Below are 71399 nucleotides of genomic sequence, written 5' to 3'. Positions count from 1 at the left end.
AAATTTATTTTTCCAGCCATGGCTGATCCCAGTGGGCTCCCTGATCTCTGTTTATCTTATACATCAGTAAGAAGCCACATATGCAAGACTTTGGATTCACGGAACCAAGCCTGCTCCGGAAGCCTTGAGAATTATGCGTTCATCTTAGCGACGGGCTTGGACTTAAATGTACATTTGGCCTGGCCTTTCCTGCTTTTGAGGCCCCAGAGGTTAAGCTGAAAATGCTATTTGGATGGGATCACCAAGGAGGAGTCTGCAATGCAAACCTCACGCTTGCAGCCATCAGGCGTCCCCTTTCTGAACTTCATAAATCACACCTGGTTACCTTAAAGGCACTTTTGCACATATGAGTCAAGCTCTCCCATGTTAGCTGATGACTTGCCTGTGGCAGAATGGGGTTGGTTGCTCATCCCAGCGTAACCTAGGCCTAGGTTTGGGCAAAGGCCCATCCACACCCATACTTAAATCTTTAAAAAAGTGTATGGATCCATATTGCTTTCCCTGGGGAATATTCATGAAGGAATTTGAAATGGTATGTCCCCTAAATAATAATTGCAGAACCCCTGGTCTGAAGCACTTTCGTTCTCTGTCAATTCCATGAGGCAGGGACCAATTATATGGTCTCATGGTTCACAGGACAGATTTCAGGAGGAACATTAGGAGAAACTTCCCACATGGGAACAGGCTGCCCAAGTCTCTAAAATGTTTGAGCCTTGAATTCTCTCATTCCTTGAGTGATTCATTGAACGAGTTGGAATTTGATGTGACCTCCATTCCAGTTTTGTGACCCCATAAGTCTGCGTTTAAAAGATGCAGAGCCTTCTCAGGCTTCTCCGCAAGGGGCCATTCTCTTTTTACTATGGTTGCGTGTTGTGTTTTTGGATATACCTGGAGATGGGGGGTTGGGGGTTTGGGGGAAGGTGGGGTCTCAGGAGGGGAGGGATCTCAGCAGGGTATGACGCCATGGAGTTCATCCTCCAAAGCAGCTATTTTCTCCAGGGTAACTGATCTTGGTTGTCTGAGGAGATCAGCTTTAACCACAGAAGATCTCCATGCCCAGCTGAAAGCTGGCAACCCTTCTTTCTCTGTAAGAGGTAAAGTCACGATGCTGTTGCATCAGAAATAAATAACCATCAAGCCCAACCCCCTGCAATGCAGGAACACACAATCAAAGCACTCCTGACATATGCTGATCCAGCCTTTGTTTAAAACTTCAAAAACCACTCTCCGAGGCAGTGAATTCCACTGTCGAACAGTTCTGACGGGTCAGGGAAGTTCTTCCTGATGTTTAGGTGGAATCTCTTTCGCTCAATCTTGAATCCATTACCCGTGTCCTAGTCTCTGAAGGTAGTAGAAACAATGTTTGCTCCCCTCTTCACATGACATCCCTTCAAGTGAATTTAAACATGGATTTACCAAGTGTCACCCATTGACCCACACTTCTCCAGATTAAACATCCCCAGCCCCCCTGCTCCTCTCAGAAGTTTTACCTTCCCTTCCTCTCGGGCCAGGCTGGGTGCTTGTGGCTCTTAGGGAATCCACTCCTCGGACAGAGAGTTCCCAGCCCCGTGAGCTTCTTCTACCCATTCTCAGACTCTCCATACCTGCTCTCTCCACTCCTTTCCCTGCCTACCTGCCTGTGACTTTCTCTGTGAGCTCTGTCAGCTACCTGGGCACCACGACAGCCTTTACCCCAGAGGTCCTGGGCAGTGGAAGGTGCAGTTGGGGAGCAAATAAGTGTGTGGAGGATCACCAGCAATGGCCTGCCACCCAGTGCTGGTAACTAGGGAAAATGGAGCCCAAGGATAGACTCTGAGTTTTCCGTCTCCCCATAACTCTGTCATGCCCCCCATGCCCCACTTCATCTTAGCTGGCAGCAGCAGGGGCCTGGTGGGGTGTGGCCAGGCGGGCGGTGCCTGGTGGTGGTGGTCTCTGCTGAGGCCTGGTGGTGAGGCGGGGGGGGGGATGGGGGAGGGGTATCCCTACCCTGTCACTGTGGTGAAGGTTACATGCACTGGCCCCTGCTGTGAACCCCGGGCATGCCGATGCCAGCCCCACCTCTGGCTGTTATTTTAAATCTTTGGTGTGATTATTATATCACAATATTAAATGCAGAGTTGCGCAAATAAATAGACAGAGGCAGTTGCTTACTGAAGAATAAAGTTTACTAGCTATAGAAGAAGGGAGGGAGTAAACTTGGATACAAAACAAGTAACAATTTCTAACTAGCTAGCTCCATTAGCTAGCTCCCGCTTACTATCACATGGCTAATGAAATCTACTAGAGAGCATGTGCAGAGAGAGAACAAAGAATATATATACCTATTGGTTCACGTGACAGAACTCGTATGTAGACCTGGTTTGGACCCAATGGGGGTCAATTAATTGGTCACTGACTTCTGACTTCACTAACCACTAGTATGCACAATATTAACTCCTTCATTACTGGATTGTGTGACTGGCATTTGGCAAATGCCAACAGCTGTCTTCATAGAAGTTGTTGCCTGTCATCTGTTGCAGGGTCTCCGAGCAAGGAGCCTCCTTCCCTTCTGATATTAAGCCACAGCTCAGCAGAACCAGATCAGGGAAAAGCCTCTTCGGTGGCATCCGTTCACCACAGCGGCAGTGAAGACCTTCTGGGAACATCTCATGAGCCCACCAAAGAGTCTTGTCATTCTGAGTATGTGCCAGACCAGAACTGTTCAGCCGGAGTTGTGCTGTTGTGTTGATAAACAAGCAGGTTCCATTTTGTTTTTTGTTAGACCCTGCCCTCCCTCAAGACCTGATTCCACAGTATCCTCTCCGGGTCATCCTGACGCTCCTCTTGAAACAAAACGGGAAGAAGACTCTGGCTCATTTATGGAGGCTGTGCAGCAGAAGCCCTTCCGACGTGAGTGAAGGTCTCATAAATACTCAAAAGGAAATATGGGCAAGTTCTCTGCAGTATGAATGTTGCCTTGTTACAAGTCTCTGAGTTGGGGCTTCTTCAAATAATAGCCACGGGTACCCGCTGTCACCTGTGCTAATCGGAAAAGCCTAGGGGATACCTTTTTGCAAATCTCTGGCAGAGAAACAAAGAGTTAAAAATGAAACTGGGGGCAACCCCCCCCCATCGTTAGCAATCTCACAGGGGCATAGTTAGGGAAAATGGAGCCTAGGGCAGACTCTGAGTTTTCTGCCTACCCTTGGGCCCCCGCACCTCCCTGTGCCCTACCCCCCATGCCCCACTTACCTTAGCCAGCGGTGGGGCCTGACAGGGTCAGTCAAGGTGAGGGGGGAAGAAGGAGGGATGTGGGGTGATTTTATGCCCCTACATGACTCCAACAGTGGCCACTCAAGGCGCCTATCCTCACCCCTCCCCCTGGAAGCTACACCATTGTTGCAGTTGGGAAACTTCTGGAGATTTGGAGCTGAAGGCTGCAGAGGGCAGGATATGATGCCAGAGTTCCCACCCCCAAAAGCAGCCATTTTCTTTCAGGGAACTGCCTCAGGAGTTCTGCAAGCCCCACCTGGAGATTGACAACCTTAGTGCCTGACCATGGAAGGAAGCGAGTGGGGAGAAGGAGGGAGGGGGAAGGGAAGAAGGGAGAGACAGTGGGCACATCAAAGGGGAGAAAAGAAAACCAGAAACCTCAATGGATGGGGCCTGGGAGCTGGGAGACACGGTGGGGGGTGAGGCGGGTGAAGGGCGACAGGGAGAAGTGCGTGTTTCAAGAAGATGGGGACTCTGTAAATGAACTAGAAAAAGTCCAGGCCAAAAGTAATCGCTCTCAGTCCAACATTGTATTGCCATAAATCATAGTCAGATACAGGCAATGTGAGGTCTGAGGCTCTCTGATAGTAGATTTTACACAGTGGCATTTCACATTCCCGCCAATACAGAATAAACAAAGCAAATACTCAAAGAAACAGTACAGGAATAAACCAAAGCATGGTTTCACACGAGGCAGAAGTAGAGATAACCTACAAACAAAATCCCCACCATCCTAGGCAGAAGCCAGAAACGGCCAGCTACCTCCCAAGGACAGATCACACACTAACCACATCTGACATTCCACCCTCCTAAGAACATGGGAGCTATAGAACAAGCCAGCTGGATCAGACCAGAGTCCATCTAGTCCAGCTCTCTGCTACTAGAAGTGGCCCACCAGGTGCCTTTGAAGACTCACGTGGGAGGTGAAAGCAATGGCCAGCTACTGTGGCTGTTGCTCCCAGCACCTGGACTGTTAAGGCATTTGCAATCTCAGATCAAGAGGATCAGATTGGTAGCCATAATCGACTTCTCCTCCATAAATCTGTCCAAGCCCCTTTTAAAGCTATATCCAGGTTAGTGGCCATCACCACCTCCTGTGGCAGCATATTCCAAACACCAATCACACGTTGCGTGAAAGAGAGTGTTTCCTTTTATTAGTTCTAATTCTTCCCCAGCATTTTCAATGAATGCCCCTGGTTCAGTATTGTGTGAAAGAAAAAATTTCTCTCTGTCAACATTTTCTACCCCATGCATAATTTTATAGACTTCAATCCTTATCCCCTCAGAGTCTCCTCTCAAACCTAAAAGAGTCCCAAAGCTGGCTGTAACTTCCTCATAAGGAAGGTGCTGCAGTCCCTCAATCGTCGCCCTTCTCTGCACTTTTTCTATCTCTTCAATATCCTTTTTTGGATGTGGCGATAGAGACTGAACCTGATACTCCAAGTCTTGGTCGCACCACAGCTTTATATAAAGAGGCATGACAATCTTTGCAGTTTATTCTCAATTCCTTTCCTAATTATGCTTGCATAGAGTTTGCCTTTTCTGTGCCATACATTGAGTTGACATTCCCATGGAACTATCAACTAAGGCAGCCCAAATCCCTTTCCTGGTCTGTGACTGATAGCACTGACCTGTAGCATGTATGTGAAGTTTGGATTTTTTGCCCTATGTGCCATCACTTTGCATTTGCTGAACTGCATTTGCATTTCTTAGCCCTCACCTAATTTATCAAGGTCAGCTGACTCTCGCACCCAATCAACTTGTGGTTCTCCACCACCCTACATAATTTGGTATCATCTGCAAACTTAGCCTGCGCTACACCTACTTCCAAGGTCATTTATGAATAGGTTAAGAGCACTGGTCCCCATCTGAGGATCCTTGGGGACACCCTCCTACATCTCTCTCCATTGTGAGAATTTCCCATTTACACCACTCTTTGCTTCCCTGTTTCTCAGCAGACTTTAATCCATAGGAGGACTTCCCCTCTTATTCCTTCATTGCTGAGTTTTTCTCAATAGTCTCTGGTGAGGAACTTTGTCAAAATAAGATTCCCCTCCCCAGCTTGTGAAGCATGGGAAATGCAGTAACTAAGGTAGGGCATGAACATCGAAACGTGAAAACCCATCCATGGTAAAGATATTGTAAGTGCTGGAATCTCGCAGGAATCAGGATAAGCGTCGATCGTAATGCTTGTGGCCATCAATCCAAAACTGGCGGAGAAACGTTCTGGAGAGGCCGTGCCAGGCTATCGAAATCTAGGCCAGCTTGAGCAAACTGGAATAGAACACAGGTTGAATATTACTAAGAGTCTTAGCCAACTCAAGTTTAGCAGTTACATTATTAATAACTTGTACAACTCTAAAAGGACCAATAAACTTTTTCCCCAGTTTAAAATATTTATATGTACATCAAGGACTTTTGTAGACAAATACACCCAATCATTAACATGCAGAGGGTTTGTCTGCCTGAGTCTTTTAAGGCTTCCTGAGCCTGGGCGGAGCTATACCAATTGAGTCCCACCCCTTGACTATGGTTTGGATCAGTCATTTTAGTTCAGAGGGTTGCAAGGGATCAAGCCCAACAGAATGGTGGGGCAGAAGTCAGAAACAACTTCAAAGGGGAGTTTTCTTGGCTACTGCTCCGCGATATTATCGCATATTCATAAGGCAGTAAGTCAGCCCAATTATCTGATGGTAATTGGTGTAACTTAAGCGCGGAGTATTGTTCCAATGTCTGATTGTTCTGTTCTCTGGCCATCAGATTGCATGTGATATGGAGAAGACAACACGGGTTCAACCCCCAAAAGCATTAAGAAGGCCTTCCAAAACTTGGAGATAAACTGAGGACCTCTGTCCGAAATCATCTTAGCGGGGGCAGAGTGCAAACGATAGATATGTTGAATGAACATTTTGCCAACTTGGGGGCTGAAGGGATGGTGGAACAAGGTATAAAATGAGCTTGTTTGGAAAACAAATCCACTACAACCCATAATACAGTATTGCCATGGCTCTCGGGTAGATCACTTATAAAATCCATGGAAATGACGCGGGTGGGAGGCAGGAGGAATGGAGTTGTAATAAGCTGTAGGATTTGCCGGGAATGGGCTCTGCACATGTAGGACAGTCTTTTATGTACGCTTCAATATCCTTGCTCATAGAACGCCACCAAAATTGGTGGCGCAGTAAATGAAGCGTTTTCAAAAATCTGTTTAGCATCATGCCCAGCAAGGAGTACCTTCTTATGTAAAGAAGGCAGTATGTACCAACAGTCCCCCCTTCGCCATACCCCATCCTTTAAAACCAGTGAAGGATCGTTTTCATTTTCCGGGATGGGGCTCCTCCCTGCTACAAGGAGGTCTTGTAAGAAAGGTGTAACAATGTCATTGTATAAAGAGTGATGGGCAGCAAGGTCTGAAGGTGGGCTGGACTGGGATGCACGCTGAGCTTGGGCTCTGGTGACAGGCTAGGCTTAATTCGTCAGGGTCAAAACAGTCCGTGGAGCGGCATGTCGCGAGGTTTCCATACCTTAGGAAGGCGGAATCCATGGTAGTTAGTTTCTGGGAAGAAATGTACTGGAAACTGGAAAGCGGAGAAGGAAATCCACCCATACGCCCAGTTGTTTAAGTGGACATCTTGCTAGGAGTCGAAAAGAACGTGAGTTCTTGTGATCCAGACCAAACCTGGAAGGGGTGTGTAGTCCCCTCAGCCAATGGCGCCAAGTGTGAAGGGAGCTTCCTTAATAGCCACCAGACTCCGCTATCCCCTACTGTCAGTTCAGTTGGTCCAGAAATTTCTTGGACAAATAAGTGCAAAGAGTAAGCTTACGTCCTTATTTCTTTGCAAAAGTGACTAGCGCTTTATCAGAAGCATCCACATGAACCACAAAGGGAAGGGTCAGGATGTGCCGGGGTAAATGCAGTTTTGAGTTGCTGGAATGCGTCCTGACACTTGTCGGACCATGCAAGGGTCCCGTTTTTGTGGCTTGTGGCCCCTTACCCTTTGTGTGTAACAAATCAGTCAAAGGCAGTGCAATTTGGGTGGTGGGATAAAATCACGGTAGAAATTTGCAAATCCCAGGAACGACTGCAGTTCAGTGGGATGGAGTGGGCCAGTTAGCCACCGCTTCCACCTTGGCAGGGTCCATCTCTAACCACATAGCCGAGACTCTGTATCCAAGAAAGTCCAATTTCTCCTGGTGGAAGGCGCATTTGGATAATTTTACTAATAAAGAGTTATCAAGGAGCCTTTGCAGTGCAGTCTGGACTAATTTAACGTGCTCCTCCTCATTCTCCGAATAAATCAACACATCATCCAAGTACACCACCCGCTAAATGGCAATCTTGCAACACCTCATTGAACAGAGACATAGAAAGCCCTGGGTGCCCGTTTTAATCGAATGGCATTTCCATGAAGATATTCAAACTGTCAAACTTAGTATTAAAAGCGGTAAGATATTCGCAGCCCGACGAATTGGACCTATAATAAACTTCTGCATAGAGTCCAGCTTAGTAAAAATCCGACCAGATCCTAAGGCGTCCGATAAGTCCTTAATCAATGGCAAAGGGATGTTGTTGGATTTCAATACAGCATTTAAACCCTATAATCAATTATAGTCTTAGGGGAGCCATCTTTTTCTTAACGAATAACTTACCCGGTGCGCGCAAGTGCCGGTCACCATTTGGATGAAACCTCGTGCCAAGTTTTTATCCAAAGACGCCCGCAATTCAGCCTCTTCAGTAGGACTCATGCGATAAATCCGCCCTTTTGGGAGTTTGGCTCCCGGAATTAATTCAATTTTACAGTCAGTATCCTGGTGGGGCGGCAACTGATAGCACTCTTGTTCTTCAAACACCTTGGAAAGATCCCAATAGTGCTTTGGCACCCCGGGCAACTCCGGATGGGAGGCAACCAGAAACTGGCCGGGGTAGTCATCGGTTCCCCTTCGTATGGTCCTGCAAGGTGAATCAAGGAAATGGACTATTCAGGGTACCCGGATGGTGGGATCATGTGTTTCCAACCAAGACATACCAAGGACTGTGGGTGCCAGCGGGGCCCTGGGTAAAACTCGCGTTCCCAATGCTCTGCACGTAAGAGTACAGGTTCAGTTTTTTGAAACGAAGCTGGCCCTCCCCACGATTCCACCATCCATTTGAGTGAACGGAATGGGTTTGGCCAAGGGGATCAGTTCAAGTCCAAGTTCCTCTGCTATTTGCAGGCACATAAGGCAGTGGGAACAACCTGAGTCCACCAGGGCTCGTGCTGGAATATGGTTTTTTTTTTTGCTGGATTGGTCAAGGTAGTCATTAAAGTAATGGGGGTGCCATTATCACTCACCGCATCTTTGGGGGGCTTAGAGGTTTGAGGAACTGCCATAGAGAGTCCAACTTCTGCTAGGTTGTCCCCCTCAGGAAGATCTGATTCCTCTGCAGTCAGTGCTTTGGAAGCACCTTGTGATACCTTCGGAGTGGTTGAACAACGTGGTGGTTTGGCCATTGCTTTTGGAATTGGAGATTTAGGTTTGGCTCTTTGGGCGGTTGGCAGCCATGGGTCCAGGTTCACCACAGTACAGACAAGAGACAATGCATCTCACCAGAATTGGTTTCTGAAGCGGTAGTAGATGGACTCGTGGAGGTGGGTACTTTTCTCGCTGACACCAACGTTTGTTTAGGCGGTTGGGTTTGGTCACTGTCCTTTAAAATTAGATTGACGTGATGATACTTCTGACTTCGATCCACTTGGCTATAGTGCGGGGTTCATTGTGACAACCCAACGAATCTTAGAACCGACAGCTTCATAGAAGTACTCATTTCATGCGATCTGGCCAATCAGGGATTTTACTGGCGCCTTCGAAATTGTCGGGCAAAGTTTTACCCAAATGGTCTGTGCCCTGCTGGATCGTCTTTAAGGTTTTCTTAGCCTTCTCAATAACATCTCTGTCACCGAAGCGGAGTGCAGTCACTGCAATGGTTCTGTAAGAATTCCATAGAAACAGAAATAAAAAGGCTTTTGGTGTAAGGCCGTTTATTTAAGACATCCTAAACTCCGCATTACCCGGCGTGGCAGGAATAGGAGATCTCCCGCCAGAAGCACAGGTTATAACTCTGCCATCCCATCCCCTCGGATTCCCATGGGAGCGGAGTTCTCATCTCTCTCACAGAGATAAGGTCTCCGCCAGAGTCTCCGCCAGATGCTGGCCCATCGCCGAGTTATGGAATTCAGTCAAGGCCAGGCTGTCACAGACATCTAACACCATTGAATCCTTTACCTCTGCCTTAAGAGAAAAACTTCTCAGGTTTGTCGCGAGAAAGTCGCGATTGGAAAGCAGAAATGAGGGCAGAGGCGTCCAATATTTACCGAGGAATGAACCCATTGATTATGCAAGAGGAATATCCCACCCAAGAGACTAAATATTGCAGCGTTTGCGATTAAGCGAGTCAGGATGAAGCGTCAATTTTAAATGCTTGTGGCCATCAATTATGATGCGGCGGGGTCTCTCAGTGCGTGCCAGGCATCGGGAAGCGGGAGCCTCCTTGAGCAAACTGGAATGAAAAGACAGGATGGATATTATTACTCAGAGAATTAGAGCCAAAGTCCAATGGGCAGTGACATCATTAATCACTTTAGTAATCTTAAAAGGTCCTGAATCTTTGCCCAGTTTGAAAATTTATGTATGCGTCTCTGGGATTTTTGGTAGACAAATGCACCCGAAGTAAAGGAAATCCGGCGGTGCTTATCCTTGAAGTTTTTGGGAATCTTTAGCTGCTGTAAAGGCGGTCTGGACGTTTTCACCCTCGGCCAGAGATGAAATCCACTGTTGGAACTCTGGAGGATTCAGCTTCCGCCCAGGTAGTTTAAACGGAGGAAGGATGCGACCAGACACAATAATTTGAAGGGTTTTGTACTGCTATAGACATTATTGCCGGTATTCTGCGGAATTAACTTCGCACCAGTTGTCTTGGTGATAGTTGAGGTGTAACAGCGTAAATACTGCCAGGTTCCTGTTGGATTTCTCTCCGACTCACCGTCACTTTTGAAGGCGTGGTAGGGAAGAATTGCGGTAACAAGCCCAGGAAAGCTTTCCAGGAGCTTTGAAATGGTGGGGCCTTTGATTGCCGGAGACCACTTATACTTGAGGGGCGAGTAGGCGATAAATATGCTGAACCGACGAGCACTGCCTAACCCAGGCGGAGGGATGAAGCACGCTTCTGATTGAAATGAAACTGTTTAAAGAATAATAAAAGTCCACCACCACCCACAAGGCGTGTACTTGCCTTGACGGCAAATCCGTAATAAAATCCATGGAGATGACTGGGGCGGGAGGCCACCGGGAGAGCTTCAACGGAACCCATAGGACTTTCGGGGCGTTCTTAAGCTTCTGCACAAACGAGCAACGCTGTATCGTCTCAATGTCACTTTCGCGCCGCCGAGCGATAGGCGGGGCCCAAATGCCATTGAAGTCTTAAAAGAGGCCAAAATGTCCAGCCGGCGGGGCATCATGACCTCGAGAGAACCTGCTAACTACGGAGGAGGCATTTATATCCCATATGAAACGCATTCTCCAGGCAGGTAAGTCACGCTTCCTCCGCTGGTGGCTTTCAGCGCCAGCCACGCCTCCTCCGAGTTCGTGGAAAGGAAGACCAGGCGAATGGGTGGAAAGGAGAGTGGGCGTCTGAGATCGGTAGCCAGCCCCAGTGGAGAACCAGTCGCGGATATCCGTAAAGACGCTCCACCCCTCGAACTGAAAGTAGCGGGCGCTATCGCCAATTTTGTTGGTTTTCGGAAAAAAAATGGATGGCGAAAAGCGAAGAAATCGGCCGCGGAGTTGTTTTGCAGACATCTTGAGGGGTGAAGTGACCCAGGATTCTTGTGATCCGACCAAACTGCAGAAAGTTTAGCCCCTCAGCCAGTGGCGCCAGAAGTGGAAAGTGCTACTTTGATGGCGCAGTCTCTTTATCCTAGTCAGATTGGAAGTAGCACGGGAGAATTTCTTTGATAAATAAGCACCGCGGAACCAACCTATCATCTTTATTTCTCTGCAACAGGGCTGCACCAAAGCGCTTTGTCCGAGGCATCCACGTGAACTAAAGAAGATCTAGGTCAAGTGTTTTAGGATAGGTTGTTGAAGTAAAAAAGCTGATTTTACTAAATCGAAGGCTGTAGGCATTCTTTAGACCAGGAAGGGGCCGGGCGGCAGCCTGTGGGTCTTTACCCTTAGATGCGTAAGAGGTCTGTGAGTGGGACATTCTAGACCAGCATATGACCACCTTGCAATTTTCAATATCCTGACAGTTTGATGGGTCTGTGGCATTAGGTGTTTGCTGATGCCGTTAAATGGTTGCAGAGCTGAAAGCTGTGAAAAGTAAAATGTAACACAACTTGGGGCCCAGGGAAGGCACCAAACATTTTCTGCGGGTCTCTGCAGCATCTTCCCGGGAGGAGTCAGGTCTTTGAAGGGCACGGGAGCAGCTAGCTATTTGTGAGTGATTTCTGCAAGCAGGGCCGCCCATTTTTCCAGCTGGCTGATCCTTGTGGGCTCCCTGATCTCTGTTATCCAGGACATCAGTGTTGTGTTACATAAGCAAGATTTTGACTTCATGAACCAAGCCTATCGGAAGCCTTGAGGAATTGTCGCCATCTTGACGTGGGCTTTTGACTTGGGGGTCTGCATTTGGCTCGGGCTTTCCTGAAAAGTGAGGCCTCAGAGGTTAAGCAGGGTCAGTATTTGGATGGGAGACCACCAAGGAGGAGCCTGCAATGCACGGCTTCTCACTTGCCTTGAACGTCCCTTTCTGGGGCTCCATAAATTGGTTGCGACTTGAAGGCACTTTTGTACATATGTGAGTTGCGCTCTCCCATGTTAGCTGATCACTTGCCTGTGGCAGGGGGGCGGGGGTTGGTTGCTTATCCTAGCAATCAGAGGCCTAATACCATTTGGGCAGCCCACACATCCATGCCAAATCTTTAAAAAAGTATATGGATCCATATTGCTTTCCCTGGGAGACTGTACAGAAGGAATGAAATGAGAAGGTCCCCCCTTTTAAATAATAATTGCAGAACTTCTGTATCTGAAGCACTCGTTCTCTGCTGTTCCAGAGGGCAGGACCAGACCTTATGGTCTCATGTTACAAGAGGGCAGATTTCAGGAGAACATTAGGAGAAACTTCCCAATATTATGGAAATGAGCTGCCCGGGTGTCTCCCAAAAGGGGCTGTTTGAGCTTTGAATTTCCTACCTTGAGTAGACGGCTGAACGGAGTGGTCTACAAGACTCCCATCTAGTTTTAGGACTTGATGGGCGGTTCAGGTTAAAAGATGCAGAGCCTTGTATGTTTTCCGCAAGGGGCCATTCTCTTTTTACTATGGTTGCGTGTTGTGTTTTTGGATATACCTGGAGATGGGGGGTTGGGGGGTTGGGGGAAGGTGGGGTCTCAGGAGGGGAGGGATCTCAGCAGGGTATGACGCCATGGAGTTCATTCTCCAAAGCAGCTATTTTCTCCAGGGTAACTGATCTTGGTTGTCTGAGGAGATCAGCTTTAACCACAGGAGATCTCCATGCCCAGCTGAAAGCTGGCAACCCTTCTTTCTCTGTAAGAGGTAAAGTCACGATGCTGTTGCGTCAGAAATAAATAACCATCAAGCCCAACCCCCTGCAATGCAGGAACACACAATCAAAGCACTCCTGACATATGCTGATCCAGCCTTTGTTTAAAAACCCCCCAAAACCACTCTCCGAGGCAGTGAATTCCACTGTCGAACAGCCCTGACGGTCAGGAAGTTCTTCCTGATGTTTAGGTGGAATCTCTTTTCGTTCACCTTGAATCCATTACTCCGTGTCCTAGTCTCTGAGGCAGTAGAAAACAAGCTTGCTCCCTCTTCGACATGACATCCCTTCAAGTATTTAAACATGGTTATCATGTCACCCATTGACCTACGCTTCTCCAGATTAAACATCCCCAGCTCCCTAAGCCTCTCTTCGTAGTTTTACCCCTTCCCTTCTCTCGGGCCAGGGTTGGTGCCAGGTTTTAGGACCACTGGACAGAGAGTTCCCAGCCCCCGTAGCTTCTTCTACCCATTCTCAGACTTTCATACCTGCTCTCCCTCCCTTTCCCTGCCTACCTGCCTGCATTTTCCTGTGAGCTCTGCCGCTACCTGGGCACTGCCGACAGCCTTTACCCCAGAGGCCCTGGGCAGTGAGTGCAGTTGGGAGCAAATAAGTGTGTGGAGGGATCAACAGCAATGGGCCCTGCCCGGGGGCGTAACTAGGGAAAATGGAGCCCAGGATAGACTCTGAGTTTTCTGCCTCCCCATGGGCCCCCGTCATGCCCCCATGCCCCACTTACCTTAGCTGGCAGCAGGGCCTGGTGGGGTGTGGCCAGGCAAGGGTGCCTGGTGGTGGTCTCTGCTGGGCCTGGTGGGGCGGGGTGGGGGGGATGGAGGAGGGGTATCCCTACCCTGTCCTGTGGTAGTTACGCCACTGGCCCTGCCAGAACCCCGGGCATGCCGATGCCAGCCCCACCTCTGGCTGTTATTTTAAATCTTTGGTGTGATTATTATATCACAATATTAAATGCAGAGTTGCGCAAATAAATAGACAGAGGCAGTTGCTTACTGAAGAATAAAGTTTACTAGCTATAGAAGAAGGGGAGGGTAAACTTGGATACAAAACAAGTAAATAAATTTCTAACTAGCTAGCTCATTAGCTAGCTCCTGCTTACTATCACATGGCTAATAATCTACTAGAGAGCATGTGCAGAGAGAGAACAAAGAATATATACCTATTGTCTACGTACAGAACTGCATGTAGACCTGCTTGACCAATGGGGGTCAATTACCTGGTCACTGACTTCTGACTTCACTAACTAATTAGCATGCACAATATTAACTCCTTCATTACTGGATTGTGTGACTGGCATTTGCCAAATGCCAACAGCTGTCTTCATAGAAGTTGTTGCCTGTCATCTGTTGCAGGGTCTCCGAGCAAGGAGCCTCCTTCCCTTCTGATATTAAGCCACAGCTCAGCAGAACCAGATCAGGGAAAAGCCTCTTCGGTGGCATCCGTTCACCACAGCGGCAGTGAAGACCTTCTGGGAACATCTCATGAGCCCACCAAAGAGTCTTGTCATTCTGAGTATGTGCCAGACCAGAACTGTTCAGCCGGAGTTGTGCTGTTGTGTTGATAAACAAGCAGGTTCCATTTTGTTTTTTGTCAGACCCTGCCCTCCCTCAAGACCTGATTCCACAGTATCCTCTCCGGGTCATCCTGACGCTCCTCTTGAAACAAAACGGGAAGAAGACTCTGGCTCATTTATGGAGGCTGTGCAGCAGAAGCCCTTCCGACGTGAGTGAAGGTCTCATAAATACTCAAAAGGAAATATGGGCAAGTTCTCTGCAGTATGAATGTTGCCTTGTTACAAGTCTCTGAGTTGGGGCTTCTTCAAATAATAGCCACGGGTACCAACATCACCCTGTGCTTGTCGGAAGAAGCCTAGGGATACCTTTTTGCAAATCTCTGGCAGAGAAACAAAGAGTTAAAAATGAAACTGGGGGCAACCCCCCCCATCGTTAGCAATCTCACAGGGGCATAGTTAGGGAAAATGGAGCCTAGGGCAGACTCTGAGTTTTCTGCCTACCCTTGGGCCCCCGCACCTCCCTGTGCCCTACCCCCCATGCCCCACTTACCTTAGCCAGCGGTGGGGCCTGACAGGGTCAGTCAAGGTGAGGGGGGAAGAAGGAGGGGTGTGGGGTGATTTTATGCCCCTACATGACTCCAACAGTGGCCACTCAAGGCGCCTATCCTCACCCCTCCCCCTGGAAGCTACACCATTGTTGCAGTTGGGAAACTTCTGGAGATTTGGAGCTGAAGGCTGCAGAGGGCAGGATATGATGCCAGAGTTCCCACCCCCAAAAGCAGCCATTTTCTTTCAGGGAACTGCCTCAGGAGTTCTGCAAGCCCCACCTGGAGATTGACAACCTTAGTGCCTGACCATGGAAGGAAGCGAGTGGGGAGAAGGAGGGAGGGGGAAGGGAAGAAGGGAGAGACAGTGGGCACATCAAAGGGGAGAAAAGAAAACCAGAAACCTCAATGGATGGGGCCTGGGAGCTGGAGACATTGGGTGTGTGGGGGGGCGGGTAGTTAAGACAGGAGAAGGTGCAGGCCAGAAGATGGGGGATTGTAACGAACTAGAAAAGTCCAGGCCAAAGTAATCGTTCTCAGTTCTTTATTGTGTTGGCAATCATAGTCAGATACAGGCAATGTGAGGTCTGAGGCTCTCTGATAGTAGATTTTACACAGTGGCATTTCACATTCCCGCCAATACAGAATAAACAAAGCAAATACTCAAAGCAATACAGAATAAACAAAGCATAGTTTCACACAGGCAAGTAGAGATAACCTACAAACAAAAATCCCCATCCTAGGCAGAAAGCCAGAAGCAGCCAGCGGCCACCTCCCAAGGACAGATCACACACTAACCACATCCTGACATTCCACCCCTCCTAAGAACATAAGAACATAAGAACAAGCCAGCTGGATCAGACCAGAGTCCATCTAGTCCAGCTCTCTGCTACTCGCAGTGGCCCACCAGGTGCCTTTGGGAGCTCACGTGCAGGAGGTGAAAGCAATGGCCTTCTGTGGCTGTTGCTCCCGAGCACCTGGACTGTTAAGGCATTTGCAATCTCAGATCAAAGAGGATCAAGATTGGTAGCCATAAATCGACTTCTCCTCCATAAATCTGTCCAAGCCCCTTTTAAAGCTATATCCAGGTTAGTGGCCATCACCACCTCCTGTGGCAGCATATTCCAAACACCAATCACACGTTGCGTGAAGAAGTGTTTCCTTTTATTAGTTCTAATTCTTCCCCCCAGCATTTTCAATGAATGCCCCCTGGTTCTAGTATTGTGAGAAAGAGAGAAAAATTTCTCTCTGTCAACATTTTCTACCCCATGCATAATTTTATAGACTTCAATCCTTATCCCCCCTCAGACGTCTCCTCTCAAACCTAAAAGAGTCCCAAAGCTGGCTGTAACCTTTCCTCATAAGGAAGGTGCTGCAGTCCCTCAATCGTCGCCCTTCTCTGCACTTTTTCTATCTCTTCAATATCCTTTTTTGGATGTGGCGATAGAGACTGAACCTGATACTCCAAGTCTTGGTCGCACCACAGCTTTATATAAAGAGGCATGACAATCTTTGCAGTTTTATTCTCAATTCCTTTCCTAATTATGCTTGCATAGAGTTTGCCTTTTCTGCTGCCATACATTGAGTTGACATTCCCATGGAACTATCAACTAAGACGCCCAAATCCCTTTCCTGGTCTGTGACTGATAGCACTGACCCCTGTAGCATGTATGTGAAGTTTGGATTTTTTGCCCCTATGTGCATCACTTTGCATTTTGCTGAACTGCATTTGCCATTTCTTAGCCCACTCACCTAATTTATCAAGGTCAGCTTGGAGCTCCTCGCACCCAATCAACTTTGTGGTTCTCCACCACCCTACATAATTTGGTATCATCTGCAAACTTAGCCTGCACGCTACCCACCCCTACTTCCAAGGTCATTTATGAATAGGTTAAAGAGCACTGGTCCCCATCTGAGGATCCTTGGGGGACACCACTCCCTACATCTCTCCATTGTGAGAATTTCCCATTTACACCCACTCTTTGCTTCCTGTTTCTCAACCAGTTTTTAATCCATAGGAGGACTTCCCCTCTTATTCCTTCATTGCTGAGTTTTCTCAATAGTCTCTGGTGAGGAACTTTGTCAAAAGCCAAGATTCCCCTCCCCCCAGCTTGTGAGGGAAAGCTTTATGAAATGCAGTAACTAAGGTAGGGGTGTGAACATCCGAAGCATTGAAAACCCATCCATGAAACAAGATATTGTAAGTGCTGGAGGCGCATGCGGGAATCCAGGATAGCGTCGATCTCGTAATGCTTGTGGCCATCAATCAAAACTGGCGGAGGGCGTTCTGGAGGGCCGTGCCAGGCATCGAAATCTGGAGCCCGCTTGAGCAAACTGGAATAGAAAACAGGGTGAATATTGCTAAGAGTCTTAGGCAACTCAAGTTTAGCAGTTACATTATTAATAACTTGTACAACTCTAAAAGGACCAATAAACTTTTTCCCCAGTTTAAAATATTTATGTACATCACGGGGGTTTTTTGTAGACAAATACACCCAATCATTAACATGCAGAGGGTTTGTCTGCCTGAGTCTTTTGGGCTTCCTGAGCCTGGCGGAGAGCTATACCAATTGAGTCCCACCCCTTGACTATGGTTTGGATCCAGTCATTTAGTTCAGAGGGTTGCAAGGGATCAAAGCCCAACAGAGGAAATGGTGGGGCAGAGCGTCCAGAAACAACTTCAAAGGGAGTTTTCTTGGCGCTACTGTGCTCCGCATTATTGTACGCATATTCCGCAAAAGGCAGTAAGTCAGCCCAATTATCCTGATGGTAATTGGTGTAGCAACGCAGGTATTGTTCCAATGTCTGATTGTTCTGTTCTCTGGCCATCAGATTGCATGTGATATGGAGAAGACAACACGGGTTCAACCCCCAAAAACATTAAGAAGGCCTTCCAAAACTTGGAGATAAACTGAGGACCTCTGTCCGAAATCATCTTAGCGGGGGCAGAGTGCAAACGATAGATATGTTGAATGAACATTTTGCCAACTTGGGGGCTGAAGGGATGGTGGAACAAGGTATAAAATGAGCTTGTTTGGAAAACAAATCCACTACAACCCATAATACAGTATTGCCATGGCTCTCGGGTAGATCACTTATAAAATCCATGGAAATGACTTGCCACGGGTAGGAGGCAGGAGGAATGGGTTGTAATAAACTGTGGGATTTGCCAGGAATGGACGGCCTCTGCACATGTAGGACAGTCTTTTATGTACGCTTCAATATCCTTGCTCATAGAACGCCACCAAAATTGGTGGCGCAGTAAATGAAGCGTTTTCAAAAATCTGTTTAGCATCATGCCCAGCAAGGAGTACCTTCTTATGTAAAGAAGGCAGTATGTACCAACAGTCCCCCCTTCGCCATACCCCATCCTTTAAAACCAGTGAAGGATCATTTTCATTTTCCGGGACAGGGCTCCTCCCTGCTACAAGGAGGTCTTGTAAGAAAGGTGTAACAATGTCATTGTATAAGGGGGGAGTGATGGGCAGCAGGTCTGAAGGTGGAGCTGGACTGGGATGCACATGAGCTTGGGCTCTGGTGACAGCCTGCTAGGCCCACCGCGCCAGAAGATAAAAACCGTAGTCCGTGGAGCGGCATGTCAATGAAGTTTCTCTTTAGGAAGGCGGGAAAGGACGTCCGCCAAATGGTTGGTTTTCCTGGGGAAGAAATGTACTGGAAACTGGAAACGGGAGAAGAAATCCACCCATCGCAGTTGTTTAGTGGACATCTTGCTAGGAGTCGAAAGAGCCGCCAGGTTCTTGTGATCAGACCAAACCTGGAAGGGGTGTGTAGTCCCCTCCAACCAATGGCACCAAGTGCGAAGGGCTTCCTTAATAGCCGCAGACTCCTTATCCCCTACTGTCCAGTTCAGTTCCGGTCCAGAAAATTTCTTGGACAAATAAGTGCAAGGGGTAAGCTTACCGTCCTTATTTCTTTGCAAAAGGGCGGCGCCTAGCGCTTTATCAGAAGCATCCACATGAACCACAAAGGGAAGGGTCAGGATGTGCCAGGATAGGTTCCGTGGTAAATACGGTTTTGAGTTGCTGGAATGCGTCCTGACACTTGTCGGACCATGCAAGGGTCCTGTTTTTGTGGCTTGTGGCCCCTTACCCTTTGTGTGTAACAAATCAGTCAAAGGCAGTGCAATTTGGGTGAATTGTGGGATAAAATCACGGTAGAAATTTGCAAATCCCAGGAACGACTGCAGTTCCCGGCGGGATGATGGAGTGGGCCAGTTAGCCACCGCTTCCACCTTGGCAGGGTCCATCTCTAACCACATAGCCGAGACTCTGTATCCAAGAAAGTCCAATTTCTCCTGGTGGAAGGCGCATTTGGATAATTTTACTAATAAAGAGTTATCAAGGAGCCTTTGCAGTGCAGTCTGGACTAATTTAACGTGCTCCTCCTCATTCTCCGAATAAATCAACACATCATCCAAGTACACCACCACACCTTTAAACAACACATCTTGCAACACCTCATTGAACAGAGACATGAAAGCCCCAGGTGCCCCGTTTAATCCGAATGGCATTTCAAGATATTCAAACTGTCCAAACTTAGTATTAAAAGCAGTAAGATATTCATAGCCTTCGGCAATTCGGGCCCTATAATAAGCTTCTCGCAAGTCCAACTTAGTAAAAATCCGACCAGATCCTAAGGCATCCGATAAGTCCTTAATCAATGGCAAGGGATATTTATTGGATTTCAATACAGCATTTAAACCCCTATAATCAGTGCATAGTCTTAGGGAGCCATCTTTTTTCTTAACGAATAACACCGGTGCCGCATAAGTACTTCGGGTCACCATTTGGATGAAACCTCGTGCCAAGTTTTTATTCAAAAATGCCCGCAACTCAGCCTCTTCAGTAGGACTCATGCAATAAATCCGCCCTTTTGGGAGTCTGGCTCCCGGAATTAATTCAATTTTACAGTAAGTATCCTGGTGGGGCGGCAACTGATCGCACTCTTGTTCTTCAAACACCTTGGAAAGATCCCAATAGTGCTTTGGCACCCCGGGCAATTCCGGATGGGAGGCAACTTCAGAAACTGAGGCGGGGTAGTCATCTCAGGCGGTTCCCCTTCATGCATGTGGTCCCTGCAAGGTGAATCCATGAAATGGACTATTCAGGGTACCCAGCGGATGGTGGGATCATGTGTTTCCAACCAAGACATACCAAGGACTATTGGGTACCTTGCCAGCGGAGACCTCAGATAAAACTGGCTTGGGCGTTCCCAATGCTCTGCACATCGTGAAGAGTACAGGTTCAGTTTTTTGAAACGAGGCTGGCCCTCCCCCCACTGGACTCCACCATCCATTTTGAGTGAGCGAATGGGTTCTTGGCCAAGGGGATCAGTTCAAGTCCAAGTTCCTCTGCTATTTGCAGGCACATAAGGCCGTGGGAACAACCTGAGTCCACCAGGGCTCGTGCTGGAATATGGTTTTTTTTTTTGCTGGATTGGTCAAGGTAGTCATTAAAGTAATGGGGGTGCCATTATCACTCACCGCATCTTTGGGGGGCTTAGAGGTTTGAGGAACTGCCATAGAGAGTCCAACTTCTGCTAGGTTGTCCCCCTCAGGAAGATCTGATTCCTCTGCAGTCAGTGCTTTGGAAGCACCTTGTGATACCTTCGGAGTGGTTGAACAACGTGGTGGTTTGGCCATTGCTTTTTAGGTGGGGCCCCAGGTTTGGCTTTCTTTGGGCAGTTGGCAGCCATGTGTCCAGGTTCGCCACAGTACAGACAGAGACCTAATCGGCGGCGTCTCTCAGAGGTGGTTTCAGAAGTGGTAGTAGATGGACTCGTGGAGGTGGGTACTTTTTTCGCTGACACCAACGTTTGTTTAGGTGGTTGGGTTTGGTCACTGTCCCTTTAGAGCGATTGAGTCGGCCGGCGATGATACTTCTGACTTCGATCCACTTGGCTATGGTGCGGGGTTCATTGTTCATGACAACCCAACGACGAATCTTGGGGTCGACAGCTCCATAGAAGTACTCACATTTCATGCGATCTGGCCAATCAGGGATTTTACTGGCCGCAGCTCGAAATTGTCGGGCAAAGTTTGCAAATGGTCTGTTGCCCTGCTGGATCGTCTTTAAGGTTTTCTTAGCCTTCTCAATAACATCTCTGTCCTCGAAACGGAGATGCAGTCCTTGCAGTAGTTCTGTAAGGAATTCCATAGAAGCAGAAATAAAAGGCTTTTTGGTGTAAAAGACCGTTTATTCAGACATCCTAGAAAGCTCACGTACACGACGTGGCAGGAATAGGAGATCTCCCCGCCAGAAGCTAATAGGTTAATATAACTCTGTCCATCCCATCCCCCCTCCCGGATTCCCATGGGAACGGAGTTCTCATCTCTCTCACAGAGATAAGGTCTCCGCCAGAGTCTCCGCCGCAGATGCTGGCCCATCGCCCGGGTTATGGAATTCAGTCAAGGCCAGGCGGCTGTCCTGAACATCAACACCATTGAATCCTTTACACTCTGCCTCTTTAGAGAAAAACTTCCCCAGGTTTGTCGCGAGAAAGTCGCGGTTGGAAAGCAGAAACAGGGTAGAGGCGTCCAATATTTTCCGAGGAATAGACCTTATCATTGATTATACCCAGAGGAACATCCCACCCAAGAGACTTTCACAAATATTGCAAGCCGCTATGCGATTGCAAACGAGAGTCCAGGATGAAGCGCTAATTTCAGAATGCTTTGTGGCCATCAATTATAGTGCGGCGGGGTCTTCTCCATGGTCGTAAGCCAGGCATCGGAAAGCGGGAGCCTCCTTGAGCAAACTGGAATGAAAAGACAGGATGGATGGATTACTCAGAGAATTAGAGCCAAAGTCCAATCGGGCAGTGATATCATTAATCACTTTAGTAATCTGCAAAGGTCCCACCTGAATCTTTTGCCCAGTTTTTTGAAAAATTTATGTACGCGTCTCTGAGGATTTTTGGTAGACAAATACACTCCAGGCTTCCACATCGTAAAGGGAAATCCGAGCGCTTTCTTATCCGGCTGAAGTTTTTATGGGAGTCTTTGTAGCTCGCCGTAAAGGCAGTTCCGGACCGCTTTTCCACCCCTCGGCCAGAGATGAAATCCACTGTTGGAACTCTGGAGGGATTCAACGCCTCCGCCCAGGTAAAGCCGCGGCAACGGAGGGAAGGATGCGACCACTGTGACACAATAATTTGAAGGGGTTTTTTTTGGTACCGCTATAGAACCGCATTATTATAGGGCGGTATTCTGCAAACGGAATTAACTTCGCACCAGTTGTCTTGGTGATAGTTGAGGTGTAACAACGTAAATACTCGCTCCAGGGTTCTGTTCGATTTCTCTCCGACTTTCAATCGCCACTTTTGAAGGCGTAGAAGTGCAGACGTCGGGCGGCTCCCCAACAAGCCCAGGAAAGCTTTCCAGAAGCTTTGAAATGAATTGGGGCCCGCGGTTGCCGGAGACCACCTTATACTTGAGGGGCAGAGTGTATGACTTAAGCAAATATGCTGAATGAACGAGCACTGCACTAACTTAGGAGCGGAGGGATGACAGCTGGCACATGGCGAAATTAAACTTGTTGCGGAATAATACAAGTCCACCACCACCTTAGCCAAGACCGTGTACTTGCCTTGACTTTCTGGCAAATCCGTAATAAAATCCATGGAGATGATTCTCCCAGGGGCGGGAGGCCACTGGGAGAGGCTTCAACAGAACCCATGGGTTTTCCCCTGGACGCTCTTGGCTTCTGCACAAACAGAGCAACGCTTTAATATACGCCTCTACTGTCTCTTAGACATCGCTACTACTCAGAACTGATATGCGGGGCCCAAATGCCATTGAAGTCTTAAAAGAGGCGACAAAATGTCCAGCCGAAAGGGCATCATGACAGGCCTCGAGAGACCCGGGTTACTGAGGAGGAGGCACGTATATCCAACAACTGGCCAAACACCACATTCTCCAGGGCAGGTAAAGTCACGCTTCCTCCGCTGGTGGCTTTCGCTAAGAGTCTTCTCGGGCCTCCTCCGAAGTTCTCGTAGGGAAAGGAGAGACCAGGCTTGAAATGGGTGGAAAGGAGGAGTGGACGCCTGAGATCGAGTGACAGCCAGCCCCAATTGGGAGGGGGAGAGAACAGTCGCTGGATATCCCGCAAAGGCGCAGCTCCACCCTCCTCGAACTGCATGTAGAGCGCAAGATCAGCCAGTTTATTGGTTTTTCGGAAAAAAAATGGATGTTAAAGAGAAACGCGAAAAGAAATCGGCCCAACGGAGTTGTTTCCTTTGCAGACATCTTGAGAGGTGGAAAGGGACTGCCAAGATTCTTGTGATCCGACTCAAACTGCAGAAAGTGTTTAGCCCACTCCAGCCAGTGGCGCCAGAAGTGGAAAGTGCTACTTTGATGGCCGCAGTCTCTTTATCCCTACAGTCCAGATTGGAAGCTCAGCAATCGATAATCTCTTTGATAAATAAGCCCACAGAACCAGCATCTCATCTTCACTTCTCTGCAACAGGGCTGCACCCAGCGCTTTGTCCGAGGCATCCACGTGAACCACAAAAGGAAGATCTGGGTCAGGGTGGTTTAGGATAGGTTCGGGTAGTAAAAAAGCTGATTTTACTAATGTTGAAAGGCTGTCTGACATTCTTTAGACCAGGAAAGTAGGGGCCCCGGGCTTGCAGGCAGCCCAGGGTCTTTACCCTTAGATGCGTAAGAGGTCTGTGAGTGGGAGAGTCAGTTCAGCGAATCTCAGTATAAAGTCACAATAGAAATTAGTTAGCAAACCCTAGGAAAGATTGGAGTTCAGCCTTCCTATCGAGTAGGAAGTAAGTGCCATTGGAGGACTGCTTCAATCTTTAGCAGGATCCATTTTAGGCCCTCGGGCGCAGATCCGCAACCCAAATAGTGCGATAGAGGCTCTTGCGGAAACAACATTTAGAAAGTTTGGCAAAGAGGAGTTGTTGACCAAAGCGTTTTAATACTCAACCAAGGGTTTCATGCTCCTCCATGGTTTCAGAATAAATTAAACATGTCGCCTAAGTACACCACTACTCCCTTGTATAATAAATCATGTAGAACCTTGCGTGGATAAAGGGCCATAAAGCTCCGGGGCCCTACTTAACCCGAGATAATGGCATTATTAAGCATTCAAACTGTCCAAATTTCGGTGTTAAATGCAGCCAAATGTTCATAGCCTTCCTAACTACTGACCCTGTAGTAAGCTTCTCTCAGAGTCCAACTTAGTGAAAATGCCGCCCCTTGCCCACCTGCATCCTAAAAGGTCCTTGGATTAATGGCAAAGAGGTATTTATTGGACAGGGAAACTACGCATTGAGTCCCTCGGTAACTGCGTGCCAGAGCCTTAAAGACCCGGCCCTTTTAAAACAAATAATACAGGAGCAGCAGGTGTGTGTGTTTTGGTAGCTTTCATTCGTATGAACCCGCCGAGCAAAGGTTCTTGGCCTAGCTGGCACAAGTGCCTTCTCATCGGTGATGGGACTCATCGGTAGATTCTTACCCTTTAGCAGGCAGTTGAGCCCCTGGCTGTAATACCTATCTTTGCAGTCAGTGTCTCTATGGGAGTGGCAATTGATCGCATTCCTGTTCCTGAAATACTCTGGCCAAAATCTTGGTAGCAAGCCCGGTGGAATGCCGCAGACTCGGGAGCAATTAGAGCTGCATACATCGCCGACGAAGGCTAGGAGGTATGTCATTAGGAGGTGAGTTTTCCCCACCATGTATTCTCCGCAGGGAGTGGCCTTCAGTGAATTCTAAGATCCGCTCTTTCCACCTGAATTTTTTTAGTTCATGTAACAACAAACCATGGTAGCATGCCCAGGACTATGGAGTGCTCTTAGCCACCGGCTTCAGAATAAAAACTAATTTTCTCCCAATGGTCAAAGAGCGGAAGCGGAGGAGAACCGGTTGCTGCTTTTGAACTGGGCCGGGTCCTTCGGCCCTTCGAGAGGGCTGCCACCATTTGGGTGAAGCGGTATGGAAACTTAGCCAGGGGACTCGGCCTTAGTCCAAGTTTCCTTCCGCCACCCGGGGCCGCGATTAAACAATGGGAGCACCCAGAATCTACAAGGGCTGTGGCTATAATACGAGTGTGCTTTTAGCTGGGTTGGCCATGAATCGCTGAATGTCGTGAATGGGAGCTTTTCTGCCTTCACTCACCGTGATCTGGAGTCGAACCCATTATCCATGGGGGGGGCTGAAGAGAGGCAAACAGCTGCTTCCCCTCTTCTGGAGTGTCGCCTTCGCAATCATTTCAGGACGGTAGCCCGCTGGGGGCGTCCGGATTTGGCGTGGTGGTTTGGCAGATGGGGTGCGCTACGTGCGGAGGCTGTTGCTTCGTTTTTTTCGGGCAGTTGGTAGCTAGATGACCCGGTCCGCCCGTAGATAAACACATTAATAATCCCCAGACGGCGACGGCGCTCGGAGGTGGTTTACGGTGCAGAGGTTGCCGGAAGCTTGGCTTTATGCGAGTCGCCAGCTGACCCGGTCGTAAATGCGGGCGGTTTTAGGCGTATGCGGCCTCCGGCACGAAGCGTAATCCAAACGAGCGCCAATTTGAGATCCCAATTCTCGCATCCTAGAATCTCCAGCAATAGTATCGGGGGATCCGGAATAGAGGAACACCGTTTCACGCAGTTTGCCCGCCGCCGACATCCGAGAAGTATTCGACATTTCATGCGCTCAGGCTAATTTCAGAGGAGGGAGCCGGGCAGCTCGCCGCGACGTAAATTCATCGGCAATTCGGGCAAAGGAGCTGTTGTTTTGTTGAATAATAGATTTTGATGGTGCGCGGATGGCTTCATTTTCAGCAATCTCGGATCTTGGAAGCTTGCGCTCTAAGGTTTGGATAAGCGGTGTTCTCCGTGCGAGTATCCTCCCCTTGCAGATCAAAAAGAGTCACAAACCAGTCGTACGTCGCTTCCATCTGAAGAGCCGGAAGGAACCCATGTCCCGCATTTTTTCGCGTTCAGACAAATGCGCCATAGTCCTCCATGTGGGCATCGAAAGTTGTGGTGGATGAAGTAGGGGAGTTTGGAAGCGGTCCCATCAAAACGGGTAGGTATTGGAGGTCTGTAATATCCTCTCTCCACGCTCCCCTTGGTGATACCTCGCTAAAGCGGCGGTTGCACAGGGATTGAGGCAGCGGCGCAGGGAGGGCCAGCCGGAATGTGGCGCGGAGGTTAGGGGGCACCAACGCCGGGCGCCGGGCTGGGAATGTTGTTCTGGTGGGAGTGGCAGGTCTTTGGAAAGGTGGCAGATGCGCAAGCGATAGCAGGACCCAGCGTAGCTGCCAGCCTTAACTGGCGCTGGCTGCACCAGCGACAGCCGTGACTCCAACTTCAGGGCATCTTGTCCTGCTGCTTCTTTCCACGCTCCTTTTCCAAGGCGTTAAGTCTCTTTCCTTGCGAAGTCAAGGCATCCTGGTGCGCATAGTGCTGCTTTCTCTCGCTCCAGTTTGGGCCAGTTCGCTCCTCGCTGAATAGCTGCAGTTAGTTTCACTTTATGCACGCGATGGCTCCACCGCCGCTGCTGATTTTAAGTCCAGTTTGGAGTGTTCCAGGACCCTTATCATGGACTGATAGATTCTGCATATATTACACGTTGCAGCTGCGTCTTTGGCACGGTCCACCCGAAGCAGTTGGATTTCTTTGCGCCAGTTGTTACCACGGTCTTTTTGGTGGTTTTCACGCCTATTGCAGCGCTCGTTCTCGTTCCTTCTTCATATAGCTGGCGCTCATCGGGCTCCATGCTTCCTGGGCATTCTGCGAAGTCGCTCTTGCACTTCCTCTATCCCAGCTCTTTGATCGGCAGGGGGATTTGATCCGGATCGGGAAAGGCAGGGCTTTCTTCTCGATTCCTTCTTCATCAGAACCCAGCACCTGGTATCCACCGGGCGGCTCCGACGCCTCTTTGTAGCAGCTGCTGATCCGGATTCGTGTCCGGATCGGAAGTTGGCACGGATACCCCTCCCAATCCTCATATATAGTCCCTGCTTCACCGGTGGTTCGTAAGACGGAGCCCCAGTGCTATGCCACGGTGGATTCCGGGAGACATCATTAAAATACGAGTCCAGGAATCGCTCAATGGACTCCTGTGTTGCGCGTGATGAAAGGTGGTTTGCCAGGCCTGGCTCCTCCTGCGTGATAGGTTGCATCTGAGGTTTGTAATCCACTACGGAAAGCGGGCAGATATCCGATCCACAAGCTTCGCATCCATACAGACAGCGCATCAAACGACTCATGCAAGTCCACATGATCGTTTCCTCGTCCCTCGGCCCCAACGGAGTAAGGGAAGACTTCGTGTTGATGGTAGGACGGGGAAAGAGTTACCAAGCGCAGACCTCGCTTCTCCCACCGGGTTCCTCCAAATCCATAAGGGAAAGCTTCGGGAGCTCCTCTTTGGGGGCAATGACCTTTTATTCACAGATTCAGTAGGAATATTCAACCTCTCCATGCCGAGACACCACAGAGGTCCGCTGCACTGGGAAGATAGATGAATCAAAAGATTCCTGCCACAATGTAAGTGAATTCCATAGAAGCAGAAATAAAGGCTTTTTGGTGTAAAAGACCGTTTATTCCAGACATCCTAGAAAGCTCACTGCATACGACGTGGCAGGAATAGAGTCTCCGCGCCAGAAGCACAGGTTATAACTCTGTCCATCCCATCCCTCCTCGGATTCCAGCTGGGAACGGAGTTCTCATCTCTCTCGCCAGAGATAAGGTCTCCGCCAGAGTCTCCGCCGCCAGATGCTGGCTCCATCGGCCTGGTTATGGAATTCCAGTCAAGGCCAGGCTGACTGTCCTGAACATCAACACCATTGAATCCTTTGGCAGAAGTTCAGCCACTCGAATTCGAAGCTCCTCAGCGTCTGGATTCTAAACAATTCCACGGTTAAACCATTCTGAAGCGGCTTCTCCATCTTAATACTTTGAATCCAATTGTCGCCGAACGCTTTTCTCATTCGTGATCGAGCTGATACATATCATCATATTCTTGCATGTGGGCATCCAATTGAAGGATAAAATAGGGTAGTTTAGATGCTGTTCCATCAAAACGAGCAGGAATGTGAGGCCGGGGAAAGCCTCGACCTGGAGGTGCTGGGGGGATTGGGGCAGCTTGCTGCAACGGTATGGGTTGACCATAGCTCCGAGGCTGTGGTCTGGTGGGTCGGTCGTCCTTGGTTCGTGGGCGAGCCTGACTTGCCGCATCGCGCCAGCGGTCCGACCTCATGGTAGCCTGAATGGTGAGTTCCCGTGGGAGGTCAGCAGCAGCTACTCGTTCCCGTGCTTCCATGTCGATCAGGTCCCTCTCTTTCCGGATTAGTTCAGCCTGTTGCCTCTCTAGGGCCTCACGTTCACATTGGATATGGACGCGTTCAGCGTTTTGAGCGGCTGAACTTTTGGTTTGCACTTCCCGAACTGTTGCACTTCCCGAAGTTCTTGTTTGGACTGTTCTGCTGCCTGCAAAAGTTCACGTTCCTGTTGCTCCCGATCCATTTGAAGTTGACGATACAGCACTTCCCTTTCTCTGCCAAATTCTTCTCTTGGTTGAAACCGCTGATGAACATGATAATCAGTCAAGGCTTCACGGGCTTCCTGCCATTCACACTTGGCCCGTTCCAGTGCTGTGTGTTGCGCATGAAGGGTGAACGGGTCTGGATCATCACAGGGTCCCAGCCATCTTGGGTCATCTGCATCTCCATGGTGCGATGAACCGGCTCCTGGAGGGTCTAGAGGCTCCACCGGCTCATCCTCACCATAGGCACCAGGAGGAAGTGAGCCCAGGTGTGAAACATCCAAGTTCACCAAGGGTTCCCTTTCAGCGTCCTGGTCTGGCCAACGGGCTTCCGCACCCCTTTAGGGAGGGTCAGAGTCAAAAGATTCATGTTGGGGAAGTGCCATCCAGGTGGTTTGGGGTCGGGCCCCTGTGCTCTGCCACTGGCTGGTCACCACGGGATCTTCAAAATAACGATCCAGAAACCTTTCCATCGAGCCGTAAGTTGACCCGTGAATGGTAGATAAACCAATTTCCTCGGTCACCACTCTCATGACTGGTTTGTAATCCATGCAGCGGCGGGTGGTGAAATGCATTTCCACCGGAACACGATCCATGGCAGCCCCACCACCAACATCATAGGATTCACGTTGCACTGGAATGCAACCCATTGATACCGTATGGCGAGTCGCCCTCAAGGTAGCCTGTTCGACCTGCTCCTGCAACCTGAGGAAAGCAACAATCCAGCTGAGACAAGGTCGGGATAAGGCAACCAATGACAGAGGCTCTGCTTCTGGGTCCAAGTCCCGTTCAGACTCCTCTGGCACAGCTGGGTCAGGGGGAGAATAGATGGGACCCTCTTTGGGGGCCTCCGTCCTAATCTCATATTCAGAGTTGAATGGACCCCTGAACCCAGCTTATCAGTATCCGTGGAGGGAAGTCCACGGCGAGACATCAGGTAACCTTGTACAGCAGTCAACAGTTACACTGAAAAGTGAGACCTCGCATAATGTAACAAACTAGCAAAGTCCAGGCCAAAGTAATCGTTCTCAGTTCTTTATTGTGTTGGCAATCATAGTCAGATACAGGCAATGTGAGGTCTGAGGCTCTCATAGTAGATTTTACACAGTGGCATTTCACGCTCCTGCCAATACAGAATAAACAAAGCAAATACTCAAAGCCATACAGAATAAACTAAGCATAGTTTCACATTATTCAGAAGCAGAAGCAAGCCTTTATTGGCATAGACAACAGTACAACAATAATAAAACATAGTTTCACACAAGCAAGTAGAGATAACCTACAAGCAAAAATCCCCATCCTAGGCAGAAAGCCAGAAGCAGCCGGTGGCCACCTCCCAAGGACAGATCACATACTAACCACATCCTGACAGGGATGGGAGAAAAAAGCGGGGGAGGGGGTAGAGATATGGAAAGCAGAGATGGAGCAAATCCTGGGTCCAGAAATAGGCTCCTGGGGGGTACAGCAGCCAAGAAGAAAGAAAGCTACTTCAGTAAGGACATGCTAACAGTTATTTCCTTGCTTGTCTCCAAAATACAACTCTTTGGCTGGCTTTCTGCTTCTTCTCTCTCTTACTTCTTGCCAGCTAAGCAACTAAAACTCTGAACTTCCTTCTCTGGCTGCATCCACACCACAGATTGCCCCCATTTCAGTCACTTGAAGGGGCAGGATTTTTTTCATGTTTCTATATGACCAGGGGTATAGCTAGGGAAAATAGAGCCTGGAGCAGACTCCGAGTTTTCCGCTCCCCATGGGTCCGCCCCCCGTGCCCCACTTACCTTAGCCGGTGGTGGAGCCGGGCAGGGGTGCCTGGCAGTGGTCTCCCGGGTCTGGTGGGGCAGGGCAAGGGGGGAAGGAGGAGGGGTGTGGGGGCAATTTCCCCCCACATGACCTCAACAGTGTTTGCCCAGGATGCCTATCCCATGGTAGCTACACCACTGTATATGACATAATCCTAGATTTGTGCACAGACCAATAGCTTGTTCTTTCCATTAAAATGTAGATCATTTCAAACCTGTAAAAAAAAGTAGCATTTCCTGAGCAGGGTGCTATTGGTATTGGTAGTTTCATGTTTCTAAAGGAGTTCTGTCAATTAATTTTTAAAAAAGATTAGCATAGCATAATTACATGACTTATAGACAGAAAAGAGAAAATTGTTGGAGGTTCTGCAATAGTTTTTAAAGGTACTGAGATATTCCTGTCCTCTGTTACTCGTACTTATTTTTTAAAAAATACTGAATAGAATCTCTACTGGTCCCCTTCTCACAAGGGCCATCGTGGATCTCTAAGATACTTTGTAGACTCATCAGAGATGGGTCCACCATTCTTTCAGTGCTTTCCGACTCTCTCTCCCTCTCTTTCTCTCTCTTTCTGTATGCATTTGTTTGCAATATGGGTACCCAGATGCTCCAAAAGTACAGTGCAATCTTTTTGGAAGTTTCCAGCAGAAGAAAACAGTTCTACAGTGTTTTTCTGGAAAATCAAATGTGTTACTGAGCAGATGTGGACATTTTGCACCATTTAATCTATACCCCCCACCCCCAGCCAAGGGATGCCAAGGATGGGTTTTTGTTTGGCATCCTTTATGGATGTTCTTGCTGTGCAGTTATTTTTGGAGCGAAAAGTACTTTAGATCATCAATCTGGTATTCATTTAAATCACAGAACTGCCAAAAAAGGTACTAAGCATCATTTGGAAAAAAAAATCAGATTCAAAGCCTGCTCACATTTTACAAATGAAATAGGAAAGCAGAAAGTTCAGTTGGTTGCATTTCTGTTTGCTCTGCTTGATTTTTCATGTTTGGAGCCCACCTCAAGCCTGAGTTTTAGGCTCAAACTCCTCTTCCTCAATTAATCCACAGTGACTAGATTGTGCCAGCTGGGTCATTTGCAAGGGGGATCTCGGTCAAGTGGCTACCAGGCCCATGGGCACTTGTGTTCGGGGCAGGGGCATAACAAGGCAGCCCTGGGCAAACTGTAGCCCTGGGCAAACCCTGAGTTGGATGCCCCCCCCTCCATGGGCGGCCACTCCATCATGACCAATTTTTTTTGCACCAGGACATTGGTGCCTGCAGGGGGTGCCTTTTTAGACTTATCAGCACGATAGTTTCAGCATATCATCAGGTGACTGTCCTTATGCTACTCCCCAAGTTTGGTGAGATTTGGTTCAAGGAGTCCAAAGTTATGGACTCCCAAAGGGGGTGCCCCATCCCCCATTGTTTCCAATGGGAGCTAATAGGAGATGGGGGCTACGGTTTTGAGGGTCCATAACTTTGGCCCCCCTGAACCAAACTGCACCAAACATGGGGGGTATCATCAGGGCAGTCTCCTGATGAGACCCTGAAAGTTTTGAGACTGTGCCTTCAGAAATGTCCCCCGCAGCCAGCAACCCCCATGGATAGCAATACAGAAAACTCAATGCAGAACAAAGATTCTTGGGCAAATTTCTGGGATGTTCCTGCAGGGGGCGTATTTTTGGATGTATCAGCACCAAAATTTCAGGGTATCATCTGGAAACTTTCCTTATGGTACTGCCCAAATTTTGAGGTACAACAGTTTTAATTTAGGGGGTCCAAAGTTATGGACTCCCCAAAGGGAGATACCCATCCCCATTCTTTTCTAAGGAAATGGGGGCTACCCTTTGAGATCCATAACTTTGGACCCCCTGAATAAACTGCACCAAACAGAGGTGCCATCATCTCCAGATGATACCCTGAAATTTTGGTGCCAATACGTCCAAAAATGTCACCCCTGCAGAGACATCTAGAAATTTGCCCAAGAATCTTTGTTCCGCAGAGTTCATTGATTAATCAATGGCGGTTGCAGAGCTGTGAGAACACATTTATGAAGGCACAGATGCTCAAAACTTTCGAGATCTCATCGAAAGACTACCTATTGATACCCCCCAAGGTTGGTGTAGTTTATTCAGGGAGCCAAAGTTATGGACCCTCAAAACTGTAGCCCCCATCTCCTATTAGTTCCCATTGGAAACAATGGGGGATAGGGGCACCCTCCATAACTTTGGACTCCCTGAACCAAACCTCACCAAACATGGGTGGTAGCATAAGGACAGTCTCCTGATGAGACCCTGAAACTGTGGTGCCGCTAGCCTAAAAACCGCGCCCTCTGCAGGCCAAAAATGGAAAACCACTAAAATACCCAAAAACGAACCCAGCATTTTGATGCCCCCCCCCACAAGGTGATGCCCTGGGCAGCTGCCCACCTTGCCCAATGGGCATTACGCCAGTGGTTCGGGGCCACTGGCATAGTCAGAAATTCTGCACTGGAATTAGGGTTTATTGTCTACGTCACTAATTTTAAGGTTGGGTCTTGCAAAGATGTCACCCCAGTTATGGATGGCAAGATCTAAGGAAGCACCAGGCTTCACCTCAGTAGCACCTCAGAGACTGCCAAGATGTTCGGGATATAAGCTTTTGAGAGTTAAAGCTCTTGTCATCAGATCTGATGAAGGGACTTTTGACTTTCAAAAGCACAGACTCTTAAAATCTTGCTCTCTAAGGCTGTTTCTGCACCGGCCAAAAAAGCTGCTAAAAGGATGGTAAAAACAGCGTTATAGGGGGAGACTTTGCATGGCCGTCGCTGCAGAAATGACACTGTAGTGATACGGCAATGCTCCAGTGGGCCCACAACAGTTTATTCGAAAATATCACAGGGGGAAGTCTGTTACACACTGTGACACAGTGTATAATACAGTGGACACAGTGTGCAACAGATTTCTCTCTGTGATACACCTCTGAAGGTGCCAGCCACAGATGCAGGCGACACGTTAGACCACGGCCACACAGCCTGGAAAAACCACCACAACCAGTTGAATCCGGCCATGAAAGCCTTTGACAATACAGTTCTTCCTAATGTTTAGGTGAACCACTTTTCCTGAAACTGGGACCCATTATTCCTTGTCCTAGTCTCTGGAGCAGTAGAAAGCAAACTTGCTCCCTCTTCAACATGACATCCCTTCAAATGTTTAAACATGGCTATCATGTCCCCCCTTCACCTTCTCTTCCCCAGACTAATCATCCCCAGCTCCTTAAGCTGCTCTTCATAGGACACGGAATTCAGGCCATTGGCCATTTTGGTTGCCCTCCTCTGGACCTGTTCCACTTTGTCAATATCCTTCTTGAATTGTGGTGCCCTAAATTGGACACAGTATTCCAGATGAGGTCTGACCAATGCAGAATGGAGAGGTACTATCACATCCCTTGATCTAGATACCATACTCCTATTGATGCATCCCAGAATTGCTTTGGTTTTCTTGACTGTCGCATCACACTGCTGACTCATGTTCAGCTTGTGTTCTACTAACTTACATTTATCTCTGTTGAAATTCATTTCATTCATTTTGGTCCAGTTCTCTAACCTGTCCAGGTCATTTTGAATTCTGACACTAAGGTCTACCCCTCCTAATTTGGTGTCATCTGCAGATTTGATTAGCATGCCCTCTATTCCATCATCCCAGTTATTGGTAAACATATTGAATAGCACTGGGTCCAGTACAGAACCCTGTGGCACCCCACTAGGCACTTCTCTCCAGGATGAAGATGAGACACTGGTGAACCCTTTGGGTTCAGTCCGTCAACCATTTACAAATTCATCTAACAATAGCATTGTCTAGCCAATATTTTACTAGCTTCCTTGCAAGAATATCATGGGGGACCTTGTCAAAGACCTTACTGAAGTCAAGGTGTACTATTTCCCTTGATGCCCTTTGCTTTGTAGACTCAGCTGCCTCATATTGGTTATTTTTAGGGAGAAAAGGCTATCCAGACACAGAATGGACATTTTACCCAAGTTCTGGTCATCTCACTTATCATACTGGAAAGAAGTGTGTCTTTGATGGTATCTACCTCCGAAATAAAACCAGCACATCTGAAAGGACACTGGAAATGTGCATGGGAAAGAAGAAATACGGTAAGGGATGGCCCTTCTGGATCCAGAAGCATTCTGGCCACTGTATTGTTGAAGGCTTTCATGGCCAGATTCAACTGGTTCTGGTGGGTTTTCCAGGCTGTGTGGCAGGGGCGTAACGAGGCAGCCCTGGGAAAACTGTAGCCCTGGGCAAAACCTGAGTTGGATGCCCCCACCCCCCATGGGTGGCCAGTCCACCATGACCAAAATATTTTTTGCACCAGGACATTGGTGCCTGCAGGGGGTGCATTTTTAGACATATCAGCACCAAAATTTCAGCATATCATCAGGTGACTGTCCTTATGCTACTCCCCAGGTTTGGTGAGGTTTGGTTCAAGGAGTCCAAAGTTATGGACTCCCAAAGGGGGTGCCCCATCCCCCATTGGTTCCAATGGGAGCTAATAGGAGATGGGGCTACCGTTTTGAGGTCCATAACTTTGGACCCCCTGAACCAAACTGCACCAAGCTTGAGAGGGTGCCATCATCTCCAGATGATACCCTGAAATTTTGGTTGCCGATACGTCCAAAAATGCACCCCCTGCAGGAACTTCCTAGAGGGCCTTGCCCAAGAATCTTTGTTCTGCATTGAGTTTTCTGCATTGCTGTCAATGGGGGTTGCAGGCTGTGGGGGGCACATTTCTGAAGGCACAGTCTCAAAACTTTCAGGGTCTCATCAGGAGACTGCCCTAATGATACCTCCCAAGTTTGGTGTAGTTTGGTTTAGGGGGGCCAAAGTTATGGACCCTCAAAACTGTAGCCCCCATCTCCTATTAGCTCCCATTGGAAACAATGGGGGATGGGGCACCCTCTTTGGGAGTCCATAACTTTGGACTCCCTGAACCAAACCTCACCAAACTTGGGAGGTATCATAAGGACAGTTTCCTAACGCTATGTTGAAATTTTGGATTGCCGCTAATAAAAACTGCGCTTGCCTGGCAGGCCAAAATGGAAAACCACTTCAAATACCACAAAACAGCAGACCCAGCATTTTGATGCCCCCCACAAGGTGATGCCCTGGGCAGCTGCCCACCTTGCCCAATGGGCATTACGCCAGTGCTGTGTGGCCATGGTCTGGTGGATCTTGTTCTTAATGTTTTGCCTGCATCTGTGGCTGGCGTCTTCAGAGGTGTATCACAGTGAAAAGTCTGTTACACACTGTGTCCAGAGAGAAGGGAATGTTTGGGGTGTATATTGTCCATGTCCCAGGGTGGGGAACCAATCAATAAGTGTTTGGGTGGAACTTTTTATGCAAAGATGTTGTTGATAGTTGTAAGGAATTCCATAGAAGCAGAAATAAAAGGCTCTTTGGGTGTAAAAGACCGTTTATTCAGACATCCTAGAAAGCTCACGTACACGCAGTGGCAGGAATAAGATCTCCCGCCAGAAGCACAGGTTATAACTCTGTCCATCCCATCCCCCTACGGTTCCCATGGGAGCGGAGGTCTCATCTCCCCTCACTTGAGATAAAGGGTCTCGCCCGAGATATCGCCGGGCTGTGGAATGTAGTCAAGGCCAGGCTGGCTGACCGGCTCATCAACACCATTGAATCCTTTACTCTGCCTCCTAAAGGAATATCCCCAAGGTTTGTCTTGGTGATTGGAAAGCAGAAATGAGAGTGAGAGGCGTCAATATTTTCGGAATAAACCCATTGATTATACCCAGAGTTACAAGAGACTAAATATTACCCAGCGTTTGCGGTCGCGGAGGTGGGATAGGCGTCAATTTCACCGTACTTGTGGCCATCGTAATAGTCGGTGGGGGTCTCTCTGGCGAATGGAGTACCAGGCATGGAAGCGAGGAGCCTCCTTGGAAGTGAACTGGACGGATAGCCTTCGGAGGGAGCTGAATCGACGGGGCGATGGGCTAATCACTTTAGTAATCTGAAAAGGTCCCTCTGAATCTTTTGCCTAGTTTTGAAGAGAAAATTTATGCACGTCTCTGAGATTTTTGGTGAACAAATACGCGAAGCCCACCGCATGAGAGGGAAATCCGTGATTAGCTATCCGCTTGCAGCTTTTGGGGAGTCTTTAGCCTGTTGTAAGGCAGTCTGGACCATTTCCACCCTCGGCCAGGAGATGAAATCCACTGCTGAAACTCGGAGGATCAATGCATCCATGAGTAGTTGCGACGCTAACCGGTGGGGAAAGGCTGACGGACACAATGAATTTGAAGGGTTTTGTACTGCTATAGACAGCATTATTATAGGCATATTCTGCAAGCGGAATGCTTCGCCTGGTGTCTTGGTGGTAGTTGGTGTAACACCGTAAAATGCTGCTCTAGGGTTCTGTTCATTCTCTCTGACTCACCGTCACTTTTGAGAACGTGGTGAAGTGACAACCGCCCGGGCAGCCTAACAACCCTAAACTTTCGAACTTTAGCAGAAATAGAATTGGGAGACGCGGTCGGAGACTATAGCAGTGATGTAGGCGGTAGACATGCTGAATGAACAGGCAGCTAGCAGGGCGGAGGGATGGAAGCACATAGGATGAAATAAGGCTTGTTTAGAAAATAAGTCCACCACCCCACAAAGACCGTGTTGCCATGACTTTCTGGTAAATCTATAATAAAATCCATGGAGATGACTTCCAGAGGCGGAGGCCACCCGGGAGGTTTCAACAGACCATAGGGTTTTCAGGCGTTCTTAGCTTCTGCAAACAGAGCAACCTTTAATATCACGTCTCAATGTCCTTGCGCCAATGGCATACCGCAGGAAACTGATGGCGGGCCAAATGCAGAGTTTTTTAGAAAGCCCGATGTCAGCCCGAGCGGGCATCATGACGAGCCTCGAGAACCACCTGTAACGCTACGGTGCGTACCAACAATCCCCGCGCCAGCATGCATTCTCAGCAGCGCCAATTTAGGAGTCACCTTCCTCCGCGTTTCGCGCCAACCCGCTATACTCGAGTTCCCCATGGAAAGGAGAGATTCAGGCTGGGAATGGGTGGAAGGAGGTGGACGTCTGAGATCAGTGACAGCCAGCCCCAATTGGAGAACAGTCTGTGAATGTCGATAAGGCAGCTCCACCTCGGGTAGGCGGCATCAGCCAATTTATTAGTTTCGAGAGGAAAAAATGGACCGTGAAAGAAGCGAAAATCGGTATTTTAGCGGATTTAGCCCAGCGGACATCTTGAGGGGTGCGGAGAGAAGCGACAAGTTCTTGTGATCCGACCAAACTTGAAAGGGGTGTTTAGCCCCTCCAGCCGGTGGCATACAAGTGGAAGTGCTACTTTGATGGCCACAGTTTCTTTATCCCTACAGTCCAGTAGTTAAGTTCAGCACCGGAGAATTTCTTTGATAAATAAGCACACGGAACAACCTATGTCTTTATTTCTCTGCAACAGGGCTGCCCCAAAGCTTTGTCGAGGCATCCGTGAACCACAAGCGGAGATCTGGGTCAGGTGCTTCAGGATAGGTTCCCATTGAAGTAAAAGCAGATTTTTAAAAGCTGAAAGGCTGTCTGACGTTCTTCAGACCAGGAAAGGGGCCCGGGCAACTGATCAGTGGATCTTTACCCTTAGTCGTAAAGAAGGTCTGTGAGTGGGAGAGTCAGTTCAGCGGGTGGGAATTCTATAAAGTCCACGATAGAAGTGTAAAACCTAGAAAAGATTAAGGTTCTTTTAGGCTGGTAGGAACGAGCCATTGGAGGACTGCACATCAATTTTAGCAGGTCATTTTAGGCCCTGAGGATCCGGTAGCAAATAGTCAATAGAGGTCTGAATTGGAAACAGCATTTGGAAAGTTTGGCAAAGGGGAGTTGTTGAATAAGCGTTTCCAATACTTCCAGACCAATGCTTCATGCTCCTCCATGGTTTGTGAATAAATTAAAACGTCATCTAAGTACACCACTACTCCCTTGTACAATAAATCGCGAACTTCGTTGATAAGGGCCGCCAAAACCGGGGCCCCACTTAACCCGAATGGCATTATTAAGTATTCAAACTGTCAAACTTTTCGACGCGGTAAGTGTTCATAGCCTTCAGCAGATTCTGATGACCCTGTAGTAAGCTTCTCTCAAGTCCAACTTAGTAAAGATCGTCCCTTGCCCAATCGTGCAAGAATCTTTGATTAATGGCAAAGGGTGTGACTGACAGGAGACTACATTGAGTCCTCGGTAATCTGTGCAGAGCCGTAAAGACCCATCTTTCTTTTACAAACAATACAGGAGCAGCATCTCGTGTGTTTGGTAGCCACGCGTGTATGAACCGAGGCGGTTCTTGTCTAAGAAGGCACGAAGTTCCTTCTCTCCTCATTAGGACTCATCACGGTAGATTCTCCCTTTGGCGGTTGCTTCTAACGTATTGCGATTTTGCAGTCAGTGTCTATGGGGTGAAAAGCAGCTGATAGCATTCTTGCTCCTGAAATACTCTGGCTAAATCTTGGTAAGCCCCGATTGGAATGCGGTAGAATCGGGAGCTTGGCCAGCTGATGACCAGGGGTGTGTGTGTCCAGGGAGAAGCGAGTTTTCCCAATTCATGTGTATTTGCCAGGGAAGGTCGGTGATTCTAAAGATCCTTTCTTTCCAAATGAATTTTTGGTTCATGCGAAAAGCAACAACCATGGTATGCCCAGAACTATGGAGTGTTGTTTGTACTGGCGCCAGAATAAAACTAATTTACTGCTCCCAATGGTGGGAGAACGGTTGCGTTTTTTGAACTGGGCGGTCCTTCGCTCGAGAGGACTGCGTCCATTTGGGTGAATGGTATGGGCAACCAGGGGACTGGTCTAGGGCCTGGCTCACCTCCGCCACCTGGGGCAATGGGAGCAGCGTCACGGGGCTGAGGCTATATCTGATATGTAGGGGTTGGCTAGAAAGCGCTTGGATTATGGCCAGAGATGCCTTCCGCCGTGGAATTCGACCCATGTGTCCATGGGGGCTGAAGAAAACAGGCAGCTGCTTCCCCTCCTCTGGGTCTTAACCGATAACTGCCTTAATGAGCCTGTTGTTGAAATGCGGCCGGGATTTCGTGGCTGCCCGGCAGATGGGAATTAGCGGCGGGCCGGTTGGCTTCTGCTTTTTCGGTCAGTTGGCGGCCAGATGGGCCTGCGTTATCGCGGTAAAGACACAATCCCAGTCGGCGGCCGAGCGTCCGGAGTGGTCTCGTGCGAGGCGTACGGAAGCGCGGCGAGTGGTCGCGGTGAAGCGGGTTTGGAAGCGTGGAAGTGACCTCGGCATCATCCAAGCGAAGGCGCCCTGGGATCTAATGGTCAATCAGCAATAGTGCGGGGTCCGGAATTAAAAACACGTTTCAAGCTTTACGTCAACAGCATCGAAGTGGCCATTTGCATGCATCGGTACTCAGGAGAGTCGGGCGGCGAAATTCCGGGCAAATTCTGCAAAAGCGGCCGGTTGCTAACCTTGAATAGATTTGTTGGTCAGATGGGATACGCTGTTTCGCTACGGATCTTGACGGAAGGCCCTTAAGGCTTGGAGGAGCAGCGGGCACCGTCGAGTATCTTCATCTGCAGGTTCAAAAGAGTCACAAACCAGTCGGCTGCTGCCCATCCAGGGCTGGCTGTTGTGCATCATTTTCGGTGGTACTCTGGTAGTCATAGTCCTCCATGTGGGCATCGAGTTGCAAGATAGTAGGAAGTTTGGAAGCGGTCCCATCGAAGCGGGCAGGTATTGGAGGTCTGTAATATCCCTCTCCGCGGCCCTTGGCCATAGTGATTCGCGCAGGTTGAGGCAGCGGTTGCGCGGGGGCGAATCGGTGGAAGTGGCGGTACCAGCTGGTGCGCTTCAAAGCGTTCCTGGTGGGATACGGTCCAGCGGAGGTGCGGAGACCCAGCAAGCAGCTACCTGGCGCCCGGCTGTACCAGTGTTAGTAGACTCCAACTAGCAGGTTGTCCCTGTTCTGCTGCTGGCCGTTCCCTCAAAGCCAGCTCTCTCCTCCTTAACGTGTCAAGCATCCTAGATGCGCTGCTTTCTCACCGGTTCCCGTTTGCGGTAAAGTCTGGTTGGCTGCCCGGTTAGTTCACTCTGCGTCACGTAGAGTACAAGAGCGGCTTCCAGCGTTGGCTAAATCCAGTTTGGAGTGTTCCAGGACTTTATCATGGACTGATAGGTTACTGCATATTGCCGTTACCCAGCGTCTTTTAGCTGCAGTCCAATTCGAGTTGGATTTCTTTGCGCTGCTGTTCCCGGTCTCTTTGCAGGTTTCACGCTCCTGCTGCAGCTGTTCTGCGTTCCTCTTCCATGGCTAAGGTGCTCGTTGCTTCTTGGGCATCTTCGTAGTCGGCCCACTTCCTCATCCAGCTCTCTTTCGATGGGAGAGGGAATAAATCCGGCTGGGAGTGCAGGCTCTCGGACTCCTCTTCATCTGCAGGGCGATAGAACAGGCATCACGGGGCATCTCAGGTGCAGCAGCTGGTCCGAAGTCTGGGAGTCGATCCCGGAAGGCGATCACGGATACCCCTCCCAATCCCTGGTATAGTCCAAATTATGCGGTGCAGGCCCCAGTGCTATGCCCGCGGTGGATCTTTGGGAACATCACCAAAATCTGAGTCAAATTCGTTCAATGGACTCCTGAAGGTGGTCAGGCCGTCTCCTCGTGACAGGAAGGTTGCATCTGAGGGTTTGTAATCCCATCACAACCCGGGTAGATACCGATCCTGACTTTCGATCCATAGACAGCGCCCCAAGCGACTCATGTAAGTCCCCATGGTGCGTCTTCGACCCTCGTTCAGCAGGGTAAAGGAAGATTTCGTGCTGATCTGAGGGCGGAAAAGAGTCACCAGCGAGACCAGCTCTCTCCCGCCCGGTTCCTCTAAATCAGAGAAGGGAGGCACCGGAGCCCTCTTTGGGGGCTACGAACCTTCCACAGGAACATTCAACCTCTCCATGCGAGACACCAGAGGTCCACTGCACTAAGAAATAGATGAGCGATTGATTCCTTCCACAATGTAAGGAATTCCATAGAAGCAGCAATAAAAGGCTCTTTGGTGTAAAGGCCAAGGTTGTTTGAACATCCTAAACTCCGCATTACTGCGCAGTGGCAGGAATAAGATCTCCGCCAAACTGGTTATAACTCTGTGTCCATCCCCTCCCCGGATTCCATGGGAGCGGAGGTCATATCTCCCTACGCCAGAGATAAGGTCTCCGCTTGGACTGGCCCATCATGCGGGCTGTGGAATGTAGTCGAGGCCAGCGGCTGGCCATCGTAAACCATTGGATGCTTACAGATTTTAAAAGCTGAAAGGCTGTCTGACATTCTTCCAGACCAGGAAAGGGGGGGACGAGGGCTTGGCAGTCCAGTGGATCTTTGCCCTTAGTCGCGTAAGAGGTCTGTGAGTGGGAGAAGTCAGTTCAGCGAATTGGGGTATAAAGTCACGATAAGTGTAAAACCTAGAAAGATTGGAGTTCTTTTAAACGGTAGGGCTTGAGCCATTGGAGGACTGCATCAATTTTAGCAGGATCCATTTTTTTTTTTAGGCCCTCGAGCGAGATCCGGTAACCCAAATAGTCAATAGAGGTTTGGTGGAAACAGCATTTGGAAAGTTTGGCAAAGAAGGGGTTGTTGAGCAAGCGTTTCCAATACTTGCGAACCAATGCTTCGCTGCTCCTCCATGGTTTGTGAATAAATTAAAAGCGTCATCTAAGTACCACTACTCCCTTGTACAATAAATCATGGAGAACGATAAAGAGACCATAAAGCTCCGGGGGCCCCGCACTTAACCCGGAATGGCATTATTAAGTGTCCAAACTGTCAAACTTTGTATTTAAAATGCAGTCAAGGAGTAATTCATAACCTTCAGCAATTCTGACTCTGTATTAGCTTCTCCTCCAAGTCCAGCAAAGTAAAGATCGCGTCCCTTGCCCAATCGCGTCTAAAAGATCTTTGATTAATGGCAAAAGAGGTATTTATTGGACCAGGGGAGACTGCATTGAGTCCTCATTAATCTGTGCAGGCAGTAAAGACCCCATCTTTCTTTTACAAACAATGGGAGCAGCATCGTGTGTTTGAGTAGCCATCATATGAACCAGCGAGGCGAGGTTCTTCTGTCCTAAGAAGGCAGTTCCTTCTCCTCATTTAGGACTCATCAGTGGAATTCTCCCTTTGGGCAGTTGTGCCCCTGGCTGTATTACGATTTTGCAGTCAGTGTCTCTATGGGGTGGCAACTGATCGCATTGTATTGCTGGTGGGGCTTATCAGTCCAGGGAGTGATTCACATTTGCATGCCCTGCAGCAGCAGTAGTATTGGTGAATGCAAATCCTATGTGTGGGTGGAGTCCATTGTTCATGAACTTAGCACGCCCTTGGGGTTTGCTTTTGGTGTTTTTAAGTACTGGTAGCCAAGCTTTGCTAATTTTCAAAGTCTCTTCTTTCCTGTTGAAATTGTCTTAGTGTCTGTCACTGCCCAAAAGATGCTGAAATTAAGAGAGCTATGTGGAGTGTTCAAGAATTTTTTTTCTTGGCATGAAAAAGGCTCTTACAGTGAGACTCAAACCTTTCCCAAAATCTTAGGTCATTCATGGTGGTTCATGATTGCTCTTTGCCCCAATTACTTGTTCTCAGCTTTAGAGCCATTCTTTTTGCTGAGAAAATCAGCCTTTAAGTTCTAGAATCACTCATGAAAATATGAGGCCGTTTCCGCACGGCCGTTGAAATTTCTCCGCGCCGGCAAAATTCTGCGGCGATGGAAGTGAACATTCGCATGCAAGCATCTTGGGCTGACCTCCTGAAAACGACGGCAGATGGCAGGTGGCTCCGCGTGGAGCAGCCTCTTCCCCTTCCCCATTCGATTCTACCTTGTCCCGTCGTTGGCCTGCTGACCCGTGAAGCCAGCATACGCTTCGCCCTCCGACCTCCAGGGGTGGGGGGGACAGCGCGTCGTGAGCTCGACCAGCTAAGCCGACTTGTGAGCGGAGACTGGGCTAAATGAGTCAACGAGGAAGAACAGCGTGTTCAGCGGTGCTGTTAACATGCGCTGCCGGCACGCTGTCTCGGGAAAAACAACCCTTTAAAGGGTTGTTTTCAGAAGCGACCCTGGCCGCAAGGATGGCTGACGCCTGGGGGAGGGGGAGCGCCGCCTGTGCGAATGGCTCCCTGGGGACGGCATTTATCCCGTCCCCAGGGCTCCATTTACGGACCGTGCAGAAACAGCCTGAGATAAATACAAGCAGCAACAAGCTTGGTTTTTTTGCTTCACTAACCTGGGACAAAAAGTTTAATCTCTATCAACATTTTGTTTATTTTAAAGTTTTGGAAAAACACACATCTGACTGACAAGAAACCAGAAGTAGACGATAAGAATCCCTGACCACTTTGAGCCTGCAGGCATGTTGGGGATTGTGACACGGGGCAGAGGGGCCACCGTAGAATGGCTTTCTACAGGAGATGGGAGAATCACCAACTGTCAGGGAGAGAGGTGATGATAGCATCTCTTCAACATTTCAGGTGGGGGGGGGGCTTTTTTATTTAGTCCCTTTTGAAATTAATGTATTGTTGAAGGGTTTAAAAATAAATTCAAAGAGATTCTTAAGTCGCAGAGATGCGCAGCGGCAAATAAAGATAGGCAAGGAGGCTTGAGTTGCTTTTGTATTAAAATAATACTAGAGAGTCTATAGCTTTGGACCCCCAAAATTCACAAAACCCAGGTGGTATCAGTAAAAGACTCCCCTGATGATACCACGAAGGTTTGGAGAAGTTTGGTTCAGGGGGTCCAAAATTATGGGCCCTCAAATGTGTAGCCCCATCTTCTGTTAGCTCCCATTGGAAACAATGGGGGACAGGGGTACCCCCTTTGGGAGTCCATAGCTTTGGACCCCCTGGACCAAACTTCACAAAATCTGGGTGGTATCAATAAGAGACTCCCCTTATGGTACCACCCAGGTTTGGTTCAGGGAATGCAAAGTTATGGACACTCAAATGTGCAGCCGCCGTCTTCTATTAGCTCCCATTGGAAACAATGTGGGATGGGACACCTAGTGTTATTAACAATTTTTTAAAAATTACACTCCAGGCATATTCATTATCCAATATTAAAATAAACATAGCCCCTCCCAAATAACTACCCCAGTCCCTTCTCTCAATTCCAATTGAGCAACAACAATTTTCCCCAGACTTAACACAACCCTGCACCCCCACAAATCCCAAATACACATTCCACAGTTCTCATACAAACATCATTCCTTAACAAACACACATGACCAAACCAAACCAAATTAAAAACCAAAAATGGACATACTGAAAACAGACAAGCTAAATGCAATATCCCGCACTCCCCTCTGTAAACCCATGCCAAGGCCAAACAAGAGGGAAACAGGGAAACATTTGCAATTCACACACAGCAAGACATCAAAGCACTGACAGGCATTGTCCTGACAGGTGATGTGTATCATATGCAACTGAAGTAAAACCTTTGTATCAAATGGAATGGGAAAGATCAAGAAGAAATGAAAACAGCAGTTTTTTCTTTAGTGTAGAAAAGCCATGGCAGAAATCTGAATTATTCAGCTAAAAAGCCTTCTGAAACAGGAGTGCCAACCTCTGGGTGGGGCCTGGAATCACACCTGACTACAGAAATCAGCCCCCCCCCCACACACACTGGAGAAGTACAGCTGCTTTGTAGGGCAGGCTGTGTGGAGCTCCCTCCCTCCCCTAAACCTTTCTCCTGAACCGCTCTGCTGCTTCAGCTGTAGAGGCTTATCTGGGGAATTCAGATTAGCCTGTGCACTCCCACACACGCCAGCTGGGTGACCTTGGGCTAGTCACAGTTCCCTCAGCCCCACCCACCTCGCAGGGTGTTTGTTGTGAGGGGGGAAGGGCAAGGAGATTGTAAGCCCCTTTGAGTCTCCTGCAGGAGAGAAAGGGGGGATATAAATCCAAACTCCTCCTCCTCCTCTTCTCCTCCTCCTCCTCCTCCCACCTTCCTCCCGCCTCCTCCTCCCTAGGGTCTATCCCCAGATCTCCAGGAATCTGCTAAGCTGGAGGCGGGGCCGCCCTCCTTCTGAAAGGATAGCTCATTCCTCTTTTCATGGCCCCAAGTTTATTTGCAACTTTATTTGCAATGTTTATTTGCAAGTTTATTTGCAATGTTACTAAACATTTTATTCTTATTGATGGCATCCTTTTAACCTCTTGTTTAATGACTGTCTTTTCTGGAAAAGTACTTTGAACGACTTCCTTGCTGCTTACAGATACCAATGCTGATATAACACCACATGTGGCCACGTTTTGTGTAGTGACTCATTATTGTTGTTGTTGTTATTGTTATTATTATTATTATTATTAATTGAATTTGATATACCGCCCTATCCCCAAGGGGCTCTTGAGATATGCCATAGGATGCTCTGTGATATAAATCAGGCTATGTGAATATTAAGGTTCTCTTACTAAAATATACTGTGATTTGACCGTTATAGTCTTCTATCTGTTCTCTTATGCCTAGCCCCCCCCCCCCCGTTTTTTTAGTTTTCAAGCTTTTTGTTTCCTTTAATATTTACGTTCTTATCCCATTTCCTTGATGTTCTTTTCTTGTGTTCCTAATTTTTTCCCAGTGGATTCTTTCAGATATATAAGTATTGTTTTAATATATCTTATCTTTGTTTGTAGCTTATCTACTTTATGCTTGTCTATGGCTGTAATAAAGACTGATGGAGGGAAAGTGTGGCATCCAAGCCTCTGGCATACATAAATCACAGGGAATAAGTCTGTGTAGGATTTCAACCTTCCTCTCTTTCAAGCATTTCAGTGTGAAGAGCACCATCTGCAGCAGGGCTCGGATATTTACAAAAAACACAATAGGCTGGATTGCACTGATTTGTTTGGTGAACCAGAGTGCTGCCTTCCTTTGATGTGAGGCACCTTTCCCAGGTGCAAAAGGCTTCCCCATTGATTTGGGAGGGTGTGTGCCCCAGTTTTGCCCTTGCGTGTTGGGATGTAGCAATGACTCTTGAGCAAAGAGGAAAAAGAAAGAAGATTCTGCAGGGGGCAGCGTGCTCCAACCAGACAGGACTGCAGGGGAAATACCTGCTTTTTAAAGGAGTTTTCCTTCGATGTTGACAGAGGTTTTTGTTCTAGAACAGTCTCTCTCCCTTTCCCTCTCAGCTTGGTTTATTTATCTGCTGTTCATTGATTTATTTGATTTATATACTCTGCCCTTTCCCAACAACTTGAGCTCAGGGCAGCTTAAGTGCATCTCTTCTCTTTCCTATCCAGTTTGTTATTCCAGATCTCCTGGAATTACAGGTTACAGGGAGAAAACGGCTGCTTTGGAAAGTGGACTCTGTGGCGTTACACACCATGAAGGGTCCTCCTCCCTGCTTCAAATCCTACGCTTCCCCAAGATCCAACCCTAAATCTGGCGGCTCTACTGACTTTGCCAATATCACACATTGTATTGTATTGTATATTTAATGTAGATCCTGCCGCCAACCTTGTCAGATGAAAACCTTCCAAGGCTAAGCAGTAACCTTACAATTATGAGCAATAATCAACAACTTACTATAATATAACCTTGTAAATAACAAACATCAATAGTTAAAACATCATAAACCATAAATAACATTAATCATAACATACATAAGGAGCATAAATGGACAATAATAAACATAGATGGCGACTTGCCCCTTCTGTAGCATAACTATAGAGAACACAATGGCCTAAGAGCTAACCCTCAACAATCTACCACTGTGTTAGTATAAAAAGCCTAACCTAGTGGCGTAGTGGTTAAGAGCAGGTATACTCTAAAATGGAGGAACTGGGTTTGGTTCCCCGCTCTGTCAGCTGAGTTGTGGAGGCTTATATGGGGAATTCAGATTAGCCTGTACACTCAAACACACGCCAGCTGGGTGACCTTGGGCTAGTCACAGTTCTTCTGAGCTCTCTCAGCCCCACCTACCTCACAGGTAGGTGTGAAAGGGGAAGGGGAAGGGAAAGGAGATTGTAAGCCCCTTTGAGTCTCCTTGCAGGAGAGAAAGGGGGGGATATAAATCCAACTCTTCTTCTTCTTCTTCTTAATCAAAAAATACAACATCCTACAACTAAGCTGAATCTAAACAACCTAACTATACCTAACACCAGCACAGAAAATGTCCACAAAACAGTTATGTACTACCTAAACTAATAGCAGGATAACCTAATACAGCCTAACTAACTAACCAACCAACCAACCAACCAACCAACCAACCAACCAACCAACCAACCAACCAACCAACCAACCAACCAACCAACCAACCAACTAACTAACTAACTAACTAACTAACTAACTAACTAACTAACTAACTAACTAACTAACTAACTAACTAACTAACTAACTAACCACCCTCACATGCCACCTCCATCTCCACCCAGTTACGATTTTTTCTCCTCCTCCTACATAAGTTGCATAGATTGCTGTTTTATCTCAACCAGGTTATGTTTTTTAGCAATACTTGGCTGACGAACTGCTTTGCACAAAACACAATGTGGTTGACTCTAATGTTAACAGCAAACTGATTGGCTGAAAAACTGGACTGGAGGGAGGGAATCAGAGGGCAAGAGGCTCGCTCAGCTGGCATCCTCTCGCTCAGTGAAATTGGTCTGAGCTGAGGCCTAGCAAAAATTAGGCACCATCTCCCTCTGCAAACCCAAATTTGACCTGCGCAAGAGCTCGCCGACGTGCCAGAATGTCAGGAGGCCTGTTGTTAAGGGGATTTTGCTTTTGCTGCTTTCTATATGCTGAGGGTGGAGAAATGGGTTAATTGCATTTCTAACTGACTTTCAACTGTCTTCTGTATGATGTTATACTGTACCAGGTGCTGCCCAAGGTCAGTGCCTGGCTGTCTTCACCGTTATCTCTTTCACAGTTCCTTTTGGGCGCGCATTCCCACGATGGGGGGGGGGAGGTGCAGTCTGCTTTAACTACTGGGTTTTGGGCGGGCAAACCTTAGTTCTGGCATTGACCAGAGAAGATCTCAATACTCAATAAACTACTGTTCTTTTACATGAGTTTGTTTCAGTTTTTGGGATTCTGACATGATGACAGAACTCCTCTTAGGTTGAATTCCATGCTGCTGAGCTTTGCTGGGATTTCACCTTCCACCTTTGCAACTTTTCACAAAGACTTTTCCTGCCAGTAATATGTCTTCGGAGCCCCAGCCAGCGGGTGAATCTGTGGCTGCAGACCAAGGGCGCCCCATTCCAGATGATCTGACAGGGACTTCGGATTCAGCCTCTGACTCAGCCGAGGGGCCTTGAATCTCACTTGGCAGTGCGGCAGGTGGGGAAGCCCCTACCCCAGATGGAGTTCTGGACTCCATCAACCAGTTCATGACTGCCCCGTTAGATGGCTCGCAGAAGCCTGGCGGTTGTTTCAAGTGTCAGAGGAGGCCTGGGATTTGGAGAGAGAGGAGTATCGCCGGGCCCTGCACCAGAGGGAATGGGATATCGAGCACCTGCAAGTGGCTCTCGCCCAGGCTTGCCAAGTGGCCCCTGCTCCTGCAGATGGAGTGGCCGGGATGCCAGCTTTCCCGCACGCCGGCACCTGCTCAGCCAGCTCAGCCGGCTCTGGTTCCAGTCCCCACTCCTGTTCCAGTACCTGTTCAGCTCGCCCAGCCGGCTCCGGTTCCAGCCCCAGCTCCTCCGCTTGTACCGGCTCCAGTCCAGCCTGTTCAAATGGGAGCCGCTCCAGCACCAGTACTGGCTCAACCAATTCCAGTACCAGGCCAGCCGCCTTTCCAGCCAGGCCTCGGAGGGGTCCCCCTGCCACCAGCTGCACCTGCTCTGTTACCTGTTCCACCTTTGATGCCGTCGTTTGTACCACCCGGATGGGGAGCTCCTGGTGGAGTGTTGCCGAACTTTGTTCCATATGGGGTAGCTCCCTCTCTGTTCATGCCTAGGGTACAGCTGACTACTCGTTTTGATGGGACTCAGGACTTGCTCCTGGCTTTCCTGGTTCAGGTCAATGCCCACATGTTGCAGTATGGGCAGCAATACCTGAACGACTTTGAATGTGTGTGTGAGGTGGGATCTAAGCTGGATGGTCCTGCCGCCAATTGGTACGTGAACCTGTTTCAACTTCAGGTGCCTGAGCTGCGCAACTTCCAAGATTTCATGATGGACCTTCGCCGCCGCTTCGACCATTTGTGGGCAAGCAAGCTAAACAGGAACTTATGGAGATGCGTCAGGGTAAGACCCCTTTCGCTGAGTTTGTGGAAAACTTCCGTACTGTGGCCAGTAAGATCCAGGATTGGGATGACCCCGTGAAAGTGTTTGCCTTTAAGAAAGCCCTACACCCAGACTTGTTAAATTGGGCTGTTGTTCAGGACAGCCCGCAGAACCTGAGTGGTTCGTACTTGCGGGTACTGCGGAGGCCAGAATGCACGAAGCGGCCACGTTGGGAGCGCCAGTTGGACGTTCCCCTCTTGCCCAGCCGCTTGCCAGAGGGGGAGGAGTGCAAGGTGGATCCTTCGCTTTCCCGTACTATTCTCTCCCCCTCCCACTTGGGCTTGGCTGTCACCTGGTCTCAAGCGAAGGCAGAGCCCCCGCCATTGGTTTCTCCTCCCAGCCACCTCCTCTCTGCCTTCTTGGAAGCCGGAAAGTCCCCGGTGCCTTTTGAGGAGGGCGATGATGGTTTGGACTTATGTGACGGCGTTTGGTGCCGTGGCTCGCTGCTGTATGTGCATTCTCAAATCCTCCACCAGGGGCACAATTCCAAGTCAGCTGGTCATTTTGGCTTTGTGAAAACTTTGCATTTGCTCCGCAGGCAGTTTTGGTGGAAAACTATGCATAAGGATATTGAGGCTTATATCAAGGGCTGTCTTGTCTGTGCTATGGCAAAAACAGTTCCAGGAAAGCCCCATGGATTGTTACAGGACATTGCATTGCCCAGTGAGCCCTGGCAGGTGATTTCTATGGATTTTATTATGGACTTGCCTTTGAGTCATGGCAAAACAGTGATATGGACTGTGGTTGATCTGTTCTCTAAGCAGGCTCATTTTATTCCTTGCCCCTCCATTCCCACTGCTCAGAAACTGGCTGAACTGTTTATGCTGCATATTTACAGATTGCATTCTGCCCCCAGGAAAATAATCACGGACAGGGGTTCACAATTTCTCTCCCACTTTTGGAGGCCATTTATGAAGTTGTTGGGTATTGAACAAGGGGTGTCCTCTACATACCATCCACAATCCGATGGAGAGAGTGAGAGGTCCAATCAGACTTTGGAACAGTACCTAAGGTGTTATGTGAACTATCAGCAGGATGACTGGGTTGACATTTTGCCCTATGTGGAATATGCCTATACTCTGTTCATAGTAGCACATAGTAGCACAGGCAAGACTCCTTTTGAGGTGGTTCATGGCCACTCAGCACCCCCTCTGCCCATGCTTCAGTTGGGGGATGCCCCTGGACCAGAGGTTAAAGATTGGATACGGTCCATCGCTGATCAATGGCCCCTGATCTTGCAAGTGCTTCAGGAAGCCAGAGGCTAATAAGCACAGACGTGACTTACCTCTAGTGGTAGGAGATACGGTGTACCTCTCCACAATAAATCTTCGGGACATACATAGGCCCTCGAAATTAAGTGCAAAGTATGTTGGGCCCTTCAAGATTGTCAGGGTGATCAATAAGGTGACTGCTGAACTGGAACTGCCTAATGCATTGCATAAAATACACCCTGTGTTTCATTGCAGCTTACTAAAGAAGACAAATTCCCCAGATGTCTGGCATCCTGAGATGAAGGTTCCTCCTCCGATCCTGATTAATGGAACCAAACATTATGAACTTTTGGACATTCTTGATTCTCGCATCTATCGGAACCGCTTGCAGTATTTGGTCTCTTGGAAAGGTTGTTTACCTGGACAGAATCAGTGGATATTTGCTGAAAATGTTAAAGCCCCTCGCCTCGTTAGAGCTTTTCATCAACGCTGCCCAAGCAAGCCGGGGCGAGGGCCCTAGAGGGAGCGGATTTTCAGGAGGCCTGTTATTAAGGGGATTTTGCTTTTGCTGCTTTCTATATGCTGAGGGTGGAGGAATGGGTTAATTGCATTTCTAACTGACTTTCAACTGTCTTCTGTATGATGTTATACTGTACCAGGTGCTGCCCAAGGTCAGTGCCTGGCTGTCTTCACCAAACCTTAGTTCTGGCATTGACCAGAGAAGATCTCAATACTCAATAAACTACTGTTCTTTTACATGAGTTTGTTTCAGTTTTTGGGATTCTGACACAGGCAGACCACTGGGCCTGTGGTCTCAAGGACAAAAGGAACTTTGGCCTGCTAATTCCATCGCGCTGGTGCCAGGGCCTGTGAGCAGGAGATGGTGTTTGCTGGATCAGGCCTTATGCAGCTGCTGATCGTGTGGCAACTCACCTGGTTAGTTGGGTCATCTGGTTAGCAACATATTTGACCAGTTGAGTTAAAGCATTTAATATACATTTGAGTTGCCAATTTGAATCATGCTAACGCAGGATGTTGGGCAAGAAGGAAAGATCTTCCATTCTAATGTTGCCCTTTGTCCAGGTTACATCTGACTTCAGGACGGTGACAGCCAGCATGATGTAGTGGTTAAGAGAAGTGGACTCTAATCTGGAGAACCAGACTCCTTCACTCCACCACATGAAGAGGTTTGATTCCATGCTCCTCCATGTGAAGCCTGCTGGGTGATCTTGGGCCAGTCACAGTTATCTCTGAACTCTCTCAGCCTCACCTACCTCACAAGCTGTCTGTTGTGGGGAGAGGAATGGACCATGCAAGGGGGGCCAACCATTTTCATATGTGAAAAGTTTAATTCTATTCAGAAGGTGAATTAGTGATGCTTTGTATTTGCTGTGTCACTGAATATGAGAAACTATCATTTTACATGGCCAATTAAGATTTATTTTTTGCATAGCAGAGCAATTAACAATATGAGTTTCTACTTTCATCATGCATAAAGAACACAGCGTATTATCTCTAAAATTTAATTTAATTGTTCTGTCATTTTCATTTAATTCTTCAAAATGTACAGAATTTAATAATTAACATTTGTGGCAAATAATGAGGACAATAGTTTCATCCAGGTGCAATGGTTGTAAGTGTATTTATTTCTCTTATGTGCCCCACTGTCCTCCCCAACAGGGTCCCAAAGGGGCTTATAACGTTCTGCCCTTCTGCACCTTATCCTTACAAACCTGCGAGGCAGGTTCAGCTGAGGGTGCCTAACTGGCCCAGTTAGCTTTCAAGAAACAATGGGGATTCGAACCCTTCTCTCCCCAATTGTAGACTGACACTCTAATCCGGAGTCCCTGAACCTTTTGATCCTGCAGCCAGGTTTGGAATGCGGCTATGGACAGAGCTGTCAGACTCTCGAACGTGGAAATAACAGAGACCGTAGGAAAGTCCAAAAGCAGTTTATTCCAGGTGATGCGAAGAGTAAGAATGTAAAGCAGGATCTGAGCTAGAGAGCTCAGATCCAGGACTTATATCTTTTAATTCCCCCCCCCCCATTCGCCCCACACCAAATGTCCACTACAGTTTGTGCTACAAAGGACCTGGGAACCTATCACACCTCTTTGAGGATGGGCTGGCGCCAGGAGATTGCTAGCAGGAGATTGCTAGGAAGGGAAGAGGGAAACAGGAAAACAATTGCAAATCACACACAGCAAGACATCAAGATACTGACAGGCATGGTCCTGACAAGAGCCATAAAATGGCTGCTGCATGAGGCAGAGTTGGGACCGGGGAATTCCCTGGATTTACATTCTGACAAACCTTTCCCCCTGTCCTCCACCAGTGGCCGGGTGGACCTGGCCACTCTAGGAATAGCCAGCTACCAAATGCCTGCCACAGCTTCCTTTCAGCTACGCAGGGGAGCACCTTGTGTTGTGGAGGCAGCTTTTGCCAAAAACAGTGTGCCATGGCTGTCCTCGGGTACAAGAAGGCTCTTGCAGGTTTATAGCGATGTTGAAATTAATGTTTTTGTAAAGGATTCGATGGTGTTGATGAGAGGGGCAGCCGCCTGGCCTTGACTACATTCCACAGCCCGGGCGATGGGCCAGCTTCTCCGGCGGAGACCTTATCTCTGCGAGGGAGATGAGACCTCCGTTCCCATGGGAATCCGGGAGGGGGGATGGGATGGACAGAGTTATAACCTGTGTTTCTGGCGGGAGATCTTATTCCTGCCACTGCGTGTACATGAGCTTTCTAAGATGTCTGAATAAACGGTCTTTTACACCAAAGAGCCTTTTATTTCTGCTTCTATGGAATTCCTTACATTGTGGCAGGAATCCTAATTCATCTATATTCCTAGTACAGTAATCCCCTGTGGTCTCGGCATCGAGAGGTTGGATGTTTCTGTGGAAGGTCGGGTAGCCCTTCAAAGAGGGTCTGGATAACCTTTCCTTCTGGATCTCGAGGAACCCGGCGGAGAACTGGTCTTCGCTTGGTGACTCTTTTCCCGCCCCTCGTGATCGTTAACGAAGTCTTCCTTTAATTCATTGGAATCCAGGGACGTGAAGACGCACCATATGGGGACTTACATGAGTCATTTGGGGCTTGCCCATGGATCGAAATGCAATGAATCGGATATCTACCGCGTTTTTGCATTATGGATTACAAAACCCTCAGATGTAACCTGTCAATTTATGAAGCGTCCCTGACTTCACCTTTCATCGGCAACCCAGGAGTCCATTGAACGATTCCTGATCTCAGATTTTTGCGGATGCTCCCAAAGACCCACCGTGGGCATAGCACTAGCCCGGCCGAAGACCACCGCGACATTGGGACCATACCAGGGATTGAGGGAGTATCCGCATTCGCCCGTCTTCCCATCAGAACCCCTCCCCTGATCCCCGGACCAGCAGCGGCACCTGAGATTCCCTCGCGGAGCCACCGGTGGAGCGCAATTTTATGTCTTCGCCCAGACGACTTTAGGAGTCCGGAGAAAGCCTGCCCCTCCCAGCCGATCTGGTGACCTCTCCCATCGAAGAGAGTAGCTGGGATGAGGAAGTGGCCCGACTGGGCGTAGATGCCCAGGGAAGCATGGGCCCGTGAAGCGCCAGCGCTATGGGAAGAGAACGGGAACAGCGGCAGCAAAGAGCGCGGAAAACCTGCAGAGAGACCGGGAGCAGCAGCGAAAGAAGTCCAACTTTCAATTTGGACCGCCAAAGATCGCTACCCAAGCGGCAATATGCGCAGAATCTATCAGTCCACAGATAAAGTCCTGGAACACTCCAAGCTGAACTTACAGCGTCAACTAAAGTGTTCGTGGCCTTGCGCACACAAAGTGAACTTACTGCAGCTGTTCAACGGACCTAACTGGCTAAATTGAACGCAGAGAAAGCAGCTTTGCATGCGCATTCTCAGGATGCATTAACCGCTCTAGGGCGAGAGAGCTGGCTGCCTTGGAGAGAGGGAACTGAAGAGAAGCAGCAGACCAGGACAACCCGTTGGAGTCTACGCCAACACGTGGGTAGCCAGGCTACCAGAGGGCTGACGCTGCTGGGTCCAGCTACGCTTCAAGGACCTGCCTCAATCGAACACCAGCGGCAATCGGCGCTGATATTCCTCCACCCATTCCTCAGCCTCGCTAACTGCTGCCTCAACCACTCAGCCCATCCTTTAACCGCGCCCCTCGCAAGGGCTTCAAGGGTCGCGGGAGAGGGGTTACTACAGAGCCTCCAATACCTGCCCCGGCGTTTGGAGCGGGACCGCCTCCAGAAGCTTCCCCTTGGGCTTCATCTTTGCAACTCGATGCCCACATGGAGTGACTATGACATTTATAACCGGGTTGAGCCCGAAAAAAATATCGGACATCGGGTCAGTCCTGATTCTGGGGCAGCAGCCCACTGGTTTGTGACTCTTTGAACCTGCAAGATGAAGAAGATACCGCAGACGCGGTACCGCGATTCCTCCAAGCCTTCCAAGGGGTGCGGCTTCCGAAGATCCGGGTGCCCGGAAAATGAAGCTATCCGCGACCATCAAAAAAACTATTCCGGCAAGGCAACCGCTCGCTTGCAGAATTTGCCCGCGAATTGCAGTATGCGGCTGCTCGACTCCCTCCTGTAAGTGGCCTGAGCGATGAAATGCTTAATACTTCGGATGCTGTCGACGCGTGCAAGCTGCGTTGAAAGCGGTGTTTTAAAATTCGAGGTCCCCCTCAAGACTTATTAAGTTGATTGGATTGAATTGGGATCCCAGGTGTATGCCTCTGGCTAGAGTAATGCTGCGTGCGGAGGAGCGCCCGCCTAATTAAGCCTGCCACTGGCGCCCACTCAAGCCAAGCCCAGCCGCCCCTACCGACCACTTCCTCGAAGCGCCGTCGCCGACTGGGATTTGTGTCTCTACCGCGGAGGTCCAGGTCATCTAGCCGCCAACTGCCCCAAAAAAAACAGAAGCCAACCCGCTCCGGCCTTGCTACATTCCATTCGCCAAGCCACCACGCCGAATCGGCCGCCTCAACGGGCTCGTCTAAGGCAGCGTCATCCGAAGGCGACCGGAGGAGGGGAAGCAGCTGTTTGCCTTTCTTCAGCCCCCATGGACATGGGTTCGAGCTCAGCAGACAGCAGCTGTGAGTGAAGCGCAGGCGCTCCCATTTTACAATCCAAGCGTCTGTGGCCAACCCCGCTGGCATACTGCAGTATTATTATAGCCTTCAGCCCGATTAGTTCTGGTTGCTCCCATTGCTATCGCGCACCCCAGGTGAAGCCCGGAGGAGCTAGGTCTAGACTAAGTCCCCTGGCTAAGTTCATACCATTCACCCAAATGGATCTGACAGTCCTTCGAAAGGGCCGAAGGACCGCCCAGTTCAAAAACGCATAACCGGGTCTCCTCCCGCTCGCCGACCATTGGGAGAAAAATTAGTTTTATTCTGGCGCCAGTGGCTTCAAACACCTCCATAGTTCTGGGCATGCCATGGTTATTGTTGCATGAACCAAAAATTCCTTTGGAAAGAAAGGATCTTGGAATTCACTGACTTCCCGCCTCGGGAACACATGAATTGGGGAAAACTTCGACTTCTCCTGACACCCCCCCCTGGCTTCATCAGCGACAGTTCCCATTCTACCGCATCCCAATCGGCGCGCACCAAGATTCAGCCAGAGTATTTCAGGAGTTAAAGAATGCGATCAGTTGCCACCCCATAGAGACACTGACTGCAAAATCGCATTACAGCCAGGGCTTAACTGCCCAAAGGTAGAATCCTACCGCATGAGTCCCAATGAGGAGAAGGAACGTGCGTTTCTAGACAAGAACCCGCCATCGGTGTTCATACGGGCGGCCACCAAACACACACATGCTGCTCCTGTATTGTTTTGTAAAAAAAAAGAAAGATGGCTCTTTACTGACTCTGCACTGATTAATGTAGGTCTCAATGCCCAGTCTCCCCTGTCCAATAAACCCCTTTGCCTTTGATCCAAGGACCTTTTAGACGCATTGGGCAAAGGACGATTCTTTACTAAGTTGAATTTTGAGAGAAGCTTACTACAGGGTCAGGAATTGCTGAAGGTTGGTGAAGGCACTTGACTGCATTTAACTTACAAAGTTTGGACAGTTTGAATGCTTAATAATGCCATTCGGGTTAAGTTAGGGGCCCCTGGAGCTTTTATGGCCCTTATCAACGGTTTCTCCATGATTTATTGTACAAGGGAGTAGTGGTGGTGTACTTAGATGACGCTTTAATTTATTCACAAACCATGGGAGGAGCATGTAAGCATTGGTTCGGGAAGTATTGAAACGCTTTGCTCAACAACCCCTCTCTTTGCCACCTTCCAAGTGCTGTTTCCACCAAATCTCTATTGACTATTTGTTGGTTTACGGATCTCAGCTGAGGGGCCTAAAAAATGGATCCTGCTAAGATTGATCACGGTCCTCCAATGGTCGCATCTCCCTACCACCAACCTAAAAGAACTCCCAATCTTTTTCTAGGTTTTGCTAATTTCTATCGCGTGACTTTATACCCCAATTACCTCGCTGAACTGACTTCTCCCTCTCACAGACTTCTTATGCCATATTCAAGGGTAAAGAGATCCACTGTCCGCCAAGCCCGCCCCCCCTTTCCTGGTCCGAAGAATGTCAGGACAGCCTTTCAGCTTTTAAAGTCTGCTTTTACCACCGAACCTATCCTAAAGCGCACCCTGACCCCAGATCTCCTCGCTTAGGTTCACCGGATGCTCCGGACAAAGCTGCAGGGCAGCCCTGTTGCAGAGAAAATAAAGATGATAGGTTGGTTCCGTAGCTTATTTATCAAAGAAATTCTCGGTGCTGAACTCTCAACTGGACTGTAGGGGATAAAGAGACTGGCGTCATTAAAGTAGCACTCTCCACTTACGCCACTGGTTGGAGGGGCTAAACACCTTTTTTTCAAAGTTTGGTCGGGATCCACAAGAACTTTGGGTCAGCCTCTTTCCACCCCCCCCTCAAGATGTCCGCTGAAGCAACCGTTCGCGGCCGCATTTCTTTTCGTTTCTCTTTTCACGCGGTCCATTTTTTTCCCTCGAAAACCACAAAGCTATGCTGATGCGCCTCAGCCGGGCCTACCGGGAGGGGTGGAGCCAGCTTTACCGGACATTCCGCTACACTGTTCTCTCCCTCCCAATTAGGGTTGGCTGTCACCGGGTTCAGACATCCACTTCCTCCTTCTCCGCCCATTTCCAGTTTCCGCTGGTCTCTCTCCTTTCCCTCACGGGAACTTCGAGGAGGCGGGTTACCGCCAGCTCGGGCGGAGGAAGGCTTACCCCCACTATGCTTAGAGACGGCGCATGGCGTGAGTTGTTGGCACGCGTGCCTCTCCTCCTCCGCCAGCAGGTTCGAGGCCTGCCATGATGCCCGCCAGTTGGACATTTTGGCTTTCTAAAACTCCCATTTTGGCCCGCCGTCCAATACCTGTGGCGCTAGCGATGCTAGCGACATTGAGAGAGACGTATATTAAAAGGTTGCTCTGTTTGTGCAGAAGCTGCAAGACGTTCGGGGAAAGCCTCCCATGGTCTGTTGAAACCTTCTCCGGTGGCCTCCCTCGCCTCTGGGAAGTCATCTCCATGGATTTTATTACAGATTTGCCAGAAAGTCATGGCAACACGGTCTTTGTGGGTGGTGGTGGACTTATTTTCTAAATAAGCCCATTTTATTCCATGTGCTTTCCATCCCCTCCCGCTCCTAAGTTAAGCCAGCGTCTGTTCATTCAGCATGTCTCACCGCCTGCACTTCGCCCGTTAAAAGGTGGTCATCCCAATCTTTGACCCCAATTCATTTCAAAGTTCTGGAAAGCTTTTCTAGGGTTGTTAGTCAGCCTCGCAGCTGTGCGGCCTCTACCACGCCTTCAAAGTGACGGTTGAGATCGAGAGAACTTAACAGAACCCTAGAGCGAGTATTTCACGCTTGTTACGCACCAACTACCACCAAGACAATTGCGCGAAGCTAATTCCGCTTGCAGAAAGTAATGCCTATAACAATGCGGTTCATAGCAGTACAAAAAACCCCTTCCGAAATTGTGGTCCGTGCGCCTTCCCCGCCGCTGTCGCGAACTAATTACCCGGCGAAAGAGTTCGATCCTCCAGTTTCAACAACAATGGATTTCATCTCTGGTCAGGGTGGAAAACGGGTCCAGACTGTCTTTACAACAGGCTAAAGACTCCCCAAAGCTGCAATGGATAAGCACCGCTTCGGATTTCCCTCTGCGTGTGAGCTTCGCGTATTTGTCTACCAAAATCTTTAGAGACGCAGTAGCGTAAATTTTCTTAAACTAGGGCAAAAGATTCGCGGGGACCTTTTTCAGATTACTAAAGTGATTAATGATGTCACGCTGACCGATTGGATTTGGCTCTAAATCTCTTAGTAAGTAACATCTTCATCCTGTCTTCCATTCCAGTTTTACTCAAAGGGAGGCTCCCCTTTCCTCGATGCTCGGCACGACTGGCGGAGGCCCCCACCGACTATTATTGATGGCCACAAGCATTCACTTAAATTGACGCCATCCATGGACTCTCGCTTTAATCTAAACGCAACATAATATTTAGCGAATCTCTTGCGTGGGGTATTCCTCTGGGCATAATCAATGGGTTTATTCCGGAAAATAGTTGATTCCCACCCTTATTTCTGCTTTCCAATCACGCTTCTTCCTATCAAAACCCTGGGGAGGGTCTTTTAAGGGAGGCAGAGTGTAAAGGATTCAATGGTGTTGATGAGAGGGGGGGCAGTCAGCCTTCGGCCTTGACTACATTCCAATAACCGGCGACAATGGGCCCAGCTTCTCGGCGGAGACCTTATCTCTGCTAGGAGATGAGACCTCGCTCCCCATGGGAACTACCGAGGGGATGGGATGGACAGAGTTATAACCTGTGTTTCTGGCGGGAGATCTTATTCCTGCCACTGCGTGTACATGAGCTTTCTAAGATGTCTGAATAAACGGTCTTTTACACCAAAGAGCCTTTTATTTCTGCTTCTATGGAATTCCTTACAGTTTTACAGATTTGGGGTGCCGGCACATGCAGGAGAGCAATGTGTCCTAAGGGAATATCAAACGGTGCTCTTGGTGTCTTACTTGCTTGTGTTTGCATGGTGTAATGGTTAAGAGCAGGTGGATTCTAATCTGGAGAACCTGGTTTGATTCCCCACTCCTCCACCTGAGTGGTGGAGGCTTATCTGTTGAACCAGATGTGATTCCGGACTCCTATATTCCTGCTGGATGACCTTGGGCTAGTCACAATTCTCTCTGACCTCTCTCAGCCCCACCTACCTCACAAGGTGGGTAAACGAAGGAAAAGGAATTTGTAAGTCACCTTGAGTCTCCTTACAGGAGAGAAAGATGGGGTATAAAGCCAATTTTTTCTTTTCTTCTTCTTTGTCTGTAATTATAGTGACAGAAATTGACTCCAGAAATGGCATTCTGTTGGTGACCCCTGGAGACCATCCGTACGTGTGCCCAGAGCAAAGTAAAGACTTCTACAAAATGGCATCAACGATGCCTCCAGTGAATTTTGGGAGGTGATTCTTTACAAATTAAATTGTTCTACCTCTTTTTGGGGCTTAACAATGTTTTAAATACTTGAATTCTAGAGATGGGTTGCTGTGTTAGTTTGTTGTATTCAGAACTAACAGCATATTTCAACATGAACTTTTGTGAGTCAAAGCTCACATCCGTGGATGCAATGAAAGAAAAGAACTTTCTTCATTATTATGCAGAAAATTACCGAAGGGAAAGGGGGAAATTGATCAGAGAGAGTCATTATCAGATCATAGATCTAACTGGCACAGCAGGAAGCATTGGAGATGCATGTAGACATATCTAGTCACTGTGCTCATGGACAATTTATTCTGCTGGTCCAAATATCAGAGCATCCCCAGGGCACTGATGTTCACTCCTGGTACACACCAGTAGTGACATTGCCAAATTGCCACTGGTAGGGGCCTAGGCCTCAGTTTGCTGCGGGTAAAACCCACCACTTCCTGCCCCACCTTCTACCAGTTACCAGGGGGTACCTGGCAACTCTAACCATAATAAATGTTCTGTACTGGAAGTCATGCCATCACAATGACCTCTTTTCCTCTCTGTTTAACAGTGCCACACGTAAAAAGAAATCCGATACTTTTATTCCCCTTGAACACTTGCCAGGAGTTCCTAGGTATGTAAGTAGCATTGGATTTAGTGGTATTAGCCTGTCAGTATTGGCAGTTGTTCTGCCATTTTAAGTTTTTATTTGGTGCTTTTATTGTTATTTGTGCCCTGCATTGGTAGCTGCTGAGAGATCTTCCAAGTGACAAATGGAAGCAGCAGGCACCAAATGGGGTCACAAGACCAGGAGGGAGGGCGAAGAGAAGGGTGAGCTGGGAGAGGAGGCTCTGGAGTGCTTGGATAGCGAAACTGGCTTTGCCTCTGCAAGATTGGTGACAGGCCACACACGACAACTTCTGTTGGTCAACAATGCTATATCTATATGTATGTGCCATCAAGTTGCCACCAACTTATGGCGACTGTGATAAGCGGCTTGTCCCGGCTTTAGATATCAGGTTACAGCAGGGAGCTGAGTACAGTTTGAGAGTCAGGTTTCAGCATCAGAAGTCCAGTCAGAATGGGCAGAATCCACAAGTCAGAGGAAGCGTTGCAGTATTCACATTGTGCAGTGGTTAAGAGCAGGTGGATTCTAATCTGGAGAACTGGATTTATTTCCCCATTCACACATTCCTGCTGGATTACCTTGAGCTAGACACAGTTCTCTCAGAACTCTCCCAGCCCCACCTGCCTCACAAGGGGTCTGTTGTGGGGAGAGGAAGGGAAAGGAGCTTGTCGGCCACCTTGAGTCTCCTTACAGGAGAGAAAGGTTGGGTATAAATCCAAACTCTTCTTCTTCTTCTTTGTTGTGTCCAGGCCGGGATACTCTGTGAACCTGCTTGATATAGGCACTTCCGGCATGTTAGGCTTCATCCTGGGAGATTCTGCCTCCCCTGCTGCAGAAGGCGCCTTCTCTGAGCTGGCAGGCGCGCGCTCCTTCGTCTAACACACAACAGCTCCCTCTGCCCCTGCCTTTTCTGACACGTGGCCTCAGGTGGGCAAGGGGGTGGAGTTTCTTCAGCTGGGACAGGGATGGGTGCATGGCCTGCTTCTTCGGGCACTTCTGGCACGTCTGAGTTCTGACCTGCCTGTTGCGCCTGCAGGGGCTCTGGCTGCTCCAAGCCCCGCCCTTGTGGGTTCCCAATCTGGCCTGGGCTTCCTGGGCTCTGCTCATCCCCTGAGGATTCATCGCTCTTCAGGGGATGGCCACGGCAGGGCCCTCAGGACAAGGGAGAAGCAGGCGATTCACCACAGCTTTCCTCTGCAGAGTCTTCCTTCCTTCCCAGTCCTGACCTTGCTGACCTTCTGACATCTGATGAGACCAGGTTATGTTGTGCACTTTCCCTTCCATGCTTATCCGTGCTAAATGTGAAAAACTTGAATATCAACTCATCCAGTACTAACTGGTGTGAGATACCTGCATTTTATGTTATGGACGGGGGGAAATAATCCAGAGTTACTTTGCAAGGTGCCCCCCCAAGTAAATTTAGAATGGGCTCCCACCTTAAGAAATCCAAGAACAGTGGCTTTACCCAAATGCAACAGCAAAACTATGATATCTGCCTCCCATTATCCCAACACTATTCAAGATTACTGTTAGGGCTGAGTATGGAGAAACAGACTCCAGCTGGCAAAAATATCTCTTCAGTCTACATGCAGAACTTGTCATAAGGGAAGTTGGATTAGATTTAGATGAAGAGAAAATTCAAGGAAGGAACGTTAACAGTTTGAGATATGCGGATGACACCACTTTACTGGCAGAGAAAGGTGAAGACATAAAACAATGATAGGCAAAAGCAGGATTTCAGCTGAGCATCAAGAAGGCGAAAGAAATGACTATTGGGCAATTACTCAACTTCAAGATGGACAAGGAGCAAATTGAAATCGAAAATCAGCCCAGAGGGGGAGAAATCAGAAGGAGTTTGAGGCTGGGAAGGGCTGCCATGAAGGAGCTAGTAAAGATTCTTCAATATGTGTCCCTGGTAATCAAGATCAGGTTAATTTATGCCACAGTATTCCCTATCACTGTGCCAGGGGTCGTTTCCCCACTTCAGAAGTGAAAGTGGAGGCAGACCGGGCTCGTAAGAACCCGGCATTGTCGAGTGCGGGTTAATGTTCCCCACTGCAGTTTATCCATTAGGGAAACTCACCTTTCTGCTGCGTTTTTTTAGAAGCAGCACTCCCCACGGCCCCGCTTTCTGCAGCGATCGGCAGGGCGGGTCTCTGTTATGATTGGTTGGAGTCCCGTTTTGGAGGCTGAACCCTTTTTAATTTTTTTTCATTTTTCCTTCCTGGGATCCACGTTGAAACGTCCCCACTTGTACACGTCATCACAAAGCTGCCCAATGCGATTTCCCTGCTTTGGTGCTGTCTTTTGATTGGCCAGCACGTTGCAGCGTGAAAATTTGCTGAACTTCCTGGTTGTTCACTTGTGGCTTCATGATCACGCTGGGGACAGAAACTGTGGAAATTCATTGTGGTGTGTTTTGAGTAAACCTAAATAACAGTGAGACCAGTGTATCAGAATCACGCTGCTTTCAGCCTAAACAGAAGAAAACTTGTCTGGTCAAAAATCAGCCCCAATTCCTTCATAGACTATTTTTTTCTTTAAAAAAAATAAGCCATCCCTAGCGGGATTAGAACTGATGAGCTTTCACATTGCAGCACAAGCGGACAGAAGGGTGCATTACCTTGTTAAGCCACAGAAACTCTAACAGCAGATAGGGATAAATACTAGGCTTTCAGTGAGTGCTCCCTTGCATTGCTATATGAATGACCCTATGTTGCAACGTAGGGTCAAATACACGTCGATCTCTGTTCCCCGAAATAAAAAAAAAAGGCTGCGCGCTTGCGCACAGCCCACTGCTTCCTTATTGCGCAAAAGGCTCCATGTCACTACCAGGGGTGGGAAACTCAAACCCAGAGTCACCCCCCCCAGACTTCCCCACTGCCCCGCGCTCTGCGCGGGGTTTTCCAAAAGGTGCTGTTCTAAACAGGAACAGAATTGACGCGCGCTGAGGGGTCACGAGAGGGGTAGAATCGGGGCAGCTGCGTTGTTGCCGCTCCTGTAGTGGGGAGTGCCGGTGGACCACATGTTACTTGGAGTGAGTAGCGCGCAACAAAAGGTGAGTGGGGAAACGGCCTGGGTTTGTGTCATAGTCTTCAGGAACCAAAGATAACCCAGACACAGGTCTTAGCAGGTTCAGTTGTTTAATGAGTACACAGAGCCTGGAACCAAGGCAAGGGTAGAAACCGTAACCTGAAAACTGAAGCACAAAGTTGCTGCCACAAGCTAGCTCAGGGGTAGGGAACCTGCGGCTCTCCAGATGTTCAGGAACTACAATTCCCATCAGCCCCTACCAGCATGGCCAATTGGCCATGCTGACAGAGGCTGATGGGAATTGTAGTTCCTGAACATCTGGAGAGCCGCAGGTTCCCTACCCCTGAGCTAGCTCAACTGCAGCCTCTCTTTCATAGCCAGCCTCCCATTCCCTTGTGCGATGCCCTCTTGCAGCTGGGTTCCTCTAGTCTGGCTCCTGCAAAGACTTTGCATCTCATCCAGCTCGCCCATAGGTGCTAACCTGCTGCTGCATCTCCTTTGCTGTAAACTAGCACGTAGTCTCCTCCTGAGTTGCTCCTGGGGCTCTGGAGTCAAGTGGGGTGACTTTGGCTTAGTATCCCGAGACTGAAGGGTCTCAGAGCTAGACCCTAGCTGGGGAATCTCAGAGCTAGGACCTGGCTGTTGATCCCAGCCTGAATGGTCTGCCTGTAGTGCTGTGGACCTGGCCCTGCAGGAACTACTGACTGCTCAGGTCCTGCATTTACAGGCAGTGCCTGGGAATCTGGAACCAAAACTTCCCCCTCCTCCTCTCCATCTTCCTCCCAGGGGTCCCCAGCCAGAGCAGGCTGAGCCATAACAGAGTGAAAGTTAGAAAATGAAGAAAGCTGACCAGAAGAAAGTAGATTTCTTTGAAATTGGTGCAGGAGGACAGTTTTATAGACCCAGCGGACTACGAAAAAGACAAATCAGTGGGTATGAAATCAAGACGGAACTGTCCCTAGAAACTAAAATGACTAAATTGAGGCTATTTATGAGACGGCAGGTCACTGGAAAAGACACTTGTGCTAGGAAAAGTTGAAGCCAGTCGGACCCAACAGGAGAAATTAGGCTGTGCGTTTGGATAATGAGTTGGAGGAAAAAACTAAAAAAAAACCAGGAGTGGCAAGTGCAAGTGAAATACAAATGCAGTTCACTCCCTGCTGCACACAAAAAGACAACCCACAAGTATTTATGACATTTATAATGAAGTGTCACAGTGCAATTAAAAACAAGAATCGCCTATTATTTAAAGCATTCAAATTACAATAGAACTCAGAACACAGGAAGAAAAACATATCTCCATTCAAGATAACATCTCTTAATATTCTAATCTCATTCTAAACAAGATGCTGAGAGTCAAATATAATTAGTCCAATAGTAAACAAGACTCTGGAAGCCAAGCAATTTTTGCGATAAAAAGTCTGCTTTCAAGGATTTTTCTTCAAGGCGCAAAGCCTCCTTATCAACGTAGCTTGAGTTAAATCACATTCCTATGCTTTCTTTAGTTTGAAACTATAAACCATCCTGATAACCAAAGTGACTTGTGTTGAATCACATTCCTATGTATTTCTAGCAGTAATGCCACAAGCCTGGGGTGGTGCATCTCTTTGAGCAAGACTCCTGTCTTGGCAAGCAAATGCTCTCAAAGGCTCATTCCGCACATGCAGAATAATGCACTTTGAAACTGCTTTCAGTGCTCTTTGAAGCTGTGCGGAATGGCAAAATCCACTTGCTAACAGTTGTGAAAGTGGTTTGAAAACGCATTATTTTGCGTGTGCGGAAGGGGCCAAAGAGACGCTGCTACAATGTCCTTGGCTAGCTGGGGGGGAAAAACCACACACACACACACACCCCGGCTGTTTAGCAGAGCCAAATAGCCCAACCCCAAAAACCTGAAAAGTGTTCCACCTTTTTCAGGTTTCGGCAGAGAGGCAGCTAGCAGAACTGCATGCAGGGACCAAGTCACCAAATCCCTGCATTCAGCTCCATGGCCTGGAGTTTTTTGAGTTTGGCTTTAAAAACCCAAAACATTTAAAAGGGACTGAAGATTTGGCTTTTTCCAGCTTTTTCAAAAACTTCTTTTAAAGTTGAGCCCAAAAAATACCAAGGAGAAAAATGATCACAGTCCTACAGGAGGTGGATTAACACCACCAAGAAACCCCGGGGCTCCTCAGTCTGTGAGGCTGTTCGCAAGAGGACCTTTGGGAGGGCATTAATTCATGTGGTCACTGTGAATCAGAAGCAACATGACAGCACTAAACATGCACACACATTATCTCAATTTGATGAGAAATCCTAATTGGGAAAGGCAACTAGGATAAAAAGTAAAAAATAAGATGGCTTTACAGTTACAGTGTTTAAAAGTGTGGAATAAAAGTGAGCATATGTGATTTGGGTTTGGGAATAGAGATGTGAAGGCCCAGAATGGAAATGTATTTTGTAAGGACTTATTTTCATTTTTTTTTCTGATGAAAAAATTAGGAGACTTTGGGCAGCAGTGAAAAAACTCCCTCTGAAAAATATTTTTCTGAAAAAAGAGTGAAATGCTTTTTAAGACATTTGTATACATTCAAAATTTATCACATGAAAATTTGAGGGCTTCTTTTCTGGTGTTTTCCAGTAGCAATTCAAGGGAACACAAAAAAGAAAAGAAAACTTCTATGAGACATTTATTTTTTTCTTTTGAAATGTGTGGAATGCTTTTTCAGACTAGATTTTACTCCCTCAAAATTTATGTATGTATTTATTTTATCTATTTAAGTTTTGTTAAAGTTATTCATAGTCTGCCTTTCTCAACTTGGATGCAAGTCAGATTACATAAATACAACCAACAGGACAGGACATTAGGACATGCAGGACCAGCCAGAATCTAAAAACAGAACTGAAGCAAAGCCCAAGCATTGATATCACACATAAAATGATGCAAAAAATACATAGCAGGATTCTAATTATGGCAAGCTTTAGACAATAGTGTAGCCCACAGTCCCTAATCATTTCTCCAAGTAACTTTATGGATAATTTTGTATAGTGAAACCCCTTTGCCTGCATAGGAAACTCCTCCTGAGTAATTCTGGAAGCTGGTTAGTATCTCCCTCCTGTGGTGGTTTGAACTTCTCACCGTTGAAGATCAGCTGAATGGGAACATAAAACAGGACAAGTTCCAAAACACAAAGATATATATGCAAGAAACCATTAAGAATGTAGAGGTTTGGGGTGTCAGCTGACACCCTTCACTCATCAGTTTATGTGGTCCAGTTATTTTAGCTTTCTCCTCTTCTTGGACCATGAAACCAAAACAACTCAATTACTGGTAACTCCAATTCAGTCAGGCGGCTCAGCAGCACGCGATGCCCTTATCAAATGATTGACTACCTTATGCTGAGCTTCTACTGAAGAGAACTGCTTTTTGGAGAACGTGGAACATACCACGGAACCCGTTTTAGACGCTCTGATGGAGAGAAGAGAGAAGCCTTCCACTTGGATGGCCTCCAAGACTTGTGCCTAATTGGAATTTTGTTATGGACAATTGAGTTGCTTTGGTTTCATGGTCCAAGAAGAGGAGGAAGCTAAAATAACTGGATGACACAAACTGATGAGTGAAGGGCTGACACCCCAAACCTCTACATTCTTAATGGTTTCTTGTATGTTTGTATATTTAATTTTATGTCTTAATTGTATGTCATAAGTAAGAGTTGTATGTTTGGTAATAAGTATTTGTTATGTGTTAAAATGAGGCAGTAGTTAATAGTAGTAGTCTGTTAGGTATAGTGATAAGTGGATGTTTAGAAACCACACTAGCAAGATAAACGCACTGTGCACTTTAATATTGAGCCTTTTGTATTAGCGGGATATACCTTTGTGTTTTGGAACATGAAACAGGACCCGTCCCCAGGGATTTCAGTCTGATGTGCGGAGAGTTGGAGGTATATTATTATTTTTTAAAAGATCAGATTATTCACGTGCCAACCTTTCTCCTGACCTTCTCAGGACCCAGGATTATACAGCACACTGCTTTTTGAAAAGACTCACCATTTTCACAGTTCTGAGCATTTCATAACATTTGTGCACGTGCAGCTCAGCACAGAGTCACTTAACCCCTTTTCTACCCATACCTCACCTTGTTATTGAGGGCCATGTGTGGATCTCTTCCCGTTCCCCCAAGCATCACTGGCCTTGTTGTACTCATGAAAAAGTAAGTCTGTTATGTACGCAACAAGCCCCTCTGTCTGCTGCCTTAGGCTGATTCCAGCAAGCTCAGCCTGGTCCGCTCAGCCTGGCAGCCGCTCTCCGGGGTCTGTCCAATCCTCTCCTGCCTGTTCCGTTTAACTGGAGATGCCGGGGTCTGAACCGGCAAAGCAGAGGCTCTTCCCCTGAGCCACACCCCTCCCCTGAGCTCCATGGTGGAGCTGGAACCCAGTTTAAATAATGTGGCATTTGGATCCCTCAGATTCACATCTCCACCCTTTCAGGTTTATTGCTTTATCAAGCCTAGAAAAAAATTAAATGGTAAAGTTTTGCAACCAAAGTATTCTGAACAATCCATTGAAATCAGGTTGGTTTGCTTCTATATCCAATAATGATAGACCACACATATAAACTGCAAAGGGGGACTGGGGGGGGAGGGATGGGCTGCAGGCAGGTACTGTCAGATGGGGCCCCCACCTTCACACACACTGGGTTTCTGTTGCTTATGACTCCTCTGACTTCCCTCCTCTGTCCCAAAGACACTGGGCAGAGGGCTTAGTTCTTGCGTGGGCAGTGATGGCAGCTAGCATCAGAAGTAATGGATACCTGGGGGGGGGGGGGCACAACTGAGCAAGCCATAGTTTGCCACTTGTCCTAGACCCCAGGATCACAGGGGGAGCACTGGGGGGGGGGTCTCAGTCTGCCTGAACCTGTCCCCTAGTGAGGGGACAGGTGGCACTACACAGCTGGCATGCACACTTGGAGGACAGTGAGTGGACCTGTGGCTGGGATGGCTTCAACATATTGGATTTTGTTTGGTAAATTTTGGGTTTGGGTTTTTAAAATCCAGAAATTTTGGTAAAGCAGAATAAAGCTAATAACAATCAACTGTAGAATAATAGAATCGTAGAGCTAGAAAAGACCACAAGTCCAACCGCCTGCCAAGCAGGAACACACAACCGGCGCACTCCTGACAGGACAGCCTATTCAACTTTTTACAGAAAAATGTTTTTGAACCCCACACCTGAATATTACCAAATAAAAGAGATGGTTGCAGGTGGGCTTGGGCCACAGTCCTGGGGAGGGGCTGGGGGAGGTGCAGTTGTCTGGGCTGGAGGAGGCCACCGTCCAGCCGGAGCTCTGCTGTTGCCCCAGTCTGCAGAGGCCTGGGACATGGCCCTCCAGCATTCAGCCGAAGCTCTTGCTCTCCACCCCCCCGCCCAGGCTGAAAAAGCCGAATCATGTCCAGCTTTAGGGGGGGCACCCAGGCTCTGTAAATTAACCCCCCCCAAAAAAACTGATATGGCTTTGGGGTGGGGGTTAAGGTGATTCAGCTTTAACCAGTCACTTGCCTTGATCAGCATTCCTGGGGCCATGGCAGAGACACTTCAACCGGCACCCACCAGCCCAACACAACTGGGGGAAAGGTGCGTCATCAGTGTGGGCAGTTGTGACTGCAGTTAGTGTGAGAAAGTGCAAGTTGGCCAAGGAGGACACCCAGCCCAGAAGCCAGCTGCTGCCATCTGAGGCACCCCCCCCCCGCCCTCCCTGCTGGCTCCCATGAGTGGGGCGCAGGAAGGGGCAGGGGGCTGGGCAGGGGGGTGGGGGTGCAGGGAAGCGGTCGTGCCCCTGAGCACCCTTTAGGCCCGGTAGGCCTCTGCTTCGGGGACCTTCTCAGTTTGCCTTGAATGTTTGCTGTAAAGGGGCTGTGAATCTATCAACAGATGCTGATAGTGGGCTATTTTGTTGACTTTGATAATGTGTGATTGAAACCTGTGGATGTAGAAAAGCATCTTTGCTGTGATGGTTCAGCTTGACAGTTGCCTTGTTTGTTTTTCTTCCCAATACACACACACACACAAATGCTAGTGTGCCTTTCCGTGTAAAGGAGAAACAGCAAGAACTGGAGAGAGAAAAGTTGGAAGTGAAAAACTTGGACCGTTGGAAGCCGGCTCCGATGTTGCAGCAGACATTAACCGTGACTGTACCAGGCAGAAGAATGACTTATCAACCATCTTAGGACTGCTGCTGATTTCTGCTCCGGAGCCCCTCTTTGCGCTGCCTGCCCCAGCGAGAGACTCCCGGCTCAGTGAATGAACAAATAAATATGCTCCGGGATCATTTCCCCGCCAAGAGCAATGGCCACTTCTGACCGATTGGCAGAAAGTGCTGATGTCCAAAGCTTCCGATTTCTGTGCCGCTCATTCAGGATGATAAACAGGACATTTTAAAAAGGAGGTGAAAGTTCTTTGGTCCCATGGGCTCCTTTGCAGAAACTGATCTGTTAATACGCAATAAAAGATTTTCTCGAGAAAGGAGATAGTTTTGGAATGCTTCTGCAGGGATGACACCCTCTTTGGACTCAGGTAGGGTTGGTGACTCCAGGTTGAGAACTTCTTGGAGATTTGGGGGTGGCACCTGGGGAGGGTGGAGCTTGGGCAGGAGAGGGACCTCAGTGAGGGATAATGACATAAGGGACACCCACTGGGGTGGCTGTCTTCTTCAGGGAGCTGACCTCTGTAGTCTGAAGATCAGGTATAAAGTTGGGAGATCTCTAGGTCCCAACGAGGTTTGGCAATGCCAGACTTAGAAGATATTTGAGGAGTAATACCTGTTTTCACCTGGCTGTTCTAAGTGCCTTAAAGATCTGAGCCCCTCAATGCGCCTGTCATTCAGTTGCCTGGGAAATAAATGGAAGTGCAGTTCTATGGGTGAAAGAAGGGGTATCATAGTGTGAAGAAGGACTTTGCATGGCCTGGCTAAAGTCATGAACTATGAGACCCTTGCCCTGTAGAAAAGCTATAAAACTGTGCCTATGTTTCTACAATGGAAATCAGATTCTCCGGGGCCACATTCTGAAACCCGGCCTGTCAGACCAAGAAGGTTGACCTGGCCCCCAAAAGGAGGCGAGAGGCCGCATAGCTCAGATCACAGGAATTGGGGAGAGACTCCGGCTCATTCCAATTCAGCCTTCAGACCAGCAAGGGACACGCGAAAGCTTCCTCTTGGAACTCGAGTCATTTTTCTGTTATTTTTCCTTTTCCTTTGTTTGCTTTCTTTTAAAAAAAACCTTGAAAAAGCCAGCGGTTTCAGCGTGTCTGGATTTGAACCCTGTTCTCTCGGTTAAGTTGCAAGAAAGAGGTGAGCCCGCACTCCTCTTTCTTTCATATATAGGTATGTGTTAAACAGAAAATGAAGCCAAACCAAAAAATACATGTCGGAGGGGGGGGGGGCTTACCCCAAAGGCAGGGGGGACGCAGAGTCTGCCCTCATCTCTGCCCACACGCTCAGCCAGTGGAGATCTCCCGTGAGCCAACTCCC

General features: G+C 48.4%; 1 protein-coding gene across 1 annotated transcript; it reads left to right on the top strand.

Moving 5' to 3' along the window:
* Positions 1-10725: 10725 nt before the first annotated feature.
* On the top strand, positions 10726-70365 carry SPATS1 (spermatogenesis associated serine rich 1). Its single transcript, XM_048506513.1, has 8 exons — positions 10726-10817; positions 10851-10966; positions 14219-14378; positions 14461-14588; positions 34194-34355; positions 60108-60228; positions 60804-60866; positions 69948-70365. Exons 1-8 carry the CDS (start codon positions 10726-10728, stop codon positions 70096-70098), a joined length of 993 nt encoding a protein of 330 aa, XP_048362470.1. The 3' UTR covers positions 70099-70365.
* The last annotated feature ends 1034 nt before the right edge of the window (positions 70366-71399 follow it).

The sequence above is a fragment of the Sphaerodactylus townsendi genome, linkage group LG01, assembly GCF_021028975.2.
Source record: "Sphaerodactylus townsendi isolate TG3544 linkage group LG01, MPM_Stown_v2.3, whole genome shotgun sequence".
Classification (NCBI taxonomy): domain Eukaryota; kingdom Metazoa; phylum Chordata; class Lepidosauria; order Squamata; family Sphaerodactylidae; genus Sphaerodactylus; species Sphaerodactylus townsendi.
The sequence above is the reverse complement of the archived record's forward strand: the minus strand, read 5'-3'. Positions and strand labels throughout refer to the sequence as shown.

What these genes read in the sequence shown, in the direction of transcription:
- SPATS1 (XM_048506513.1), top strand. Translation starts at nt 10,726, where the DNA reads ATGTCCAGCCGGCGGGGCATCATGACCTCGAGAGAACCTGCTAACTAC. An exon ending in GCAGCAGAAGCCCTTCCGAC is followed by an intron (nt 14,589 to 34,193) that starts GTGAGTGAAGGT and finishes GGTTATTTTTAG; the next exon opens with GGAGAAAAGGCTATCCAGAC. An exon ending in CATGGGAAAGAAGAAATACG is followed by an intron (nt 34,356 to 60,107) that starts GTAAGGGATGGC and finishes TTATAGTGACAG; the next exon opens with AAATTGACTCCAGAAATGGC.